Raw genomic sequence first — 72,089 nt, 5'->3', positions numbered from 1 at the left:
GCTTTTTGTTGCTTTTAGGCGCTTTGCATGAACTCCGTTTTGTTTTCCGAAATCAACCGTTAACTCCGCCAGTCTAAAGTGTTCTGATTTGCCAACGACGTTCCGCGAAGGAACAGACCCTGTTTGAGCCAACGTAGTTTCGTTGGATTTCTTAAGCTCCTCTCTTCCTTAGCAACATAACGAATGTCTTGCGCAACAGAAGACTTGGAAATCTGGCGCGCTTTTTGCACAACCATTTATAGTTTGGCCAAAACGAAGCACACACATGTTGAATGTGCCCACGAGAATGGCTATAAAGGCAGCTCCATTGCTACTTTACACACATTGTAAATGGAACGGTAAGCCTTGTATGTACGTTTGCATGTCGTCGTTGGCAACACCTAGTTGGTTTGCTTCTATGTGTATGTGTGATAAAAATGTGCGTAAACCGGGCAGATGTTGGCATTTGAAATACATTTAAAATGCTTCTAATTTGAAACAAAACAAACACGCTATAGTTTCACTAATGGACTTTCAATTCTCCAACTTTTGGGTAACTATTCATCTTAAACAGAAAAGAAAGAAAAATCATAAAAAGAACCAGTGAGCGGAGCATTGTAGTCGGACGGGACCGACAATATGATATCCTACACAACTAGATCAGATCTCCATCACCGTGTAAAATAGGTGAAATTCTGCATATAATAATGGCCTCTAGAGCGACTAGAAAATTTTATGAAAAATAGCATCTCAACATCACGGAAAATTATAGGCGTCGTATTTGACCATAACCGGAACCTCATGTATAATTTCTAAGCGATCAGCGCGACATTTCCGCCCACTAGTGGGGTAATAGTAATACAAAACAATATCATAACACAACACATAACATCTTCAAATATTTACGCATAACTCCCACATCCGAGTACATACAACAATATAATTGGTATTAATTTAAAGGAAACACATTTCTAGATCGACTCAGCTAGTCGAGATATGACGATCGGTATACTTAAAGGTGGGTGTAGAACCAATATTTCGCGACGTTGCAAACTCTTGGGGCTGCAAACAGCTAAAATACCCTGACAAAATAGTTGTATAGGGTATACAAATTACCAATATTTTTAGAATAGTATAGCCGCAATTTCCACTCTATTTAATTTGAAAGGCCTACATATTTATAACGATTTGCAAAATATATAAGGGCAATTCTCGGGGTTTGAAAATAAATTTAAATATAGTTCTGATCCTTAAAGTGCATAAACCACACAATAGGATATGTCTCGTTTCTTTCAGCATCAATGCAATTCAAAGCAAATTCATGTCTAATCAAATTATTTACTGTAAAATTATTATATACATACATATTAAGCAGTGTGCGATAAAAAAACATTGATTTATACATTTCAATGGTAATTTTTATTTAATTTACTAGCTGAACCCGTGGCGCTTCGCTGCCCCTACTAAAGTTATTAACATTGGATAGTTAGCGCCGAAAACTATTTGTAGGTATTTCGTAGTGTATCAGTAATAATTTCACAGCAGCCGGTCTATGTATTAGTATATTTGATTCTATTCAATAGATTACAACTACATGTTTCAATAATCTTTGTATATCGGTGGTAGTATTTAAAACAAATTTAGATTGACTTTTCTAATAAATTGTAATAGTACCATACACAAATATATTTTCTCCAACATTTACATGTTTTTCATTATTCGTTCCAAGACCACTACAATCCTTCATTTACATTACAGCAATTTTATATGACTGTATTCTCAACTCTTTCCCCACGATATGATTGGGATCCCTTTCTCACTCCGATTAATACCGCTTAGATACCTGACGTATGATCCTTGTTAAGTTTGAGTTGTGTATTTTTAATTGTTTCATTGCCAAGAAAAATTGTCAATAAAGCATTATCACATCATAATAGTTTTACCGAACCTAGATATAGTTTTGTTATTCTTAAGAAGCCAGGATCAAGTCCGAAGATCGGATTTGTTGCATTTTTTTTATTCCACAATCAGCATTTCTCTTTTGGATATCTCCCATATTCATATTCTTTTTCTTCAATGGTGGTTGAATTTTTAAAATTAAAAAATCCAAAATTTATTTTTTTTTCACAAATTGACAAAATGTAAAAATTAGAATGTCAAAAATTTTTCATTTTACACAAATTTTATTCCAATATGTAGATAATGGAGAGATGAAAAACAGCAGACGTTAGCGGAATTACTGAACTGATAATAACATATCCTAACATAAAAGGACCAAAAATGATGATTATCGATTTGGACAAATTTTGTTAATTCCTGGTCACTTAAGATTAGTATGTAATTATCTGCGTATCATACAAATTTGTATGAGCCGCTTTATTTAAGATATTCAAATATATGCATAGAAAATTAATATTAGTCCAGAGGTATGTTGACATGCAATTTTTCATTGATTTCAAAATGGTATGTGTATGGTTTTTTCATTGGTTCAAATATCTAAATAATATTTACCAGATATTGTATATATTTGTATTGTATATATTCTCTTGTATGTACCCAAAGTGGTGAAGGGTATCATATTGTCGGGCCCGTCCGACTTTTGAACATTCCTTACTGGTTTGAAATAATAGTGGGGTATCTGACCTATCCCAGTCTCTGACTTTTTCCAGGTGATAAAATTTATGTATTTCAAAATATATCCTCATCATTCGAAAGTATATCCTCATCGGATGATGAGTATTTGTATCCATGTTACGCAACCATATTTTCAAGCCGCTACGTTAAGATATACCCATAGAAAATGTTCTACATATGTACATTCTTTCAGATGTATGAATACTTCTTATGCTATTACTCCTCAGTTTTTTCCAACCTATGTTACTTCCATGGACTTACTATGAACATTTTAATAGAATCTGCTTAGTGGTTTTTGAGTCCACAAACAATATTTTTCTATTTTCTACGTATAAATTTAAATGCAATGAGTTGTGCATTTTCCCTTGTCCGCGGTCTGTCGTGTGGATGATTCGTATTTACACCCACGTTACTCAGGAATAGTTTGAAGTCAGTATCTGTAACCGTACTTATGATATACACAAATTACATGTTCATAATTTTTGAGTTATGATTACGTGTGACGCTATAACAACGCACAATCGAGAAATCTTAGAAGTTTATATAGCATATATTATTCCCAGAGCATCTTTTGACGTTCTGTGAAAATCTCAGTCAGATCTTTTCAGCATTTTTAGAGTCTACAAACAAAATATTTTCAATTTTCAATATGCTGATTTTTAAAATGCAGTAAAAAGTGCACTTTCCGTTGATCGTACCATGCTCATTTTTGTATGGATGGTGTGTATTCACACCTTCGTTATTCAGGCAAATTTTGAAAACTGTATCTGTAACCGTTCTTAAGATAAACGCATATTACATGTTCAGAAATTTCGAGGTATGTTTACTATTGATGCTATAACTCCGCATCCACGCGGAATTTTAAAAGTTTATATAGCCTATGTTACTTTCAGGGCATGTCCCGACATACAGTGTAAATCTCATTAAGATCTGTTCAGCGGTTTTTGCGTCTATCGGGAACATACACACAAACAAACAAACAAACAAATTTTTTTCAATTTTATATATATAGATATAAAGACTACGTACTTAATATTCTACTCAATCAAAACTAATGTCCAACATATAATTTCACTTGAGTGAATTTGATTATGCAAACTGATAACTGGTACAAAAGTGCGGAACCTCACATAAACAATAGCATACGTCATGATTAACAATAACAACGAAAATTTAGCTTTCATGATAATTCCCCAAGTGTTCTGGTCATATATTGTTATTATTGTTGTAAAATATTTACAAATTACTCGCTATAATTCAACTGTCTACCAAGGGACATTAATTGAAATCTGGACTAGATGTTCATGGGTTTTACACTTAAAAATACAGCTGTTTTGAATGTGCGATAACCTCTGGTTCATAATATATTGAAATTTGTATGTAAAGTATACAAATTGAGGGATTATTTAAATTATGTGTGCCAGACAGACGGATATGTGTAAATCGACTCCAATTTGTTTGAAACGGATTTGATCCAAAGAAATATAGGGTCTAAAACCACTATTTCAATGAGGCAAATTTTTGCCGTAGAAAAGTGTTTATGCTCATTAGTTATAAGGAAAAAATTGGTTTTACAACTTAGTATGACAGATGTCGGATACTCATTCTTTTGAAAACACGAAATGGGTAGCCCTGTATATTAAAGTCGAAAATAATTCGTTTAAATGATGTGACTAAAATTCCAAATACAAAACGTTTCTGAAAAGCAGAAAATGTGTCATACTATTTCGTGAATTAAAAGCTAGATGGCGCTGTTTGCATTATATTGATAGCAAACCCCGTATCCGTACAGATGACAACGCTATATTATTGTTGTAATTAGCAGGTTATGTGAACAAATTTTGTTTCTGTGCTTGTCCGGTTTGTTATTGGGTAAATATCAAATTCAGTGCAAATTTTATAAAACTTGTAATAGATCTACAGATTGTTGTAAAATCATACAATATGTCGCGTCCAATTAAAAAAGGCGTAACGAAATTTAAACCGGTCCAAGTTCGCAAGAAGACACTGTTCATTTCTACGTGGTCAAATTCGCATCGATCCTTCAGTAAGTGGCGTACAACTGACTGAAAGTTTGGGAAAAGTCTTTGGAATTCATGTTAACCTCAAACAGAAAAAAAATAATTTAAAAGTCGGTATGCTGTCATAAAACCATATATTTGCCATATATGCAAAACGGTTTTTTTTTCCAAACAGTACCAAAATAAAGACAATAACACAATATAAATATATCTGATGGACGCGTAAAAATCTCGTTATCTCAATCAAGCACGGCTGCGCCTTTGCGATTTGTGTGTGTTTTTCTGCATCTGGAGTTGGAAACCTCGATTTTGTTAATGGCGTCATGACATCAAAGGACTATGCAGTGGTCGACATTCTTTTCAGTGTATATTTTTGAAGTGTTACTAAGAACCCAGTAGTTCGAGTATGTGGTTTTAATGGTCATTTCGATAGTACAAAATGGCAGTACATTTACCTAGTTACGCATATATAACAAAGTAGATTGTATAACAGTTTGAAAAATTTCAAATCTATCTATATATATAAAAATGAATTGCTGTTCGTTAGTCTCGCTAAAACCCGAAAACGACTGAACGGATTTTTCTTATCTTAGTCTTGAAATTTTCGTGGAGCTCCAGGGAAGGTTTAAAAGGTGAGAAAAAATTAAAAACCGCGAAAAATTTGCAAAAATGTATTAATAAGCATATTTGCATTTCCGCGAATTTAGTATCGAGCTATTTTGATTGGACAAATGCAAGGATGAAAAATCAGAAGATATTCTTAATCGAGTTCGTTTCCATTCAGGGAACTCTGATTCTAACATACATGCCCTAAATTATTTTGTTTGAAAATAATAGTTCCGTAGGAACATGTTGTTCCTAAAAGTACCTAAAATGTTGCAATCCACAGCAAATATTAAATCAAGTGGTACCATTTGGTGCCAATATTAATATCTTTGAGCTTATAAACACAACACCTCGCATATATACGGTACCAAAAATTTGTATCACAGAGAAAACTACTATACGAAAAAATTTTATCATTGAGCTAAGCTGGAAAGGGATTAACTATCAAAACTATCAATATGACATTTATTCCAAAACCTCCGTCAAAAACATTTATTGTAACAAAGAGTTTCCTGATGTTACCTATACCTCAAATACCGCAATATATCAACTACCGATATATTAAATGAGGACATCGTTAGGATCGAACTTTTTAACTTCCAATATGTAGATTCTAAAAAAAAATTTAAAATTACAGACACACAGGTGGTAAAACAGGGAATAAACTGCGTTTAGATTTACGAAATACACTCGATCTCAAATTCCAATTCCATAGCGTATACGTAAAATATACCACAGGATTTGTGAACAGTATTAACGTCACGTATACGGTATGGAATTGACGTTTGAAATAGTGTGGGTTTAGAGCACAAACTCGCCTTAAGAACTTCAATTATCTTATTTAAACTATATGTTTGATGTTGGGAATACGTTTTTTATTCACAGTAATTCGTTATGACAAATTATAGCCAACTCTATAAGAAAATTCGGTCAAAATCTTTATAATACCGAAAATGGGACGCGACCTGTATGTAGGAGCTATATCATAACATTGATCTCCAATATCCCGGAATGACATATTACAGGAATGGAGATATATTAATTTTGGTAGGACGATTTGACACCACATGAGAAAATACCTTAAAACTTGGACAAATATTGACAATTTTTAGTGAGACATTTTTTGCTCAATGATCATCCATTATATAAAATTACAGCCAATGTGGCTGAAACACGTGACCAAAATTCCCAAAATAACGAAAATTGTGGGTAGCTCTTTATGTGGGCTTCATCAAAGAGTGGGCCAATATTGATATTTTTAGTATACCAAAATTACAACTTATTAGATTGAAAAACGTGCACAAAACCCCCAAAGCATGGAATAATGTAGGGGTTATTCGGATACATGGGTAGATAAAAAATTACAGCAAAATACCGAATAGTAAAGGATATCTTTATGGGGGCTACCCGGATACTTGGGTCAATATTGATAATTTTAAGAAGTGAAATTTTCTGCTCAATAAGCAACCACTATTGAGTATTTTGAATACGAAATACCCTAAGAGTAGTAACAATGTATGTGCAAATTTCAAAGCTCTATCTTAAATCGTGGAGGTTATAAAAAGCTTACTTAATATTGGACTATCGTAATGTTGAAGTTGTATAAATATATTTGTAAAAAATTAATTAAATCTGAAAGTTAAACTTAAATGTCCTTTTAAATTTGTTAAATTTAAATTTATTTTCCACGAATTTAATTAATACCATTATACCCACCGAAACATAAAATTGTAGATATTCAGTTCTGTAATGCTACTTTAAGTGAGCTCTGATAAACACGAAGGTATTGCAAACGATCTGTACACTTCACCTTATGAGTATTAAACCAAATCTAAAATACCGAATCTTATACATCAACAATATAGCTAAGGTAAGACAACGTTTGCCGGGGTCAGCTAGTATTTTATAAAATTAATTCTGTATACATATATTTATTTATTGATATCTATCTATCTATCTATATATATAAAATTGAAAAAAATTTGTTTGTTTGTTTGCGTGTATGTTCCCGATAGACGCAAAAACCGCTGAACAGATCTTAATGAGATTTACACTGTATGTCGGGACATGCCCTGAAAGTAACATAGGCTATATAAACTTTTAAAATTCCGCGTGGGTGCGGAGTTATAGCATCAATATTAAACATACCTCGAAATTTCTGAACATGTAATATGCGTTTATCTTAAGAACGGTTACAGATACAGTTTTCAAAATTTGCCTGAATAACGAAGGTGTGAATACACACCATCCATACAAAAATGAGCATGGTACGATCAACGGAAAGTGCACTTTTTACTGCATTTTAAAAATCAGCATATTGAAAATTGAAAATATTTTGTTTGTAGACTCTAAAAATGCTGAAAAGATCTGACTGAGATTTTCACAGAACGTCAAAAGATGCTCTGGGAATAATATATGCTATATAAACTTCTAAGATTTCTCGATGGTGCGTTGTTATAGCGTCAGACGTAATCATAACTCAAAAATTATGAACATGTAATTTGTGTATATCATAAGTACGGTTACAGATACTGACTTCAAACTATTGCTGAGTAACGTGGGTGTAAATACGAATCATCCACACGACAGACCGCGGACAAGGGAAAATGCACAACTCATTGCATTTAAATTTATACGTAGAAAATAGAAAAATATTGTTTGTGGACTCAAAAACCACTAAGCAGATTCTATTAAAATGTTCATAGTAAGTCCATGGAAGTAACATAGGTTGGAAAAAACTGAGGAGTAATAGCATAAGAAGTATTCATACATCTGAAAGAATGTACATATGTAGAACATTTTCTATGGGTATATCTTAACGTAGCGGCTTGAAAATATGGTTGCGTAACATGGATACAAATACTCATCATCCGATGAGGATATACTTTCGAATGATGAGGATATATTTTGAAATACATAAATTTTATCACCTGGAAAAAGTCAGAGACGGGATAGGTCAGATACCCCACTATTATTTCAAACCAGTAAGGAATGTTCAAAAGTCGGACGGGCCCGACAATATGATACCCTTCACCACTTTGGGTACATACAAGAGAATATATACAATACAAATATATACAATATCTGGTAAATAGAACAGACTTAGCATCTTTGAAGGTCCATTGAATTGGTATTGGGCGAAATTGAATGTGTGATCTTCATAGATATTTGAACCAATGAAAAAACCATACACATACCATTTTGAAATCAATGAAAAATTGCATGTCAACATACCTCTGGACTAATATTAATTTTCTATGCATTTATTTGAATATCTTAAATAAAGCGGCTCATACAAATTTGTATGATACGCAGATAATTACATACTAATCTTAAGTGACCAGGAATTAACAAAATTTGTCCAAATTGATAATCATCATTTTTGGTCCTTTTATGTTAGGATATGTTATTATCAGTTCAGTAATTCCGCTAACGTCTGCTGTTTTTCATCTCTCCATTATCTACATATTGGAATAAAATTTGTGTAAAATGAAAAATTTTTGACATTCTAATTTTTACATTTTGTCAATTTGTGAAAAAAAAATAAATTTTGGATTTTTTTAATTTTAAAAATTCAACCACCATTGAAGAAAAAGAATATGAATATGGGAGATATCCAAAAGAGAAATGCTGATTGTGGAATAAAAAAAAATGCAACAAATCCGATCTTCGGACTTGATCCTGGCTTCTTAAGAATAACAAAACTATATCTAGGTTCGGTAAAACTATTATGATGTGATAATGCTTTATTGACAATTTTTCTTGGCAATGAAACAATTAAAAATACACAACTCAAACTTAACAAGGATCATACGTCAGGTATCTAAGCGGTATTAATCGGAGTGAGAAAGGGATCCCAATCATATCGTGGGGAAAGAGTTGAGAATACAGTCATATAAAATTGCTGTAATGTAAATGAAGGATTGTAGTGGTCTTGGAACGAATAATGAAAAACATGTAAATGTTGGAGAAAATATATTTGTGTATGGTACTATTACAATTTATTAGAAAAGTCAATCTAAATTTGTTTTAAATACTACCACCGATATACAAAGATTATTGAAACATGTAGTTGTAATCTATTGAATAGAATCAAATATACTAATACATAGACCGGCTGCTGTGAAATTATTACTGATACACTACGAAATACCTACAAATAGTTTTCGGCGCTAACTATCCAATGTTAATAACTTTAGTAGGGGCAGCGAAGCGCCACGGGTTCAGCTAGTTTATTATAATAGAGTATTGTATAAAATTATACTGTTTGATCCATCAGTGAATTCCCAATTTGCGTCTCTTTTGTCGCCCTAGTGCTTGTTCATATCTGTCTCCCATGTGATATAGAAGTCTCTGAAGAGAAGATTGAGATTTAAAATTAAAAAAGTTAGAAAATGTATATATGATCATCGAAAACTCACCTATAGAAAATCGGTAGAATATCTCTTGAGAATTTATTGATGTGTTTCGGACATCTATGGTGCGATACTTCTTCCTGTATCGTTACTAAACATCTGCAGAACACATGTAATATTTAGTTTGAAGGATCCGCTCCTAACCCTTTATATGTTCTCTCAATCTGAAAGGGCGAAATCTTTAGAAAACCTGGAATGAAGCCCGTAGAAGAATTACATCTGTCTGTGTTGTGTTACAAAATCAAAATTTACCTCAGATTTTTATGCATTTCGTTCGAATATAGAAATTCAGGTTCCACAACACATGGTATGGTACATTCCACATAGTATATCACGAATATATTTTTGCGGAAAACAAACTTCTATAAGACTTTTTCTTTTAAAAATCCGAAAATTACTAAAAAGTCTTAACAAAATGACAAAACAATTGTTCTGTTTTGTTTTGCCTATGAAAATTTATATATACATATATAAAAAAATCGCATTTGCATTACCATTAACTACTGAATTGGAATGATATACTTAGACAACTTTTTCAATCGACAAATAAATCCAACAGTCTATTTTATGTTCCATTTTTGGATATAAAGTATAAAGTCACTAAGTAACTAGCTATATAACTATGTAATAGAAGATAATTGATATTTTTTGAACAACTGGGAAAACACATTATTATATAATTTTTTGAGACAAAATGCAAACCAACAACATTTTTCATAAACTTTTTGAAATAACTAAAAATAAGTCATATTTTGCCAGAAAAATCGTTAGAGCGCAGCTCATTTTTAAATAAAAAATTACTTTAAAAACAACTTCATAATATTGTTATTATTAAATTACTATTTAGCATGTCCACCGCTATTTAAAGTAACATATAGTATGCCGTTTGACATAGAGTATACCTAATTTTGGACAGTGTTTATGCTGATATCTAACCAACAACATTCATACACACCATATTTAAGGTAATTTACAAAAGGAAACATTAGCCGAGTTATACACTTTTGACATAGAAATATCATACGAGTTTTCAATAGGATTACAGTCTGGAGTGCAAGCCGTCCGTGGTTAAATATTTATATTTTTGTCAGAAAACCAAGTTTTTGTTTGCTTCAAGGCATGGATGTAAGCGTTATTCTGGTGAAAAATTATATAATTGTCCTCTTTTTCAATATATATTATAATTCAATATACATTTCAGAATCCAAATTGGAAGCTTATATTTGTACGAGTATGCAGCCCATGCAATATGACTCCCCCGAAAATCAGGCTTCGGTCTTACAACATGGTTTTTACATTTATCGCGTATGCTAAAACTATAACAATTTGGTCCAGCCAAAAAACAACTTATTCTAAGCAGAAAATATAATAATTTACAATTTATGTGTCCAAGCCATATCCATTTATCCAATTCCACTATTTTTACTTGTAAGCGTTCGTTAATCGTAGCTTGGATATTAGTTTAGTCCATGTTATTCTAGAGTAAACTTTAAATATCGAGAAATGGTACGTATTTTAACAGATAGCTGAAAATGTTCTGAATTTGGAATATCAATTTTAAGCTATTTTCATCCGAATTCGTCCTTTATTTCTTAAAATAAAATTGAAATTGTCCTTTGTTGATTTTTCCTTTTTTAGACGCTTAATGTAATCTCACACTCTGAATGATTTATTAATTTTCAAATTTTTGTCTTTTGTATCTCCGTAATAACTTTACCGCACCCATTTATGTAAAAAAAAATCAGTAATTTATTATATATATTAGGTTGGGAAAAAGAAATTCGTTAGTCCGATCGTCGAAAATGTCGATAAAATCAGCCGTCGTAACATGGCCCAGGAGCTAAAAATCGGCCATAAAACAGTTTTAAACTATTTACACAAAGCTGGATTCACTAATTAACAGAAAAAATAGGATGGATGGAATTTCCATCTGCGAAGCCTTGGTCAAACTCATTTCTTAAACGGATGGTGACTGGAGATGAGAAATGGATCACATACGATAACCCTGTGAGAAAACGATAGTCAAAGCACCTCAAACGGTAGCCACGGTTCCACTATGCATTTGGTGGGACTGGAAGGGGATTATTTATTATGAGTTATTTATTATGGCCAAAACGAGGTGTCGTGTTCTACGAGGACAACGCTAGGCCACACACATCTACAGTGACTCACCAGAAACTTGGGGAGCTTGGTTGGGAAGTTTTAATGCATCTGCCATACAGTCTGGACTTAGTTTTCAACGATAAAAAATTGGTATCTAGGAAGGATTGTGAAAATCGACTACTAGAGTTTTTTGCAAATAGAGAGCAGGACTTCTATGAGAGTGACATTATGAATTTACCTTTAAAATGGGAAAAACTACAACAAAACGTTGCATATTTGGTAGAAAAAAGCTATTTCTGATGGTGTGTGTGACCTTGAGATGTCAACGTCCGCCGCTAGAAAATATAGCCTTAAACAAAATGGAATATTTACAGGATCTGAATTTTAACCAGACTAATAGTGGTGATAATTACCAGGCTATGACTATGGTGCGGAATGTGCCCCATCAAATGCCGAAACTACCCCAGGTAGGGGCACATTCGGGATTTTTTTTTACAAAATTTTTACAATTTTTAAATAATTTATTATATATTTTTGGTGCTATTTTTATACCATACACAACTATGTTGTCAGGGTATTATAGCTTTGTGCAGACACAAAAGTTTGTAACGCCGCGAAATATTGGTCCTAGACCCACCTTTAAGTATACCGATCGTCATATCTCGACTAGCTGAGTCGATCTAGACATGTGTGTCCTTCCGTCCGTCCGTCCATTATAATTTGTAAACACGATACAGGCCACAGTTATGGACCAATCTTCACGAAATTCTGCATGTAGGATGGGTTCTGGCCAATGAAGACCCCTATTGTTTTTGGTAAAGATCGGTTAATATTTAGTGGATGAAATGGACCAAAAACTTTATTTTTGTCTGTTTTTCTGGTCGCTCCAGTGGCCGCAATTATGGCCCAAACACCGCGAATTTTTGCATGGAGAAGGGGATTGGGCCAAAGAATAAGCATGCCTGTTTTGATAAAGATCGGTCAATATTTAGTGGGTCAAATGGACCATGACTTTTGTGTGAAAAATGACAAAATTTGTATTCCATAGCGTATATATTTACCCCTGAAGAATAAAGACCCGAAAAAATGATTGCATATGTGAGGGGAGTGGTTGACCTTTAAATTGATACCAATTATATTGTCCTATGTACTCGGATGTGGGAGTTACACTTAAATATTTTCAGGTGTTTACGTATTCATATATTATTTAGTAACCCATTACCACATTAGAGGGCGGATTTTAGCGCTGATCGCTTTGAAATGTTCCATGAGGTTCCAGTTATTGTCAAGGACAACGCCTATAATTTTCGGGGATGATCAAATAATAATACTGGGATGAAGTGGACCGAAAACTTAATTTTTTGTGTTTTTCGAGTCGATCTATAGGCCACAATTGAAAGCCGAACATAAAAACATAACGCACGTTGAAGGTCAATAGACTGAAAATATTGCCCAAGATCAGAATATAGAACCACACAAGGTTAAATTTAATGGAAGTTGTGTAGGGTATCATATGGTCGGCCCGTCCGACTATACTGCTCCGCTCACTGGTTTATAATTAACTTTCAGACGACAATAAAAGTTTTTATATCTGTTGAATATGTACTGAGATATAGAGCTATAAAATAGTACCGAATGTGCCCAGTCTCCCTACTTTCTTATATCGGTTTTATCCTGTATAAAGTGAAACATACTAAGTTGTCAAACCTAAAATTGTTTCACATCAAAACTATTGCCATGAAATAGAATAAATTCTTTTTCCAAAAATAGTTTTTTGATAACCTTTAAACATCAATTTTATATTCGTTCATCCTACTTGGTAAAATCTCCACTTTCATATTCATTTATTCAACGTCATCTCCACTTTCATATTCATTTATTCAACGTCATTTTCAAATATATTTTTATACAGAGAACAAAACAAAAATATCAAAAAATCCATTACTTTGAAAAAGCGAACTTTTTAACAATTTATGCAAAGAAATCAAACAAACAACACTTCGCTGATATGCTTCTGCATACATTTCAAATAGCCGGCACAACCCTCAACAAACAAGTTTGCAAACACTGTCAACCTAATTAAAAACATTTAGAATAATTCCACAGGTTGTCAAAACACCCTCACGCTTTGTTAGTGTCCACACACGAAGAATTGTGAAAAGAACGGCACTCTACATTCGCCTTTTCGTTTTGTTGATAAGAATAACTACACGTGTCCACAGAACAGTTTATGTTTTTTTTTTTTTTTTTTAATTCTACTGCGCATTTAGTTTACTTTTGCTAGAACTACCTGTACGAAACAGACTTCATCGGCAGAGCATATGTACACAAAACTAGACAGCGGAATATTTCCAACCATTTCTGTCGCGCCCATTTATAATTTTGGACACAGCACTGCTTCGATAAGATTCTGTTAGTTGAAAAACAAAATAACAATGTGGAAGATGGAAACTTGATTAAAATTATGGAAATTAATTCATTCTCCAAGAAATAAAAACAAATAATCTAAATTTGATAAGAAATAATGCATAGGATTTTATGTCACGTTTGATAACACACCCTTTAAACTAATCACACACACACCCCCCTTAAAAATGGTACCAGTTGTCGATCGTTATGCCATTTTTGCATTATCGCACTACACAAACTGTATTCTAGTAATAGAGAACTTATTGTTTGTTTGATTGGGAGCTGCAAAAACTGTTGATTACACGCAAGAAGTGTACATTAATTAAGTTACAATAAAATTGTCATGAAAAACATATAAAGGTCTCTCAATAAATATGTAGATTTCCCATAACATATTTTCCTCACAAATGTTTTGGTTTTCATCATCTCAGAAGGTAGAAAAATATATTTATTTTATTTGAAAGATTAGATACAGAACATTAGAAACTATTATGAATTTAAAAATACTCAATTTTATTTATCAAACGTAGAATTAAAATTCTTAATACGTCCTACCTTTGTAATGAAAAGGTGTTTTCTACACAAAAGGTTTTGTTGAGAAACAATGTTTTGTCTGAGATTCATTTGGAATAAAGGTAGCCATATTGCTTCAGCTGCATCGGATGCACGAATGTTAATGACCTACAAAAAATGCAATGGAATTCTTGTTATATATAATCTAATATAATCGATAACAGTACACATTCATACATAATTTTTGAATGAAAAAGTTAGGTTCCTCAAGGCTAACAATCAATCCCATGTGATATATTTCAAGAGATTAAATCATAGAAATACATTTATTTATTTTTCCAAATATTTTTCGTAGTTCAATTTTAAAGTAATTAATACATTGTCGAAATAATCAATTTAAATCCAGCATAAAATTCGAGTAGGTGCGTACTCCATTGGTGAAGATACTATTTTCTCTCATTGTAATTGATTTTACGTGATCGTCATAAATTAGAAATTTTCGTTTATATTGTAAAAAACCATCGACAATATTTGAAATTCTCCTATATGTGTGTTTTGCATTGCTATAGAATAACCAACCCATACTCTTCCTTCCATTTTTCTTCTCAATTTAAATACGAAACTTAGAATGACAATTTGTATCAAATATGGTCACCCCACTCAATATAAAAACAACGATCAAATCGAAATTCGAATAAAGATTTCGTTGTAGTGAACCACAAATGAGGCATTTAGTCGCTAGCGAGACAGCGAACTGAACTCAACGTCAATCGGATAGAGCGGCAAACAGCGGTAGTTAATAGTTGAAGGCACTTTGAAACAAACAAATACGCACAGACACCTGAGGAAACAGTACAACCCCTAAAGGATATCCACACACAGATAAAATATTTTTTAAAGGTTTCATTCGGATTACAAAAGGAAAATGATCATCAGACGCGTTCATACATTAGGCAGACATTTAAATCGCAAAAACTGCGCTTCAAAATACACAGCCAACCATTTGCCGATAGTTCTGCGTAGGTATGTGCGTAGAATATAAAATATATTTGCTAATGAAATTTACACAAAAGTACTCGGCGAATTAATTTTGGAATTGCGAATGTGAAAATGTGGCTAATGCCAAACACAACGATGTAAACAAACAGACATTGTAAACAAGTGTGCTATTATAACTTAAAAAAGACGCAATAATACAATATTTATTGATTTAAAGTGAAACTAATCGAAAACAGTACCAGAGAAAAGTGTGTTTAAAACTAGAATATTTAAATTGAGTTCGTGGTATATACGTTACATGATTTTAATTCTAAAGAATTTTAATATCAAAAGAACGTTGTTTTCATTGAAATGGTGGTAGTTTAAAACTACGTCTATGGTTCTATTTAAAAGGAAATCGTACATTTTGAAATTGTCATATTCAAATAGAAATAGTTCCAAAAAGTAACAGCAATTGATTCATATGAACAATTCACAATATTGCCCATTTGAAAGAATTGCAATCAATTCGTTAATTGAGAATCTATATCCACATACATACATTTTCAATTGTGTTGGGAAGCAATTCCAGTATAGAGAGAACCAACTGTTCTATGTATACAAACAATAACGAATAAAATTTAAACTAACTAACTGGTAGACTCAAGTTCATCAAAAATAAAAAATGGAGAAATTATAAAAGTTTTGAGGCTTGTGCCATGTATACTATTTTTTTACGATCTTGTAACTGTGCAAATATAATTAATGATATGTTAAGAGCTCTTCAATAAAATTGATAACAAAACACTAAAAGATAACATAATAACACAAATAAAACCAATTATAATATTCCGATAAGAATTGGAAATTTATTGACAAAAACTAATCTCAAGGTAATTTGAGGGTTGCTGATATAAACATCATAAAAATTAAAACCCAAACAATGATAAGGGAATTTTGAAGATTTAAATACTTGAATCTCTGAAGAAAAAACTGCTACCGCAAAATTATTGCAGATTTACAGTAATTACCGCTTATATGCTCGAGCGTTAACAAATTTACTTTTTACCTTAATTATTTAACTCTTACTTTGTTCAAATACTGCTACATATTGCATATATGGAGAGAGGGAAATTTTTGTATAAGCAAGTGGGAAGTTTTTGTATAAGCAAGAGGGAAGTTTCGGTATAAGCATATATCATTTATAAACCTTATGTGCATATAAGCGATAGTTACTGTGTATCGAAATCATTTTAGGCCAATCACTATTAATTTTCACATCAAATGTGTTAATATCATAAAACATATTAACATAAAACATCAAAATGTCATACACATAAACATAAACATACATATGTATTTCTTTTACTTTTAAAATTTCATTAGCCTTGAACTAATTCTGATGAGCCACAAAATAGTGCACTACTTCGGTTAATGTCAAAGGATTTGTCAACGGAAATATTGGTTTTAGAATTTATGTTTCTTTGAACCAAATCCGTTTCAGACAATTTGGATTAGATTTACGATAACTCTCGAAGGTAGTAACCGATTTCATTTAAATTTGCAAATCGTAATATTTTTTCCAAACTTAAATCAAGTTCGAAGATGAGGAATATCGGTGCGCTCCTTCTGGTACCTTCCAAACAAAATGGTGAGCATTTAGCTGAACATTATTTTTGTAATATCATTCGAAGGCACTATCCGATTTGAACCAAATTTTGTAACATCTCATTGTCACCCAACTCTTTAATAAAAACATAGGGGATCCTAATATTTTGTATAATTATTGGTTTTTTATAAATTTTATGTATGCAAATGACAAACTTTAAGATCAATGTAAACAGTTTGTAACTGTTTTAATGGACGAAGCCATTGTGTTCAAAACTGTCCCAACAGAAAGCAGATTTGAACAAGTCTTGACATTTTTGAATGTTCGAGAATTAAAAGTATTAGGGGTCAAGTTACACCAGTCAGTATCGAATTGTTTCGATCAATGTTATTCAATTTGGTATGACTACATTCGATATCGAATACATTTCGTTGAAATGTCCGACAATATCAAAGCTGGAACGGGTTGAATATATAACACAATAAAGCCGTTTGAAATTATTCAAATAGGTTATATCCCATAAAAATGCAAGATCACTGTCGCAGTTTAACCGATATCTGGTTTTCTGCTAAATCAACATAGCATTTTATTCCTATCAAAAGATGTTGCAAACTACACATATAATATACACTCCACCATTTGGAGGAGGGTTAAAAACATAGCCAATGCATAGACATAATATCTAATGTGAATGATATAACTAAACCTCCGTCAACAACATTAATTACTACAACTTATCCTCATGATGTTACCAATTCGTTTAGAACAAGTGACTATATATATAATATAATTAATACATTAAAAAATACATGTATTTATTTGTACATTCCTTAATCGTTTGATTTAAGTAATTTTAAGACGAATAATGAAAACTGCGGAACTCTCTTTCAGCCTCTCAACTTCGATATACAGTCCAGCCACATCGTGGGAAAGTAACCAAAGTTATATCTACAACAAGGGCAAGAATCCTTTGGTTTATCGTAACGTTGGTCAAGAATTGGAGAAGGCTGCCAGAATATATGGATCAACGGAGGCAATCGTATCGTATCATGAGGGTAAACGGTATACATTTACGTCGCTGATCGATGAGGTAGATCGCATCGCTGCAGGTTTCCTTAAACTAGGACTAAAGAAGGGCGATCGTGTGGGATTGTGGGGCCCCAATAATATCCACTGGTACTTGACAATGATGGGTGCGTGTCGAGCCGGCCTCGTGTCGGTAGGTATCAATCCTGCATTCCAAGCTCCCGAATTGGAGTATTGTTTGAAAAAAGTCAATGTGAAAGCTATCGTATCCCCTCTAACACACAAAACACATAATTACTATGAAATTATACGTTCGCTGTGTCCCGAAATTTCATCGAGTCAAAAAGGCGACATTAAGAGTGAAAACTTGCCACATTTAAAGGCCGTCATCATAGACACCGATGAAGCGCTCAAGGGAGCACTTACATTCAATGAACTCTTAGATATTGGCAATAAAGAGGATTTGAAAGAAATTGAGAAACTGCAGCCCTACATCATTCCCGACTCGCCGTGCAACATTCAATTTACCTCTGGCACAACAGGTCAACCGAAGGCTGCTGTTCTCTCCCACTTCAACTTCGTCAACAATGGTATTCACATTGGAAATCGTAATCAGACAACGGGTGCTCGGATATGTGTGCAAGTACCTCTGTTCCATGCATTTGGCGTTGTCGTCACCATTATGCCAGCATTGTCTCATGGTGGCACTTTGGTTTTACCCGCCCCCGCTTTCAATCCGGAGGCATCTCTAAGGTCGATAGTCGACGAAAAGTGTACAGTCATCCATGGCACACCGACAATGTACGTTGATCTGATCCGAAAACAAAAGGAATTGAATTTGCCACTGAGTACTCTCAAAATGGCCGTGACCGGTGGAGCAATTTGCACGCCACAACTGTTTCTCGACATGCAGAATATTTTGAAAGTAAAAGAGTTTAGGAACGTCTACGGTCTTACGGAATCAACAGCGTCTATTTTTCTAACGCGCGCCAACGACACCGTTGAGCAAATCCTAACTACGGTGGGTCATATCCAGGACGACATCGAGGTTAAAGTTATTGATAAAGATGGCAACACCGTACCATTCGGCCAGCCTGGAGAGTTGTGCGTTAGAGGCTACCTTACAATGCTCGGTTATTATGGAGATGAGCAGAAAACGAAGGAAACCATTGGATCCGATAAATGGTTGCGTACAGGGTAAGTCACTGGAGTAGCTATAGTTTCGATCAAATATTATGTTCTGTTCTTTCGTACAGAGATCAATTTGTGTTACAACCGGATGGATATGGTCGCATTGTAGGTCGCCTAAAGGAAATGATCATCCGAGGCGGTGAAAACATTTTCCCCAAAGAAATTGAAGACTTCCTCAACACCCATGAAAATATAATGGAAGCCTATGTAAGAACTCGATAACTCATTCTTGGGCACTGTAATTTTATGCTGTGATCTATACTTTTAGGTGATTGGTGTTCCCGATGAACGTCTGGGCGAAGAACTTTGTGCATTTTTACGTTTACAAGACGATACCAAAGAAATTACCCGCGATACACTTAAAGAATTTTCCAAAGGAAAATTAGCATATTTTAAGGTTCCCCGGTATGTTGTCACTGTGAAAGAATTTCCCAAAACAACATCCGGGAAGATCCAAAAGTTCAAATTACTCCAACAATTTAAGACAATGCAAGAAAGTAATGCATCTACATAATTAAGAATCTTGTTTAGTTTAGGTCCTACTCGTATTGTTTTGTAATATTTTGTGATATATTTTGTAAATAAATGAAAAATAATTTTGTAAAACATTCCAATCTTATGCAGTAATGCAGGAGAGAGAGGGCACCTTTGAAATTTTTTAGCTTTCAAGCCTCATATTTTTTTGTAATTTTTGGTTTTTTAAAATTCTAACTGATAGGTACAGATGTAACCTTTACAATGAATATACATCCGTGTTCATTAAAATAATAGTGCACTTTTGTTCTAAGTTATTAAAAAACACATAATTTTTTCGTTTTAAATTACGCAAATAAAGTGTATAATTCATTTTTATTACTTTCAACACATTTATTACGGAAAAAAATATTTTTCTATTAAAAAAAATAATACTAATAAAAGAAAATAGTCAGAATTAGCTCTGTTCATAAAAATAGAAGTAAGGAACTTAAAACGAAAATAACACAAACATGTTTGACGTCTGGTATAAATAGAAAATTCAAGAAACCAGCAGCAAATCTCTCGGGCCTTTATACTCTTCCATCATCTTTAGATTACATTGTTCAAAATTTGTATACTATATGTACGTATTTGGTTGTTTGAATGTCATTTGTAAATTGATCAACTGCCCTACTATTTCTTTGAACACAACTGCTTTATGTTCGATTTAAATATGTTATTACTGTTTTAGACCCCATGTTTCTTTGCGCCAAATCCATTTCATATAATTCGAACCGGCTATCCAATTTTAATCAAACTTTGCACAACCGAAATCGTCGTATTTTTACCAACTCTAAATCAAATCTATGGAATAAAGCTTTAGAATTCCCTCGAACCATGTACTAAGCTATTAATTTACGTTTAATCCAAAAGTTATGAAGAATCTAAAATATCGACGGTTTTCTCTAAATTTGGCACTGGCAAACACTTCTCAACAACGCCATTACTGTATAGGTGGATTAAAAATTCGACTAGCTATTTAAAAAAAATTGGTGCCATATGAAACACACAATTTCATACTTTCCTGTAAAACAACAACAATATAATTGTTTTTAAATTTTTGAATAAGAAATGTAGAACGTATTTGTGCTATAAGATTTGTTTGCTGGTCATGGTAAAGTAGGTCCAAAAGTTGAGCGCTTCGCAAATTGATTTTAATCATTACAGCCCTTTCGGTTGGAAAATTCAGATAAAACCTTCAACATAATACCGAAAGTCGGGAGATACCGTTACAGACCGATATATTACATGCCCTATCGTATTTTAACAGGCAGATCGATAAATAAAAATAGAATTGTATTCTGATCAATAATATATACTTAATAGGGAAATCCGACCAATATTTCACTACATGTATTTATTGATATTCAATACATTTATATATTTATTTATATTGAGTGTTCCTAAAAAGTGAAATAAAAGACAGTTTGTTGTTGGTTTTTGTAATATATTTCAAAACAATATTTATGTTTTTATTTTCTTAATTTCATTTAATTCTTGTTTGTTCTTTTGCAAAATTAGTTTGCTCATAAATTATTAATTAATAATATTATTATTGTTGCTATTCTTATAATAACTGTTTGTGTTTTCTATTCATGTAATCGCTTTAGACTAATGACCATCTACACATACATACTTATATACCATGATTCAATGAAAATGTAAATTAGTACCAAAACATATCATTTTTAACATTCATGTATAGTGGAGCAAAATTTAGAAAAGTTTTTGTTTTCATACAAAAAAAGGTTGACGAAGTTTGACAACGAAAAAATCGAAATTATAGAATTAAAAAAAACCATACTTATAACAAATTAATCCCACCTTTCCTATTAAGAATTGTTGAATTGTCTTTAATATTCTTTATTTTTGAGTACTGTAAAAAGTGTAGAATTTATTTTGACCACCTTAAATCTAATTTCAATGATTCTCTAATTTATATTTGAATGATTTGGTTCAATTGCCTCAAGCTTTGCTGCTTAGTTGCTCATAATTTCAATGCGATTACGTTTTATTAATATTCTAATACATTTAATAATAGCAGTAATAATAGTTTAACAAACAATCTAATAATAGACGAGAATTATTTTACAAAATTTTTCAAAGCCATAAATAAATATGCGATTAGATGGAATAAATACTTATGAACAATTTAAGACACGGCTGTATTTAGGAGAGGGAGTGTCATCGATTTGCATCATACTATACCTAAATGCCATACTCTACTCAGCTAGCGAAAACAATTAATCATTCAATAGACGGCTTTGGGTTCTTTTCGGCTCGCATTATTCTTATGTATGTAAACATGGCCCTATCAATTCTACAAAACATATGTATAATAATTAACTAAAAATGACATTTTAAACAAACAGTAATGTAATGTTCCTAATATCTTTGTATGACATTAAATGTTTTCCCCTCAATGGTCCAGAGACCTAATTTTCTATCACTCAGCCAATACACTTGGTAAGAAAATATATAGTGAAAAATAAAATATATATATTTTTAATTTTATTTAATCTTGACGTAACTAGATACAAGTTCTCTTCTTTTTCCGTGTAATCAATATTTATCTATCAAAATATTCTCAAATAACTCATTATATTTTGTCGACGTTTTTAAATTTATATTTGCTACCAAGTGTTTGTGGACACGATTTATAACTTGTGAGAAAACGAATGGTCTTTCTATGTAGTATTGTTTCATGATTTTCTTTATTATTGTTGTTTTTCTTTTGTAGGATTAGAGCTTGCTTGTTTTCTTCTCTGATGTATTTTCTATTAAATAAATTCACAAATAAATAAAATATAATATATTGTATGTACATGTAACAAATTTTTAAGAAACGTTTCATTTTTAAAGTAAAAGATTACTAAACATGAGTGTTTAACATTAAAATGTGGTTGTTGATGTTGTTTAAACGTGAATTCTCAATCTAAACAGACGCACCAAGAGGTTGGATTAAATTGGCCAAGGAAGGGCCACAATACCGCCGAACATTATGTCCTCTGATCGAATCATTTTCATATACAAGCGTATCTCCATAATTTGCCAGTGTGGGCGGTGGTCCGCTAATTCCAAGTCGTCTCTAAATTGTGGTCTACAGGAGTGTTCTAATAAACAATGGTGATGATTTGCGCAAATGTATCCCATTAACTTGTTCTCAATGGGCAAGAAAAAGTGGAGCTCCAACTAATGCTTACCACCTTAAAAACTATCCTCATCGTCCTCTTGGACTTCATACATATCATGACGTTCAAGGTCATGTCATAGCGTAGAACTGTTTGCCAGGCCATCTGCATCTTCGGACCAGCTGACTTCCATGGGCGTGCCCGATAGGCTATTCATCTTCTCCATAAGCAAGACATCTTCTATGGACATGCGTGAATTTTTCAACTGATTTGAGGAGTTAGTCGAATCTGAATTGCCTGACGACGAGGCTGTACTAACAACATCATCTGACGAAGCTGAGCAACTTTCGTCCTCGGAATTTGTTCCCGATACCATGGCTTCTCCCGCCGACTCTTGTATTTCTTGACACTTTTTGATACCTTTCAAGTCCTGTACAGAGGGGTGTGAGGGTAGCGAGCGCATCTCTAAACGTTCGCCTTTATTTAATGCGGAGGTGTCACAAGTAATGAGCTTAGCACTACTGCGCCTAAACAAAGCATCTTCACTCTGTTCGTTATCAATTTTTAACGTAGAGGTTCTAGGTCTAACACTAAAGGGAGAACTGGACGTGAGGGGTTCTTTGAAATCAACCGGCTCTGTGCTTTTACGTGAACTACCCGATGACAATTGTCGCGACAATTTTGAAGATGATGACTTCTGCTTTTGTTGCAAGGCTTCGCAGCCCTTTACACTAACTGATTTTGAGCGTATACGTGGGTGTAATCTATTATTAAATTCATTTGTTTCAACTTTGGAATGTTCTCTTATCACGGAGGTGGCGGACATGGACTGGGAGAGAGGATTTGGCCCAGTTGTATCCAATAAACTATTATTAAATGTTTGTCCCGCACTGGCACTAACAGACAACTGTTTTCTCATGGAGGAACTACGTTCCACAGATCGAAAAGAACCAGCTCGTTTGACCATTTTCGTAGCAGCGGCCTCTGGAGTTTCGTCGTCCATTTCGAGCACCCACGACACAGAATCGGTCTTTTCGATAACTCCCTTAATAACTGGAGAACTGGGCGGTGAAATGTCGTCCATGTGCAGCGATGAATTTAAGGCAGATCCATTCGAAGAGGAACGATTGGTGATTGAGGTCGATGACATTTCGTGGGATGAGAGTTCATGCAGCTTGGTCTCTACAAGATGCAACTGTTCGGAACGTTGCTTCAGTTGCCACTGCAGGGCTTCATTGTCATAGGACAATCGGGTACGTTTGACCGTCTCATGATTGAATGCTTTTTGAATTTCATCTATCTGTCTCAGGTATTCCCTGTTAAAAAGAACAACAATTAGTGAATTGACAAATAAAGCGTAGCCACTGAACTTACTTTTCCTTTTCCGATTTAATTTCCATTTCAGAGAGCAGCATTTCATTCTTGGATTCCAGTAGAGAGATTTTTGTCTGCAAAGCTAATTTCTCATCGGCATCCCTTAGCAATTCTTCATTTTGTTTGGTCAACTTGGAAATTTCCTTCTGTTTCAATTCCAAGACACATCTTAGGCTTTCAATTTCATTTTGAAGGCGAGAAAATTCCATATTGCCCACTGCTGAACACGATGAAGTGTTTCGTGGTGAACAGACCCCACTTTCGTTTAGGCTTCTCCGTGTGGTACGCAGGATGGCAATTTCGTCATTCGAAAGATTAAGTTTATCCTTTAAATCACGTTCGTTGCTCTCCTTTTGCGATTTCAGCCTATCCAATTCTTTGGTTAACGACTTGATGCGCTCCATTAACTCCATTTCTCGTTCGGCGGACTGTTGCAAACGCTTCGAACAGGAGTCCTCCGTTTGGGTAATTCTTTCCCGTAGCTTCTGTTCAGAAATTTCCAAATTTTCCAAACGTTGCTGTAGCACACTTTCACGTTCCTCTGCACTTCTTATTTGATCTACTTTCTCGGAGAGCTTCTTTTCCATTTCACTACGATAGCTTTCGAAATTGTTGCGGTTTTCCGTCTGCGTACTTTCAAGTTGCGATTGCAGAACAGAAATTTGCCGCTTTGCTGCAATTTCGAATTCCTCAAAACTCGTTCGGGCTTAAAAGAGAAAAATGCACATGTATTTTTCATCTTTAATGGTATAGAATTGCATATCCTACCTTTGTCCAACTCGCAGCGATGTAAAGCCTGTAATTCATTTTCTCTTTCTATGTAGTAAGCCTCCTTATCACAAAGCTGATCCTGCAATTCAGAACAAGTACTCTTGGCCTCGTCCAACAATAGCAAGGTCTTCTTTAGTTTATCCTTTGTTTTAGTATTCTCAGATCTCAGCGATGGACATGCAAAAGCATCCAACTGTAAGTGAAAAATATAGACAGAAAATATATAAAAACCATTAGAATTGCAATGGAAATCCGATTAACCAGGTAGGTACTCAGCACTCACTAATCCCCCCTAATTAGAGTATAACGACACATACCGCAGATGGAGAATCTAAACCATTGGATTTACAATGGCAAGATTTTGAAGAAGTCCATGAAATCATGTTTTCGTTGGAGAGTTTTTCCTTTGAAAATACAAATTTGGCAAACATTTTTTCTTTCGAATTTATGTTAATATTAGTTTCGAATACAAAATCACACTGTTTTACGTTCTATTACTAAAAGCAAACTGATGCCTACGGCTCTTAGGCCTAGCAATTTATACCAGCGTACTTTGTTAACATCCTGCAAGCAGGTAGCAGGTAGACAAGCAAACGTTTACAACATCTGTTCTTTTATGTCCGCTTTCTTATTTAGATTCTTTTTCAATTCGAACACATGTATCCTCCTATACTCCACACCCAGCTCGCAACAGAGCAACTGTTGCTTCTTGTAAACAACTCCTATCGAGTACAACAATTGGCCTCGAATCCTATTGACATTAAAGAGATTACAGCCTAACAGTGTATCTTAACAAACGAAACGGATACAATCTAAATGAAATCTCGTCAAATAAATAAATATGCATGTGAATGTTGTTTTTGTTTTTTTTTCTGAAGGACTTCTTTTATATTTAGTTACACGTGTTTGGGTACAGTAAGCATACTGTATGTGGAACGCAGTAGTACAAATACAAAATTCTAATCTGAAATATTATATTTACAATAGCACACACTATTCATAACCGATATCTTTGTTCATTGCAATACACCCTGAAAATATAAATAAATAGATATAAAAGAAAATATGTACAGTAGATAAAACATATGTTGCGATTGAAGAAATTGATTAAAAAAAAGTAATTGCATTGAAACGTATGTAGGAATGTTGGAAAATTGTTAGAATTAAAAAAAACAAACAAACTTTTGGCCATAGATCATTAAATGGACAAAACAAACTGTATAAACATAATAGAAACTTCGCAGAAAGAACTGATATACAAAGGAGCACTCCCTCTTAACATAAAAAGTCAATTCTGGGATTATCCCCTTAATAAAAAAAATTTTTGTAATTTGGATCAATTCTAGCACAATTCTAATCCATTTGCATTCAATATCATTAGGCAAAATCTAAATTATTTCCCTAAAAAGTAAATAAAAATATTTTAAGGCATTGGAGGTTACATACAAAATATGTAATCGAACAAGGGCGCCATTTCATCATATTCAACAACACCATTTAAAACAACCCATAGGATAGATTAATAAAATGCAGCTTTTAAAGCCACTTTCACGGAATATCCTTTTAAATGTGAACAGTTAATTGCAATTTTTCAACAATTTACTAAAGGATTTGGTGAACGTAATCATAAAGGAACATAAGGAAATGCTATTCGAAATCGAATATTTCATATCAAGATTTAGAAGGGGTTTTCCCCGATTACAAGCGATTATTGTTGCAGGAGTGTAATCACGCAGTTTTGTCCAACATCTGTTGCGACTTAATACATTCATCCATATGGTTGGTTATACGATCAATATTGACACATGTGATCGGTATGTCTGCATTTTTTTCTTTTGTCCGCAAATCAGTCTTTGCCAATCTTTAAAATCAATAACTAAAACAAACATGTTATACAATTTTTAGTATATTTAAAATATACAATTAATATGTTAATGCTAAAATTCCGAGAAAAGAGGTAAATCGATATCTTTATGTAAACCTGCACAGAATCCCATACTAACATTTCCTATATGGTTAATTTAATCCGTGAACCACGAATTTTAAAAAGCATATTCGAAAATAACCTCATTATGATAACGCCCAACAAATGTTCAATGCCTTCTAATACCAGTCATCTGTAAAAATGTGTTCAAATAATGTTTCGGATAAGTGTTATTCCATGTCGGCAACTCTAATGCATTTTGTATTTTTGTAAAAGACCGACGAATAAAAACAATATCTTGTAAATCTCACGTCACTTAAGAATCTCATGACGAATTCAAATCATAACTGTATTTATATTATTGTTCACGATTAAACTTCAAATTTACTAGTTATGCCGGGCAATGGAACAGAAACTGTCAAAACAAAATAACATAAAAAGTGCGAATCGCATTATATAATTGAATAGCAATATGGCATAAATCGAACAAGGCCTAACACTATCTAATTCTTGTGAAGTAGTACAGATCATGGAAATTTGTAATTAACTGCAGCAGAAAAATTATGGGAATTATGGCCTATTCAATAGAGGTAATTAATATGTGGGTAGTGATAATAAAATTTATGCTACCTGTTGCCACATGGTCTAATAATTATTTCAGGTAAAACTATGACATTTAATATCAGTGTCTACCGCATACTAATACAGTTGACATATTGTAGAAAGATCCCAATTGTACACGATATGTACGTAAAACAAAATCCAAAATGTTTTCGAACGGATTTTTATACCGTCAACCAAGTCTTTCCTTCAATGAACCAATTAATTCGAAAATGTAAACAAAAAGGATTCTATTTTTGTGATATTGTTCGAACAAAACAAAAAACAAGTAGTAGGTTGGTGATAAACAGCCCACAAATATAATATGCATTTTGTTTTTCCAAACCCAAAAATTTCAAAGGGTTTCTCTTCAAAGTGGAAAAACAAAGATTAAAAGGGTATGGAAATTCATGCTGTTATCAATGATATCTATTTCCTAATGTTATCAAAAGAATACCATGACACCTTTACCTAAATTGATCTAAATTCTTAGACCAGAAGCAGCTGTTTGGTTTGTTTTGTGGGTATTTTGTCATTAAGAAAAACATTGTAATACAATTTTCTAGCATTGCAAGAATTCGAAACAAAATGGAAAATCGTAAATATTGTGAATTTGCTCTGCTTCGGGGTTAGAAAAGGCGAACACAATTCGAAGAAATTTATAAGAAATGTTATATCAATGTGGAATGATGTAAGCATCACACTTTAATGTATATTAAATCTACGATACAGAATTACCTTCGTATCAAGGAATATCGCCTTAGACCATTGAGTGCAACTATCCCATTAATATAGTGCAAGGTAGATATATAGGTAGCCGCATCGGCGAATTTCTACAACAAATATCAGTTGTTGTATTTTGATATGTCAAAAATGTTTTGCAAAAAACAAACAGATTCATAAGATTTTTTACACAAATTATTGTAGAAAATGTTAATAAAAGTATTGCCAAACAAGCTCTTCAAAATTCGGAGATTTTCATTTATAATTTTGTTTTTTTAATTTTTTGGTTCTACATTACAACATTTTTGTCATTTATTTGCACCAACCGCTGGGCCGATGCGGCTACCTTATTGAATATAACTTGATATAGTGATAAGGCATACAATCACTTTCCACTTAATTATTTCTAACATTTTGTTATATTCGATCCATGGTGTCAATCAAGCAATCGTGGTTAACACGGTCTAACATGTAATCGATTTGGATCTAGAGATTTGTACCTAGTTACGGAAGTCGAAATTGGCTGTCACAACAACCAATGCGACCACCACCAGTAACAAACAAACAACAACGACTATCCATCTATCAGCCAGTATATGGACGCATATGAATGTTAGTGACACTTACATCATAGACCAGATATTGCAGCAGCACTCCTAAAGCTTCTGTGCTCTTAGTTTGGTGAGCCGATTGTTGTTGCAGCTGCTGCAGTTGCAATTGTTGCTGTTCAAATGCCTCATAGTTCAATGCACCATTACACGAGTGCCGGTTAAGTAGTTTCAATTGTTGCAACTCTTCGGCAACCGGAGGTTCTGCCGAAGGTATGACAACGGCGTCATCTGACAGTTGCTGGTGCTGTTTGTGCAACAACAATTTTCGGCTAACATTATTTGTGGACGTTGATGGCGATGATGAATTATGTAATTTACTTTGCAGCTTCTAAAAAAGAGATTACGAGGTTAGGTGGCATGGTATAGGTGGGAGTAATGGTACAAACCTTATCGCTAAGATGATTGGTAACAGCTGATGGTGAGGCGGGTGTAGTACTTTTCTTATTGTTAATGGCCAAAAGAACAGGCGAAGATGTCCTGGAGTTTGTTCTGATGCTTGGACCACTCTTGTCTGTGATCGATGCCGCTGTTGTCGTTGCAGTGGCAGCTGTCGATGCACTGATGTTGTTGTTATTGTTGAGAAGAGAAAGACCATTTTCCTGAAGGTCTGTTGGCGTGTCTGGTTTGCTAGAGTTACTCTTTGAAGACGGTGGCGTAATCGTTTGATTTATAATTCGATTGTGATCTGCAAAAAAAAAAAAAACAGGAAAAATCGTAGAAAGTCATTTAAAAAACTTGTTGCTTAAAAACGTGATTCACCACTGATCGTGACAAATCTATTGTTTATTTTTATATTCTCACATCATAATTATGACATCTTCCTAACGTTCAAACTTCTCACCATCAGTATGCACATGTATGTGGAGATTTTTGTTTTGGAATGGTGCCTCAACTTGTGTCAAATAGAAAGCAAACAACGAAAGTGATTCAACTAATGGGGTTGCTTCGAGAAATACATCTACAGTGTTTGTATTAATAGGGTTTTGCAAAATTTAACTTTTTTTGGAATTTTAATTTTTTTGAAACTAAATTTGTCTTCTCAATTTGTTAAATTCGAAAAGAAATATTGCCATAAACTCACTTATGACTAAATAAAATAAAAAATATTTTATTGAAATCGAAACCCGATTTTACTAAATAAGGATTTGTATTAATTTAAATTGGAAACAACAGTACAAAATACTGTTTTCGCAGAAAGGCAAATTATCCGTAATAGGATTATAATATATGTTTTATATATATATAAGTTTTTATTTTTGTTAAATGTATGGAAATTATATTTCATTATAAAATTATTTCGCATACAAAGCTTTCCGTTTCATATGCTAATCTGTAGGAAATATAGAAACCATTAAGAAAACTAGAAACATTTACTTGTCCTAACCACTAATCAATCACTAATTGATATATTAACTTAATGTCATAATAATAAATGGAAACCCCCTAAATGAAATCCCATGCAAGACATCATCTTCGAAAGGGGAAAGTTAATGCCACACACACACACACTTATACATCAAAATAAAACGTCAGCTATACTTCAAAACCATCAAGTCTGGTTTTAATCACAGTCATCATTTTGCTTAGCAATTACGCTCAAGTCATTTGTAAAACGTTGTGAGAGTAAATTAAAATTAGTTTTACACATGACCGAGTAGTAAAGCTGCAACATTGTGGCAGATTTTCTGTGGCAGCTGAAGATGAACTGTGATGACATTCCTGACATCTAATGTGACATTTTTTCATGAAAGAAACAAAAACAAAAAAAAAACACATCACCTTAGACTCCAACATTTAAGACCTGGTGTGTTAGACAACACCAATGTGCAAATAACTTTCGATAATACCAATTTGCAATTAGCCCATCCGAATGGCAGTGAGTGTTAACATTTTTATGATTACTTTTATGATATTAACTCACACTGACAAGACTGTATGTATGTAAGTGTAGTCAAAATCAAGTTGAATATGCTTTTCCATGGGGCATACAAAACAGCACTGTGTAATACAAGTATGTTTGCATTTTGTTACGCAAAAGTGGCCAATATGGGATGGACATCATTCAATTGGGAGTTTAATAACAACGAGTTCACTAACATTTTTGAATAGCTTTGAAATTGTATTATCTGGTAAGTTTCCTTAAAAAGAAGACTTTCTTTGGTGCTTGGCAGTAACGCACACCTATAGTATTCGATATAGGGCGATATAAAAATTAAATTTGATCTTCTTTCTCGAATCATTATGTATATATAAATGTTTTATTAATTTTAATACATGTAAATACAATTAAGTATTCATAGATTTGTTCTCATTTAATGATATACATAATGACAAACAATAGACATACATTTCATTATTGTTAAATAAATCCCTTTGAATATCCTTGTTCCATTCACAAACGACAAGGTTGCAATAGACAGCCAAATGTCCTGTCACACCACACGACAGTCAATGTCACTCATCAACATAAACTGAACAGGTAAATTTGTCAAGATGGAAGACACAGCTTGACGTGTTTTCCGACACTTACACACACACAAAATGAAGGTATGTGTTACATGATTGATGGCCCATACAACAGGTTAAATGTGAAGTCTGTCAAGCAATACACCATTCATAAAAAAGTCATTGAGACACGGACGAACTAACATGTCGACAAATAAGATGCCGTTTTAAATGTTTTTATAATCGTTTACAACTTAAGTGTGTTCATAACGACATAAGTAGATATAAAGGTTAATATATTGTCCATGGTTATTCGATATTTCGTATATTGACTAACAACGTTTTTCTTTTATTACAAGATGTGATCTCAATACTTCCGTCTAAAAAATTAGTCCAGACATGAATTGAAAAATAAATATCAATCTAGTCTATTGAATCTGAGTTTACAACATATAAATTCATTATTCAAAAATATTTCAATTCGGCTCATATAGATATGTAAATTTCTCCACCAAAGAATTATTGCAACATTTCTAACGCATACTTAAGGTGCATGTCATTTCAAGATACAACATCCAAAAACAGTTCGCGAATAATGTGACTTGTCATCGAATATTACTATTGTTTTATTGCACCGATCCAATAAAAAAAACATAAACATTCGTGCCAAGCAGTCTGCCAAGCGTGGCTAAAAAGCTGTCCAGTTATTGCCAACTGAGGTGTGGCCAAAAGCGATGCCGAACGGCAAGCCAAACACGTTTCCACACACACGCTTAAAAATGCAGCTAAGCGGTTAGCAGACAAATTTATGTGGAAAAAGTTCAAGTTCAATATGCCAGGCAAACATTTGCATGGTGGTGTCGGTGGACAATGTTAGTGGCGGTAAAAGGTGTAAATGATCAAAACACACAAACTTAAATCTTTGTCGCTGACCTTAGCCGAGTTTTTTCTTGTTCTGCTCGAAAGGCGTTAACTATATCAGGGGGCTTCAATTCAATTTTCCAACACATGATGTCATTGCAAACAAAACAATACTGAGATAAATTAAAAGAATCTCTGTCCAAATGAAATGCCAAGAATGCAATCCACTTTCCATGGAAAATAATAGCAGACGCACTTGAACGTGATTAGTCGCTCACATGTGTCTGCCTCAGTGCAACAAACGAGCAGACTGTTTTCCATTAGCACAGAATGTTTTCAATTAAACAATTAAATTCAAGTCGAAACAACATCTACACGGTTAATGACTACATCAACTATTAGCTCTACTTCCATTCATTTGCCGTGCACCAATCACTCTACATCATTAAGCTAATCGCTGGTAGTTTGCCCATTTTTCTGCACTATAAACTGCCGTCGAATATTTGCTGTGGTTTAGTTTTTTCCCTCAATTGACTGTGGAATTCCATTCCATGAGAATGAATATTCCCTCGACTCAACCGGTGTTGAACATTAAAATGTCATTCAAAACACTTTGCTGCAGTCGTCAGACAGACAGAGATGTGAACGCGCAGTTCAGGTGCCACTAACAAGTCTCAATGAGTTCTGTTGTGACTTGCCTTTCACAAATCACACACAAGACAGGATATTCCCTTGACACGGTCTGGATTTGCTGTAATCAAGCGAAAGTCAAGCTGTGCCCTCTTGTCTGTGTCTGACCAACATGTGTCGATGGTATGGTCTACATTATAGAACTAGGATTTCATAACATATTTTGCAATTTTCCATCATATGTTTTGTTAATGTGGAACAGAATGATTGTGCCTTTCCTTTAGTTTAATTTAAAACAAACGTGATTGAAATGTCAAAGGCATGACAATTATAAGTATTCCCATATGTGTGATGCAGTTTTATTTCCAGGTTATATATGTATATTAATTACTCGTATTGTCGGATCGTCGCGAGAATGCAACTAGCTTGGCCACACTAAACACACTTCTCTCACAAATAAATTGTTAGTCTAATGGTACACTAGAGCAACCACTCGTCTCCTTTCACATAAAAAAATCTTTTACAAACATTTTAATCTACAACATAAGTCAAATAATATTTTGGCCCACATTAAAGTAATTATTTACCATGATATTAAATATTTGGTATGTGCCAAAAATGATTGTTATCAGTTTAGAGTGTGCAAAAGTTTTTATTATTTTGTTTGTTGGTCCAGAAATCATGTTCAGAAATATTTATCAACATGATTCTTGTGATCCAAATAACAACATTATACCAGCCCTAAACCAACTACTTGACAACCATAAACCCGCTACTCAACATCAATTGGAGTTGCGACCTGATTATTCAAATCTTTACATTAAAGTTTCCCAATATGTGTTACCAAATTTCAATATGACATTAACCCTTTAAGGGGTCATCCAACATACGTTTTTTATATGAATTATATAATAGACGAATCCCATTGGAACCATTTAAACAATTGCTCTCTTTTTATGCCAAATATAATATTTTGCAAAAATTAAAAATAATATTTTTAGAGGATTTCATGGTATATATGTATGTAAATATGTTCAGAACATATACCAGCGATGTTGACGAAGAAAACAGAAAAAAATATTAGTTCGGACAAAAAATGATGTCAGCATTATACAAAAATGAATATGTATGTATAATATTTTTGAAGATATGTACGTACATTTGAATGACAACAATATATATTTGGGGTACTTTAAAAATCCTCAAGGAGTAGCTATATACAAATCGAACTTATAAAAAATTGTTTAAGTACAAAATAAATGAAATTAAAAAAAAACAATTACCCCGTTCTGAAAGGCTGCAAAGCTTTCTCGCGCTCCGGATTTATTTCCCGGAGTGTCCTTAACGGACAAATAAAAATCATTTGTGGTAATAAATGTAATGGCGAATAATCCATAAAAATAACATAAAGAGGTAAGTAGAAATTTATACTACAAACATACTGTCATAGGATACATCCCGACATCTCTGCTGAAAGTCAAATAAAGAACTGAGAATCGGCGGTTATTACTTGCAGGGTGAAGTACAACAAAGAGTGAACCTATATTGTCAATCTTTGATACATTTACACCATATCATATCACCATATCTTTGATACATTTACACCATTACACTTATAGTCTGTAACAACAATCGTTATGGTACAATGCAAAAAGTCGCAAACATTATACCCTGATTGGGACGCAACACTTTCCGAAAAAACAAGATTTGCAAATAAGTAACAATGTTAAATAAGGAAACATTTTCTTTAAAACAAATAAATTTCCACGTGAAACTAATACATTAGCATTTATTGCATTTTTACTTTCTTATCAGATTATTAAATTAGCATTGAATCTAATACTAGAGAATTCTATGATAAATATATTCGTTTTCCGAAACATACACAAGACGCAAACAAGAGAATTTAAATAAAAAACATACACCTAATTTTTTTGCCTAGGCAAAATGCGAAAAAAAGAAGCAACTCATTTTCACATAAGTCAAGGCCGAGAATTTGTCGAATTCTGTGTAGGCGTGAGAATCATTCCTGCTGTGGTATTCGACGAATCGAAGACATTTTTTGACTGCGTCTCGTTTTGCCACGAAGACGAAACAAATAAATGAAATTTAAAGTCCAATCAAAACAATAGCCTAAAAACACATAAATCATTTAAAATGTTGTCGATCGCCAAATTTCGACAACGCAGAAAACCTTGGAAAAATTTCATTTTACTCAGCAAAGAACAACAACAACTTACCATCCTCCTCTACAAAATCCCAGAAATTGTCTAACCAGTCTTCACTTTGTCTTTGACTTTTGGATGATTGATGTGGACCGTTGTCCTGTTCGATATCCCATTCAATTTCCGATGTTTGTGATTCTAAATTTCGAGAGGTTTTTGCTACGACTGTCTCGTTATTATTTGCATGCACAGGTGTTGACAGCAAAAGAGGAGATTTCACACAAAATTCCCTTTCACTGGATGGGAAGAAGACGTCATCATAGTATTCGTCATCTGTACCCACCACGACAAAAACATCGTCCTCATTCATATAATCGTACAAGTATTCATTCATAGCATCGTGATCGTCATAACTGCTCTGGTCGTTTTCGTTGTCGTCATACATTGGTAGTTCTCCGCGCAATTCTCTGTAAGAATTTGGTGGACACCTAATGGATTTATTTGAAAAATGTCGAAAATTGCGTTTCCATGACAGACTGCGGCTACTGTAGGAGCCTGGACTAAGAAACACTTCGACCTGCTCCGATTCGCCATAGCTAATGCGACAGTCAATGTCATAGTAGTCATTGGGCGAAGATGGCTGACTGTGCGCCTTGACAACCGTTGTCGAGGGGATCTTCGAGCAGAATCTCAGAAATCGCTGCGATGTTTGTGACATGGAACCTTGACTATAGAAGTGCACATTTTGACAGGTGCGTTTTCGTCTTCGCTGACGACGATGTTTACGTTGCATGATTTCCAATCGACCAGTTCGGTATTCAATAATTTACACATATTATTTACACTCGAATTCAATTTTGTTAAAACGTTTTATTTTCCAATTATTTATTTTTTATTTTTCTTTCCTTTTCAAGCTTTCAACAAAAATGTGGTGTGGTTGTTTGACTAGCAATTTTTTGGGTTTTTTCTTCTTTCAGGGTTATGTGTTTTTTTATTTTTATTTATTTATTTAGGCACTAATTTTGATTTGTTGACAAACTTTAGACAAAGACAAGTGTAATAGATTATGAAAATATTGAAAACATTTCAATTCCGACATTTATATAATACTGACAGCCCTTAAGAGTCCATCTAGCCACTGAACTGTCAGTCCATCTTTCTAGCCATCAATCATTGAAAGAATATTTGCGGAATGATGAAAGATGCGTCACTTCTGGTTATAATTCAAATAAATAAAATAATGATCACAAAACCGACATCGAGAGACCCAAAATAAATCGATGATTTGTCATCGTCAACGCTGTGGGCAAATTTGTGCGCGTATATTTTTATTACGGTATCCGCGAGCGACAATATCTTGCGTGCCACTGATTAGCTCGGTGGATATGCTGTGCGATTTGGCTGGTGGCTTCTTTCTCACCACACCGTGGGGATACGTACAACAAGTGGCGAGTGGACATGGTCGAGACTAACTGGGCAGCTGTTAGCGACAGAAAGTCGCTATGTGACCAATGAAAATCGCTCACCGATCAAACAGATCGCTCATAACAAACATCGTTGTTATGCTATGGTGTGTTGGGGGCTAGCGCTGTGATCTGTCTTCGTTGGTTTTGCGTTTATATTTTGTGATCGTGTGCCAAAAACAGATAAACAAACCGACAATACATTGAACAAAAAGTACAAACGTACATTCGCCACATTACATATCATCCATGGGATTTGTACACAAAACTATAACAACAATGTCCGAAAGCATCATAGAAATTCAAACGCACTACGCGTTTTACTCATCGGCTGCTTTGCATTGTTTAACATTACTTCGATTCCGATCCAAACAAAAACTTATTCGTTCCACCGCATCCCACAGCAACTAATCCCATCTATATCCGTTCACAATATCTAATGTCAAGTGGTTGTGACGGCGAACAAATTCAAAACAAACAAAACACACCCCATGAACTATTTATAGGTTTATACAAAGGCGATATTTATGAACCGAATAAACGGGTTTGATTTGAGCAATTAATATAATTCGAATTCACCTGACAAGCATACACTTTGGAAAAATTGTCGCATATGGCGAAAAAAAATTTAAAATTATATTCCATAGAATTTTTTTACATTGAAAACATTTTGGTTGGGAAAGTTATTGCGTCCTTTTTCTCAACTCGAGAGATTTAAATTTGTGGCCTGTTCCAGAATCTGCAAGAATGTAAAATTTTTGACCACGATAATAATTTTTCCTTTATGATATCAGAGAGAATAATAAAAATTATTAAATTCTTGCGGTACGGGAATTGAATGTTAGGTTTATAGAACCGGTTCTCTTCCATTAAATAACATCACTAAATATATTTTGATTTACAACAGTCGCAAATTGTGTTGTTTGTTGTGAGTTGCTTATGATGGATGTTGTTTCGTTTAGTCAACTCGAGAGTGGTGAATTCTCACAAGTCAAAAGTTACGCAAATTTTTGTTGTTTGTATGTAAATTGTAGCTACAGACACTTCACTGTTTTCACAAATAAACGATATACAGTTTGTCCTGGAAATGTTGGCATTTTTGTTGGTGATTTTGTTTTGTAAAATATGATTGAGTTTGGCGGTTTGAATTTTTTAATAATGAATTTTTGAAATACGGTCGTTTGTAGAGACCTAAAAGGGCGACATATACAGACAATTATTTGCATCGAGGTTTCCTAACCACTAAGAGTATCCTTATTAACACAAATAACATCAGAGATTTTTACTGCAAATCTAATATATAATTCGAGAAATAATTTAAATTCGAGAAATGTACCCGAATAACGGTTGTTTTCTAACAGCGATGTTGAAATTTTTCACATTTAAATGGATGGTGACGCTAAATGAATGAATTCTCCATGACAAAAAGACAACAAAATAGTAAAATAAGAAAAAAAATCTCATGAAGTTCGTCCGTCCTCAATGATGAACCGACGAAATAAATAAGTCAAAAAACTCTAAGAAGCTGTGCCATTAAATGCACAATTGTTTTTGCAATTGAAATAGCCAAAATTGGTATCCTCCGAGGTGTTATCTTTATACAAAAATAATGTATATAAGAATGTCAAAGTCTCGACCCATGCCTTAATGTTTTACATTTAACAATGTCAAACTAAGATGCGTCGGCCTATGTGTTTTGTAAACCAAATTATTATTTTTTACAGTATTTTTTCTACTTCGCTATGGATATAAATATTTTATGGACAAACTGTATTTATTATACAAGCAATATATACACAGTCAGCTTGTGAACAGAAGTATTCTCAAGAGTCTCAATAAATTTATACTTGGTCGGTCAGTATGTACACATATCTAAATGTGCGTATATGTTTGTATGTACTTAGTACGTTTATGAATAATATGTATTTTTAATATAGTGCCTTTGTTATTGTTGTGAATGGAAAACGTTAATTTATTCACCACAGTGTAATGTCATAATGACGTCATACGGCTAGATTCTTCAGAAAACAGATATTCTTTGAACGGTCACATACCCAGAAAACTTCTAGACAATTGACGACCGCCACATCGTCGATGCCAATTTCGTCAAAGGCCTCTCAAGATTTGTTGGGTTACACATCAGAACTTTGAATCAAAAATCTCTGAATATCTTCCAGATTTGGTAGGCTTTTATTTGTGAATAAAACGCTTGCCGGGCAATTGAAAAATATAAAATGAACAATTGAAACGGATGGAAATATCGGCGTATTGACGTTAATACACAAACGAAAGGAACCACTTGGTCATTTGTGGTATGAACAATTTCATTTTTTAGAAGTACAAGTTCATATTTGTTTGAATTGTAATTATGAAATAATAGAAATTAAACTGTGCGACCATATTTTGGGTCGAATGAAATATTGGCTTCGTTACGAATGTCTGTGGTGTTATTTTTAATCCAGATATTACAACTGCAAAGCTGATTTTTTATCGGCTCTACAGTTAAAAAAATTATTTTCTTCCACCTCTTCTTACGGAATAGAAAAATGATCTAATAACGGCTGCAGTTTATTTATACATTATGATCCTATAATTATTTATACCAATTATAGAATCACATTAGCAAATTCATCCCGTTCAACTAAAGCACTTGACCTGTGGCGAATTTATCATTTTGGGTACTTATTATACACACCAAGGCATTTTAATCGCAAACATAACATACAAACCCAGACCATACGCTCTATTTTGTTACATAGTGTAATGAAAATAATAATATTTATCTCCAACCTACCCCAGTCAGTGGTGCCATTATTTTTTTCAGCTTGGAGAAACCAATTAACTTAGCGCCGCCACAGTCATTAAAAGTTCATTTTATGTGAACAAGAAGGTTAGTAGCATTGATTTTGCAGTCTATACCAATTATACACAGAGTATTATTTGCTTGTTACAATACTTAAAGTGAAGCTGGTAAATGTTTTATTAATTGTATAAAAAATATCAAATTAGGTCACGATACAAATATTACATTTAATGCCATGTTCTGACGGGCATCCGAACAACGTAGTTTGCTCTCAGAATTACGTACATGAATTAGCCCGTTCATACAACACTATTCAAAATTCATGTCATCAGAGTTTTTTATTTCAAACTTTTTGTTTCTTGTTTTACACCAAAAATGTAACATATTTTAGTGAATTACATAGGGATCTAAACAGAAAAAATAATTCTCTTTCTCCTGACTATAGTATGAACCCCTATCTCTTTACTTTTAAATCATGTTTTCATTTTTCCGGAAAATATTGTTGTTTTCAATACATTTTTATATTTTCTCACCTCAAATGTCACATTTAAACAATTGGAGAATTTTTGTTTGTGTTTCCTCACACTTGTCTCTCGTTTTGTACGCTAATTAGAACAAAGGGAAAGGAATGCATATTGCATCAGGTAGACAACAAAATTTACATCGTGCTGCATATATAAAAACTATACAATTATTTACTTTTCATTCATCATTTTCAATTTTACTGAAAAAGTTTGAAAATTTTATAAATGTTTTCATGCTGTCAAAATTAATTTATTTTCGATAAATACTCTCAAATCATCTCAATAGAGATGGGACAAATTTCTTGGTTATTCAGAGAGTGATTCGAATTGAACAACGTACAAAAGTCGGTGTTCGCTCAGACAATTTTGTATGGGGAACTAAGTAATTACTTCATAATTAATGGTCGAACAACGAATGAGAGAGCGAACAACGCTCGTCTGTACATGGCATAAAGAGGGGCCATCAGAAACAATTTTGACTAAAACAAATGCGTGAAATAGTAAAATGTGTATAAATGATTTATCGAATTTTGGCGGGCTTAAGTCAGATTTTTGGTAGAAATATGCCTCATCGAAATTTTGGTTTTAGAACCCAAGTTTCTTTGGAGCTAATTCGTTTCAAACAATATTAGTACTTTGGTTCATAAATAGTGTTTAGGTATTGTTTGGTTTTTCATTTGTTATAATATATTTATATAAACTGATTATTTTTTCACAAATTCATTATACCATCTAATCGATGCAATGTTTCATGCAGTTACTCAACATTCAAGTAGCCATTCTTTAATTAGCCTATACACAAATCATAATCTGCAAATAGAATTGTTCAAACCAAAGCAGGCGCTCTTCACTTGTTTTGGTGAAGTATTGCGGGTCAACGTGAGTTCGGCTGGTAAACAAGTAGCGTTTGTTTAATCACCCATAAACACCTATTTTCACAAAACACTTGAATTGTTTACCCTGTGATGTGATTCGCAATAATAAGATGGTGTTTGCGATCGATACCACAGATACAGACATAAATAAACAAATACACGTTCATCTATATCTAGTATGTAGCTCGGCTACAACGATGAAAACGTGATCGATGTTATCGAAAAAAAAAAATAAACTAAACAAAACACAACACAACAACAACATTTTCTCAAACGTCATAGCTATTAGCAACAACAAACCAGTAACGTCAAAATAATAAACATCGTCTTTTTTTAATCGACCAACATATTTCCACCCACTTTTTACGGTTATTGATCTTTGTGGTCGGTGTTTGTTTTCCGCTGCCTAGTGTTGTAGGAAATACAATGCAGGTGAAATGGTCTATATGAATATGTATGTGCGGGTGTTTGTGTTGTGTATGTGTGAACATCATTATTACAAAGAAAGTTTTCTTCTTCCACCATTGTAATCAAAGTGAAAATAATAATTTACTCTATTAATGAGTTAAGGCAAAGGCAGTAGTAATAATGCACCATAGCATTGGTAGTGAGAATGAAAAAAAAAATGACACAATACCACTTCCATCATATTATTCTGTCTTTTTCGCCTGAGAATAATATAAATCGAATTTTGAATCCAAGAGTAATCCAAATAATGTAAATTTTGTGTCATGTACAATTGAATTATTTACATCAAACGGAAGAGAAATGAGAAATTTAAATGACACCATCATTCTTCTCTTATAATCTACTGAATGAGAGATCTACTGTATAAGACATCCTTGTAGTTTAACACCCTGTATTTACCATACGACAGTTTGAAAATCACTGCTGTTTAGTTGTACATTGAAAACGAATGTTATGTTCTCAGCTGTCATTGTCGTTAAGGACACCCGCTCTTGATGAGTGTCAGTGTGTCAGCAGAGTGTTGCCATGTTTTCCATTTTTATTATCCCTTTTCAAGTCCTTCTTAACCACCAAACGCACCACTGAGAGCATTACTTTGCCTTATTATGCAACATTATTATGTTGAAAGAGACAAATTCTCTGCATACCAAAGGAGGGGGTGGTAAACATAGTGAGGGTATGCGTTTTGGGGGGAAACAATCCCCACACATGCCTCTATGAGCTAAACCAAACACACGTATGACTCATCAAAAGGACGACATCAAAAGCGAATACAATTGCCAAATGGTAGAAAATGCGTTTGTGGATAATTTGATATAAAGTGAAATTTCATTGCTGAAAAAATATTACTGGTGGGGGAAAACCCCAATATGAAATGTTTGCCGGCAAAAAATCGTAACTTGAGTATCAATGTGGCTCCACTGTTCGGACATGCGCACAAACAATTCAAATAAAATAAAACTAAAATACAATTTTAAATGTCCTTATTTATCTAAACAACAATAACAACAATGGAAACCTGTTTATCAAATAAACGACATTTATATACATATCCCCTATGTCTGTATGTAATATTATAGAAAACAAATTAAAAGTGCGTAATTGAAAAGAATTTAAACGCCATCATGTTTACGATATACATTTTCCTCTGAATGAGCTTTTCATGGCAAGTCAATTTTCTTGCCAAAATTCATTAAGGATATCCTTTCTCGGCATTAGACAACGTTTGTTGAAAATAGCCCATAGCTTAAAGATGCCCAATGCCAAGGGCGGGCGTCATTCTTCGATAATGGCATCACATTGTATTGAACGATGTTTTTCAAACATGAAACTGTACAAAAATCTGAGCCAGCAGACAGACAATATAAATCAATGACATTGTCTATAAACAAGTGCACAAACACATATAGATATACATATATTTATATGAATATATCTACATAATACAGCATGAAGCATACACACATAAATATTGCATGTAATCCTTTTGGGGTTGCAAGCACTTCTTTCAATTGACCACAAAAGGTAACATATGGAAACTGTGGTGTTTTAGAAAACATAAAAATGGGGAGATAATTATAAACTAATGAACAACTGAATATTAATTTTACGCAATAATGTGTCACAGTACTTAATCGGACCACATAGATTGGAAGAATTAATAGAGTACAATTAAATCTAAGGAAATTCTGCCATAAGCAATTATACAAGTTAGACCTTGTAATAGATTTCGCCTTTTGTGTACATTTTAGAATACAACATTTTCAAAAGAATAACAAAAATAAAAGAAAATGACGACAAACAAAAAATATCTATGTAAAAATTCTCAGTACTACAATTCTCAATAATACTACTATATTAGGGGCAATTCGAAATTCCAATACCAAAATTTTGCAAAATTTCAATCTATGACGAAGTTACAACAAAGAAAAATTAATTCGTTGTGTTTTTGCGTTTTAGGGCGATTATTTTTTATTCTTAAGTCAACGTAAGGTGGAAGCGTCAGGCAAGGTGTTTAAGTATAATTAAGCAAAAATGCTGACACATGAGATTGCACAAAAACTATTCGCCCAATAGGCTCCAAACTTTAAAGATATACATTGGCGGTCACATAATTAAAACACCACCTGCATCTAAAATGTTTCGATCAATCCTCGAATCGTATTTTACATTTTCGAAATCCTTAGAAAATGTTTGCAGGTAATTTAGTGCTGCTTATTTGAAAAAAAATTGTTTTAATAAATTAAGAATGTGATTATTGCAAATAATTGGTCTATCCTAGAACTATTTTAATATTTTTCCCGATATCATAAATGAAAAAAATGTTATCTTAGTAAACATTTGTATATCCATGATATTCAAATAAATACTCTACTATGCTATCGAATAATATTAAAAACTAATATTATAATTTTTATTAACTTTATGGCGTAATAGCAGTGAATACCTCAACGACTTGCCTACAGAACAACTTTGGCAAATGACATAAAACTTCTGTCTTAGGCAAAAAACTCGTGTTTAGTGACTGGCAGTGTTTAAAGTTTGTTCGTTCGTTCGATAAGTCTTCGATATCATTTGCATAAACTATACACACATATAAACGTATTAACATAAATGTTTATATTCCAGAATGTGTCTTAATACCATAAACCAGTCATGATAATTCAATGATAGCCCACAATGGATTTGAAGCAACGGAATATTTCTATGAACACGATTCTATTGGCAATTTCAAGACATATAGAGACGTCTCAAATAATATTTCGTCCAAGAACATTCGTTCTTGATGGAAAGCAATAGGAAATAAGGGATTATTATAGTACGACAACAAACCAATAGAAAGTAGAACTTCCTTTTGGAAATTACAGGTACGGCAAGAAGAAGAAGAAGACGAATTCAGGTAACAAAAACTATATTCAACTACAACGATGAAACAAAAATAATAGAGAAAACAAAGCTAGATTTCTCAGGCACGAACAAAGCGACAAAGAGTAGTAAAAATTGTGGTAGTTCGTGAAAAACCTAAAACAAAAAACGAATAATGAATGGTGATTATTAGAGACAGGCTGGTAAATATGGGTCATCATTAAACGAAAAACCAAACAATGAAAATCTTTAGCTTGTCAAAAACGTGTACAGCCAAGGTGATTTTTAATCATCATATTTTTTTTTTTTTTTTTTTTTGTCACTACAGTCTGTTTTTAGTACTTCATTCTGCATTAAAGGCGTTTATATAAACATATTTTTAGATACCACTAAGATTTGTTATCACAGTCGTCACATAATGTATACCAGTCTCCTAACTATATGTAAACAATTTTAATGACCACCACTTTGTTATGTTTCATTGATTTTTCTCACAGTTATACATTCTTGGGAGATTTTGCCATTGCTATATTTATATCATCTTCAGCACACGTGACTCACCTCCTTTTTGTTTGCGTGGCATGCGAAATGAGTTCCATAGAAATGATGATTTTTTGCGTAAACCACCGGGAGCTTTAAACAGGTCCATTTCACTGCCACTACAAGATTTAGCCAAGACTGCCGGAGATGTTGACGATGTACTGCCAGAGACTGATGTTGGCGGCGGTGCAGTCGATGCAGCAGCAATGGCAGGTGCATTAGCATTCGCCGATGAAGGATGATGTGAAGATTTTCCCAAAGTTTTGTACTTTTTATCACTGACATTCTTTGTTACACCAATACCACCAACTCCACCACCGCTGCCAGTGCCAATGTCACCACAGCTACTCTTGCTCATACCATCGCAGTTCACGATGCCAATTCCACCACACCGGATTCCTTTTTGTTGTGGTGTTTTCATTGATGTCAGCGTCATGTTTCGCGAAAATTTCTTGTCACTCGAAAACTCATTCAGTTTTGGCAATTTGGAATTTTTATGATTTTTCAACATTTCCAGAGTTTTTGTTTTCCTAAATTCACTATTCGGAACACCATCAACAGCTGTTGTTGCTGCTGCCACGGAGGAACTGGATGACGTGTGAAGGCTCTGTGCTGAACCATAGAATAATGAAACGAAATCATTGAGACCCATGTTGTCACAGCACCGCAGTTCTGACCAAAATCCAAATTCCTTTGTGTTCTCTGTTTTGGCTGTTGCTCGGGAGAGAGTGCCAGTGTATTTGTGTGTGTGTGACTCCGTGTGGGGAGAAGAGAGTAAAATTCGATGAAATCACTTGTTTTACGGCCAATTGGTTGTGTCCTGTATAGGGGTGTTTTTTGTTTTATTTTCAACAGTCTCGTTTATGGATTTTTGTATTTCGTTAAGAGAAAGAGTCGATTCAGCTCTCAAAAAATGTAAACTCTCCGTTTGTAAGAGAACAATGGCTCGCAGGAAATGACGGTACTCTTTTTGGCCAAGAAAACAAGTGTTGATTTACTTATCAATGACTTTCAAACTGTCTTTTTTTCGTAGAAAACAACACACTTGTATTGTTGCTGTTGTCACTTTACATCATAACTCTTGTTGTGTTTCCTTTTACCACTGTTTTTATTTCACGTTGTACGATTATAATGTATTCAACCTTTGTTCGATACTCTTGCAAAATGTCTACGTATTTCTCACATACAAACGTCGTCAGCATTCAGTCAGTCAGTCACTCTGTCCGTCAAGTTCATTTCACTCCAGACGTTCGTTAATGCCCGATCATTGCTTCTTCATTCGTTCGTTGGTACGATATAGCCAACTGCCGTGTTTTTGCAAGCGTCTATTTGAAGCCGCGACTAATGACGGACTATTTGCGGGCAAAGCAGCTTAGCTTCTTCACAACCCCAAACAAATATGGGCAAATAAAAACAACAACAACACCATCGCCGCCGCCGCCACAGCTAATAATGCGACTAACAATAGAGTTTCAGTTTACCGCTACTTCTCAAGCGCATGGAACCGTGTTTAGAGTAAAAGCGCAAAATAATGCCAAGATCCACATTAGCACTATGGGATGAAAATGTATGTATGTTCAAAGTAATGGTGAAATTCTATGTTTGGCGAAATTCTATTCTATAAAAGTAAAAACGTATATTATATGAGGAACAGCGGGATTCTTTCATCGATTCTGAGATTTTTCTACCAACTAGATTCGCCTGAAATCGAATGATAGGTTCACTAGGTGTTATTTATACCACAATATTATTTGAAATTAATACATTCGACAGTCTGGTACTCGTTTACTAAAACGGCAAAAAATTGTTTTGAAAAAATAAAAAAATAATATAAATGACCCACAGTGCTTTACAGCCAGCAGCAGTGGCAATCGAGCATAGTGTTTGCCAATAAAGACCATCACTAGTTTTATTATTCGCCTCTATGATGATGAAGTTGCTATTTTTTCATACTTTTCTACCTATTTTCTAAATATATTATTCAGTGTTCACAGTATTTATGGCAAAATTTATAAACTGCGAAAAAAGAAGCGAACATAGACACAACGACAATAAAATAACCAACAACAAATTCCAAGACCAAGTAGTCAACAACAAGGCCCAAAACCCCATCATGAAAATACCAAGAAACAAATATGGTGGTTAACATTTTATAGGCAGACAGCAATGCCTCTTCCGACTTCTTCCGACGTGTGAGTGAGTATTCGTGTGAATACTTTGGGGATGAAACTTGGTAGCCGTATTAGTGTCCATCGTGCGTGGTCTTACAGATATCATTATCACACATAATGTAAAGTGTAATACGGCGTACTTCCAAGTAGCCAATAATAATGACAACAACATCAAAGTCAGCTATACAAAAAGTTAAAAAGCCGGCATTTGCTCGCAATTTAACCGAGGAACCAAAAGCATTGATAGCGGGGCAATGGTTGTTACCAAAAAAACCCTAATTATTTTGCATGGTTCGGTGTGGTAGTTTTTTTTTTTTTTTTGTAATTACAACTTTGTTTTTTGTAAACCGGATGTTATCAATCGGTAAAATAACCAAAGAAAAAAAAACGTACAATATATAGGTCTAGGAAATTTACAAATCAGCAGTAGTTATTCGTATTCAAACTTCGTTTAATTATTTTGCCAAATGAATATGATTCGCTAATTGTTAATTAGTTTTTTATAAAAAATATATTTTATTTATTTATGAAAGTTCGATCCTTTAAAAAAATGTTCACAACTTCAAAATCAAGGTCAAAACAACCTATTATTAAGAAATAATTTATGCATTGATTCAATAAAAAAGAAACAAAATTATTCATTGGAGGTGGGATTTCACACTCATTGGGCGAATAATTTTAGGAAAATATTTATTTATATATAATATGAAACATTCCAAAAAAATATCACTTAATTATAGCGCTGGATATAATAAAAAATCAGTTCTACGTACCTCAAATTACGTTCAACTTACAATATAGAGATATTAATTAATAGCTTACGGATTTATTATGGCCAAATACAGTGAATCGCCAAATAAAAAAATACGTTAATAATATGTTTGCTGTTTACAACAAAGCGACGCAACAAAAAACAAAAGTGAAAATAAGCCACACGCACGCACATAGTAAGCTACAAAACAAACTTTTACTTTCAACAAAAAAGTTACAAACAACTGCAGATATTTGCGAATTTTGTAAACATTTTCCATTCGTTAAGATTGAAGGAATACCGTGTTTTTTGATTAAAGGAAAATCAAAGCTTAAAACTTAAGATCTGAGCTTAGACTTAGGGGACAAATCTATACCCAACCACAAAACGTTGGGAAGTATTTCAAGGCTATATATCCCATAGGCATTTAATTCTTATATATGAAGAACTAAAATTAATATGGAATTAATATTCGTCATACACTACACATTCTTTGATTGAATTATCGTAATTATATTGAATATGGTAGTCATTACAGAGCTAACACTTTGGGCAGCGAATATTTTCCCTTAAATTTAAAGCGATTATGAAGAAAGTATAACGTCGCTTCATACTATAATTCGAAATTAATTGTAGTGGTTTGCACTATACAACAAATACATTCTGTGCACATTTTTCGTCGTCAAACATTTTTTTGAAAATATCATGATTTTTAGTTCTTATTCAAATTGTGATATGTATTTCCCTTTAATATATGTTTCTCAAGCTGTTGTATTAATTAATTGTGCATATAACATAGCTCTTCATGTTATCCAAAAATTATAAGGAAGGAGTTATATAAAATAAATATAAACACAATATAAAAAGAATTGACCTCATATTTGGTTTGAATATTAACTCAACATTTCATTGAAATTCTGGAGGAACTGCAACAATCAGGGCTCGATTGTTGTAGTTCCTCAAATTTAAGTAGTGAAACTGATTATTAACTTCTTTATGTATTAAACAATAATATGACAGAGTTTAAAAACAATAATGTATAAGAAACAATAGTAAATTAGGTATGTAAATAAAATATGCATGTCGGTATGTGTCGTTGGACACTTTATGTAATACATAAATTTATCCTTGGAGTGACACCAGACATTTAACCGCACCAATACAACTCCAACCACGTGAATGGAGTAAATGCCACAAACACTATAAAATGAGTGCTCTTAAATTCAATTTCATGCTATGCCACAAAGGAACAATTTGTCCATAGCCGTGTTGCATGAGTTCGTGTTCACATACACTCATACACATACCAACCACACTCTTTGCTCATGTTTTATTTGTGAAGTGTTAAAATAAAACGGTTGAACGCATTCCTAATGACGTAGTCAATTTTGAGATTTTCAACGAATAAACTCCATGTATTGGACGATGCAAACTACGATGACATACATCAAATTGTTTTTGAAAGTAAACACTGGTACATTGAAGAATAACTAATTGGTGCTTTAATTTCAATACGACTATGCCAAGAAAATATGTTGTAAATAAAATCGCATAAATTCGAATTGCGTTCAAAGAGTTTCCACTGTATTTGCAAAGCATGTGACTTTGCTGTTCTCCGGGACAGGCGCATAGGTGCCAGAAAACACCAGTTTAAGTAATTAGCTTTAAATGACGTTTTGTAGGTAAGTTTGAAATTTAACGCATGAATGTTTTGTGGCATGATAACAACAGCAACACAAATATGTTGCCAACACATTTCCACCAACAACAACCCACTTTGTATTAAAATAGTCTAACGAATGAATTGTCCCGTGCGAATAATTCTAAAAAAAAATATTTATTTAATGATGTAAAGGAATGCCAACAGTCAGCTCTTCACTGTTGACACATTTTTCCATATGGAATGGTGTTGCCACAACATCACAGCTCCACAATGAACTGCAAGTCAATACCATTGAAATTTCATTATTCACTTAATTTACTATTTAAAATGGAATAGCTGTCGATTAAGTTGCTCAAATTAAAGTGGTATTTGTTTTAACGCCAGGTAAGCCACCTAAACCATCTATGGACAGAGCTTCTCGTCCCCACCCATTTATTTGCAAAGAAAATCATATAATGTCAATGATTGATTATATGTTGTTGTTGCGGTGGTTCGAATGCATGGCTGACTGGGATGGAAGCGATCCATCGAATGAATGGCCAAACTCAAGCCGGTGTTGCATTTGTTGCGTTATTCAATTAGCCATTAATTGTGTGTAGAGAGCTATTTTTATTTATTGTTGCAAAGCAAACCGAAGCCAATTAAAACTATTTTATACGAAGCATTTCCATTTTAAGTTTTACTTACTTTTCTGTTTCTGTAACTTTTACTTTTAATGCGAATAAATAAAAGAAAACTGTCTACAACAATTAGCTCGATAGGTCTGTGTGTGTGTGTGTAACATTGTAAAATTGCATTAGTAGTTTTTCATTTAATAACTATTTTTATAGTTCAAATGTTTTCGATAAAAAATGCCGCAGATGATGTGGAGATCTTGTTCTTGTACCTAATTAGATATATTTCACACATATCGACATCAGAAAAAGACAAAAAAACTTGTCCATATTTGAAACTTTGGTTAGCAATAAAGTTATACGTAATACGCATGTAATACCAAGCCCGAAAACGGCATGCATCGGCTCATTACTATATAGTGTGCAAATGTTGCAATTTTTTCATTTATTATATACGTCTGCCCTACTTCAACAACAAAATGTGTGGGTCAAAATATGAGCCCAACATAACATATGCGATTTTTTCTAACATAGTAGCAGGGATAAATAAATTTAGACTCTTTCAAACTATGATATAGCGTCTGAGAAGAAATATCATATGATTTGTATAAATAACATACACAGTGTTCCAAATACAAATACTCAGTTGAATCAATTTCGGATAAAATATTAGAATTTTACACTGACTACTGCATATAACGAACGTTTCCCTAATTGGTATACTAGGTATAAATAACGAAAATTATGTAAACTTGTTATTACCATAGTTATTATGTTAATTATTATATGTTAGAAATGTGAATTAGCTTTTGGTTTCATATAAAGTAACTGCAACTTTTTTAATATAATTGCGACTTAAAATAAACTTCGCGATATAACGATATATCATTCGAGCGTTCACAATTCTTAAATCAATCATCGTGTTTTGTTTTTGCAATGCATGACAATTGACAATTTCAATTAACATCAATACATAAACACCCAATTACCCCCTCCTTTCCTATTCATGTTTCCACGGCGATTTAACATTCTTATATTCGGAGAAAACAAACTGAAAAACAATACCCCATTTCCACTTAGCACACAACCTAACGTTGACCGACAGACCGACCGACTAACGGCACAAATCAATTTAAATGTCAAACCTATGTTAGACGTCTGCATGTCGGCAACTATAAATTGATTTGATGTGTTAATTTACGATAATAAAAAATGATTTAGAAATAGCAAATCAAATTAAACAATGCCACGCAATTTAGACAATCCAAACCAAGCCAAATCAAAACATAACATAACAAAAGTGATAGATGTTGGGACTCGATGGTTGGTCAGTGTACCAAAAAAACAAAACACCTCAGATTTGCAAGCCGGCACACAAAAGCACCTTAAAAATAAAAGCAAAAACAAACGAATCAACAATAAGTCCTATGTCATCGTAGATATAAGAAAGTCAAAATGCAGCAACGCTTGAAGATATCAAAAGAAATAAGAAACTGAAACCGGATGTATGGTCATAAATCAGAGAAAAGATAAAGAAAGAAATAAAAGTATAATACTGAGAAAGTATTTGATTTTTATTTATTGGTCAGTACCGAGTTTTCACACAGAGTAATGGATTATCATAGATTAAAAACAAAACTGTCTTAGACCGTCCATGAACTTCTAATGAAAAAAAGAGGAAAACTTTAAAACAGGATGTGTTGACGACTGGGATTCGAATGTGTCAGACATTTAATTACATATTTATAAAATGTTTGAAATAAATATGGATTATGCATTCAATCCCGAATCAGTGAAATGAAAGATGTAAAGTATGATATCATTTCAGATTCCTCAATCCCAAGTACTTAAAACCCCTTCTTTATTTTCTAACTCACCTTTTAACGGAGTTTTGTTTGGTGTCGTCTTGCTATCAGTGCGTCTGGTATTCAATTGGAATTTTTTTAATGGTGGCGAGCCTTTAATACTGTTGGTGCTGCCACCTGTTGGACTGCTAGCAGCCGTCGATGTTGTGGATGGAGATGGTGTTGTACAATTGCTCTGGGCATTAAAACGTTTTTCTGAAAAAAAGAAACAAATGAAATAGATTAAAAATGTGAAGTATACTTTTAGGAGGAATTAATTTAGTTGCGGCAACATTCATTAAACTTGAAGCAACATTCCTTGTACCAAATGTTCCCAATCACGCTGCCTCCGTTGTTCACTTACTACGTCTATGTTTTTGTATAATTGTTGGAAGCAAATAAAAACAAAACATATGACCCTTCTTGAACCATGTAATCTTGCTTTTAATGTTCTCCAAGATGTATCACCACCACCTCTTGTAATTTATTTTAAGTAATTCGGCGTCTGTTGTTTCAAGTGTAACATTGAAAATATTCAATAAAAATATTTATTAATGTCAAAACGTTATAAGAAAAATACGCACACTATTCTATAAAAAATAACAAATTTTACATACATACATGTTTATGCCCTACGGTAAATACACTTGCGACGCATATTTATGAAAGATGGGATTTATCGGTCTTCTCCTGCCTCCCCCAAAAAGGGTAAATATTCTAAATCTCATATAAGTTTGAACGAAATTTCAAATTTCATTCAAACTTTGCACATGGTAATATATTTACTTTGTTCTGTGTTGTTTTGTTCGACCTTTTGATTCTTATATAATAAAACAATATATTTTTTTGAGCCGTTGAGGTCTTTTTTATTTTTCATCAACATTTCCACAATTGTTTTAAATTGCATTTCAGGAAAATTTTGAAATTAATGACATTAATTATACAGGTATGAAGTGACAAAATCTTACAAATAAATATTCACAATTTCTTAAAACTATTATAGACTTCACTATCGTCGTCGGATGTAAATATTGCACTGAGTTTATTTTGTAATTGCAAACAATATATCTTTTTTGTAAGGTGTCTGTAACAGTAAGCTAGTGAAACAAAATTAATTCTCTTTTTGTTGGTAGGTTGTTTATGTGTAGCATTTCCAATGTAAGTCTCCTATGTAATGTTTTCTGTTTGAAGTATTTGTAAATCAAAGTTTGGATGGTTGTTGTTCTTACAGTGTTTTGCAAGTGCTGTTTTTGTGTATTATTCTGATTCCTTAATTTAATGTCAGATTTGTGTGCCGATAATCTGGTTTTTAATTTATTTTTTGTGGTTCCAACATACACCTGTTTACATTTTTCTTCATCGTTTCCATCGCCAAAATTATTTTTCCTTATTTTTTTACTTTCACATCTTCAAATAAATATATATAAAGTCGTTAACATAATATATGCTTATTTGCCAGCCGGTTTCAAATCGTAAACATTTGAAATCGAGAATGGGTGGTGGTATACAAAAATAATAATGTGAGGTATACAAAAATAATTATCAATAAAAGCAATGATTACTAAAAAAAATATCAATATTGGGTACCAGAAAAATAGGATATGTTGCAAATATTACGATCAAAAATTCTCAATATAATCCTCAATATGTATATATTACAATACCAGTAACATGGCGCCCTATTTGTTTACTTTAAATTTCACTTACAAAAATTAATATGGTAAATAAAAAGTTTGTTGATAACAGCTTTTGGCCAATTTCACAGCATGAAAATTAACTGTGAAAATTGATGCCATTAACAGGCACTTGTTCTGCTATCTAATTAACACCCACTCTCCTCTGTCCCCCATTACACCCATATAACTGTCAACTGAATTGAAAATTGGTTAACAAACACTTGACCACCATGATCGTTCGCCACCATCAAGCATCCTAAGAATCAATGATGGCTCCGACTGAGCCACTTCTTCTGTCTGAACGCATACACATCATGGCTAAGAACCAACAACAGTCGTCAACTGCAAAGACACCCAACAAACCAGTTTACAATGATTGACCAAAGATGATAAACACATCCATACATATGTATGTATGATGCTGGTCATTTGTTTTGCTTGACCAAATTTAGTCAGAACCGATGAAGACCTGCTTCTTTTGTTTTGTTGTTTCTATCTTGGTAACAGCTGCACTTCGTATTCTTTGTTTCTTGTTACTTCCTCAGAGTGTGGAGTAAATTTGAGAAGAGAGCACCTAATTTTTAACATCATTAACACCTGTTATCTATCGTCTTGGTGTGAAAACGGTTAACAAAACAAAAACAAAAGAAATAATCAACAGTCAAACAACGATGAGCAAGGTAATAACACGTAATAAACGACAACAAGCGAATGAGATCATCTCTATTTGACTCATATTTGGGCAGACGTGCACACCAGCGTTGATGCGTTCTCTTAACATTTTTTGATGTTAAAACAAAAATAAACCTTAATAAATTTTTTTCCGCAATTTTTTTAATGAATTTATTTTTTAAGTTCCTAACTATTTATATTTTAAAAATATTAAATTAATTAAATTCCGTAGAATTATTCATGTTTTTATTTTCCCTTAACAAAATTTTAAGAGAAATTTTGCCCACCATTGATTTGACTTGAATGCATTGTTGTTTGCAAGTGAACACATCAGAGTTAGAAGAGAAAATGACAAATGCTTAAGCAACATGTTGCTTCGGTTTTTTCTCTTTGAATGCCTCTCTCTCTTAAGCCGTTTATTTAAAAAATCTCTTCGATTCCGTTGGGTACCAATTCCGCACTCAATGTCAGTTCTGTCGGTCGGTATATTTTACAACAGGTTTTTTGTGTATTTCTCGATCTGTTGGTCTGTTGTTGCGTCCGCTTGAGGAATTCAATGACACAGTACCAGATATTCGACGAACTTGTTGTTTTAGCATACACCATTTTCAATCTAGTTCTCAACAGTTTGTAAATGTTCAAGTAGCTCGCATGCATCGGAGATATTTCTATCTCCGATGCACTAGACACGCCAATCCATCAACCAACTGATCACACTGCCTAAGTGTCATTGTTCATAAATCGCATAACAATTATTAGCATTCTTCGGCAGTTAAAATGTGGTCCAGTGTGGGCTTCAAAGTCATCAAGAATACCTCTGTTGACTACACAACTCGTATTCATGTTGACTGCCTTCCGAACAAACACACTTGTTGTTCAACGATGCTCCACCACGAAACTACTAATCAACAACAACAACAAACTGTGTTGGTAGTGCCGAAAAGCGCAAGTGTGAATGAACAGCGCAAACAGCATGAATGAATTGGGGGTTTTTCGAGTGGGCCGATTTACGCTAATACGCTGATAAATTAGCATTGAACTATATTTTCCCATGTATGGGCGAAATTTCAATTCAATTTTACAAAATGCCCAACAACAAATCTGCAGATAAAGCTTTCAAAATTAATTAGCATAAATAGTTTGTTGAATGGGTAAACGGATGGAAGACAAAAACCAATCCAGGTGTGGACAAATACGTGTACGAGTGTGTATGTTAATTGGTGTATAGAGTGCGAAAACCTCTGAACGTGACAATTCGGTATTTACATTTTTAACGGGGGATTATTTGATATTAAACTATTTGATGAGAACTTATAGTAAACAGTAAAAATAAATTGAGCCTGATTATAATCTAATTGGTCAATTTTCAATTAAACCAAAAGACCATCAAGAGAATTCTAGAATATTTTACTATTGGCTACAGTATGAAAATCACCTATTCTGTAGCAGGTGAACTGAGCTATTCTTATTTAAAATTGTCTAATACTGAGGGTTTCAAACATATTAATCTAGTATCCCTTAAATATAAAAAAAAAAACAGAAATATTAATCGCAAATGTATGTTTTTACAAAATAGGAGAAATATGAAATATCAAAACAAAATTTTCATACAGTACATGTTGTACCCGTACTGCAAAAGAATCTACTAATTTATATTAGTCAGTTTGCGTTTATAGTTTCTAATAACAAGTGCCCTGTTCATATGGACTTTAAACATTCCATAAACTATAGTGGTGCATTGTACGTCGATGAAAGCGTTAGCTTAGATTGCATTAATCTCTAAAATGCCGCAACAAGTGAGAAATTCACACGAAAGTGCTTCTGTTCGAAGCACGAAATGTTAAACCAGTATATGCCAAGTATGGCTTGAATTTCAAATGAGATTGTTAACTTTGTACTTATGTAATGATAGTATCTTTCAACACAGTGGTATTAAACATTAATTTTTGGTACTTCAAATTAAATGAAGACATAAACAGAAGTCAACAACATTTCTCATTTTTACCACTGTGGAGCATTGAACACAATGCCGCGGATTGAAAGACCTCCAATAAACTTGCAACAAAGTCCACACAGTCAACACAGCTATGACGTTTTTCGCACATGCCGCAATGAATGCGAATAGACTGTAATTCACTTTTATGATAGGCAGGTGAGTTAGTTGTTATGTGCTTTCTTTAAAATAACTGAATTCAAGTAAACACACCATGTTATAAACAATTAAAAGAATTGCATTAATATCTGATACGCAAAGTCTCACCCACTCCTACATCAATGTTGGGTCTCTGTACATTTGGATTCAACAGATTTCAACTATAACTAGTTATAGAACAATATTTGTAATGAGATTTTAAATGTCAAATTTCAGTGGATTCTGATGACACTTAACGTAAGTAATATTAATATCGAGCCAATATTAATATAACGTCAAAGATGTATGTTTTTTTTTTAAACATGCATACATATTTCGGTTCAAAATTAAAATAGCTCCCATATCAATTTCATTAGTTTTCACATTTAAGCTATACAACAGAGATTATAGAAGTGTGGCCCTAACCACTATGATAGTAATCCTTCCGTCAATTATTATAACGTCGATTATTTACATTTGTTGATTTATCCAGAATTTAAATAAAAATTGATTCCAACTTCAAGATACCCTTCTGTATTATAAACCAGTAAGGAAAGTAGTAAAATCGGAATGGGCAACTATATGATACCCTTCACCACTATGGGTATATTTTACATATGTATCCTAACAGACATCGCCTTTTCGAAGGAACGTGTAATCTTTATTTATATGTGAATCGACATTCATTCGGGCAGATTTGGAGTCATTTCGTTCAATGGGAGAAATGTATGTAAATCGATTTGAAGCAAACTTGATACACACTATTCGGTATGCTGCACTATTCAAAATTTAATCTCAGTCATACAACCGTTCGATATATATGTGGAAGCTATATCTGCATCGACACCAATTTCAAGGAATCGCAATGACATCATTATAGTCTATTCACACTGCAGTGCACAATTTACACGAAATCAGAAGAAAATATATATGGGAGCTATATCTATATCTGAACCGATTTTCATGAAACTTTTTAAGACTGTGCCAAATTTCGTGCAAATCGAAAGATATATAGGGTCTTTGGTGCACCATTTACATAAAATCGGATGAAATTATATATGGGATCTATATCTAAATCTGAACCGATTTTGTCCAATCTAAATAGAGTTCCCCCTTGGACCAAATAAATGGGCTGTGCAAAATGTCATCCAATTCATAAATGCGACCTGTACTTTGTTTACAATACAGACGCAAGACCGGACACGCATAAATCGACTCAGAAAGTGATTCCATGCCTATTCTCAAAAGGAACCATGTGTCTATCACGTTTCATTTTGTCTTTTACAAACATGTGCCCAAAGACATAATACTCTGTACGACAGGGTGGTGAAGGGTATAAAAAGCATTCTCACTCACAAGGTCAATCTGACAAAGACATATGAAACATTTCCCAGTTTGGATATGGATGAGTCATATAAGTGGAAACGCGCTATTTAGCTTCGTAGCGATCATTAATCAACAGGACAAAATTAATTGGAATGATTTCTTGACTATGTTTGGGGTGATGGACGTGTCACTGCAAATTCTATCTGGGATATGCTCTGAGATCTGGAAACAATGCCATAAAACTTGGTACAAATTTAGATTTTCTAAATTATGATTCTTTGCGGCTTAATTAATAATCGCTTATCTTTTGTAATCCTAAGTCTCGACTACAACAAACAAAAATTTTTGAGGAACCACATTTTAGGCACCAGGGCTCGAAGGGATGGCTTATGGTAAGCTACGTGTTGTAGTATAGATTTTTCTCGCAATATAGATGTATTTTATACATCCCTATTATACCTCCAGGTAGACTCGAGTTATTTTACTAAAATATTTACGTATTGCATAAAAAGTACACAAATTCAAAATAATTTAGGTTACAATGACATAAACGACATGTGCATTAGAACTTTTTGCGGGGTTAATGGGGAGAAATTCTGCAGCTTAGACCTACTGACTTGCAGGGATCATACGGACCGAATTAATCAATGAGCATAATGTCTTTACCACCTCATTACCCCGAGTTACTGCCGGAGCTTACAGACTATGGTCAAAAAATACCATCAAAATGTTAACGGGGCCAAACCATATTTGAAAGATACAGAAGCATTGTGTTAGAAAAAACCCAACAACGACACAAATATTAATACTTGCAATTAAATAATGCATTTTTGGTATCGCACACTTGTATTTTGCACATGTCTAGATTTTCATTACAACTTCGTCTGGCTACTTACGTGTTAATGTTAAAACCGCCGGTTTTGGCCGTGTTGAGGAACCATTCGATGTTTGTTGTGTTTTTGGTGGTGGTCCCAAATCGGTCGGCGAAATACTCAAATTGCGTACATCGCGTTTCTTGGCTGCTCCTGCAAAGGAAGAAAAAAATAAAAATCGGGTATTAAACAACATTGAATTGCCTCGTTGAGTGGGGTAAAGCGATGCGTGAGCACGCTTTAAGTGTTATCCATAACTTTTGAGAAATTGAGAACGCGAATATAATTTCATTAAATCGTTATGGCATAAGCGTGACCATTTTCATATTTCATATCATGTCGGGGGCACGGGCGAATAAGAAGAAAGTGCTTCTAATCTAATATCTGACACTCAAAAATGTACAAGCATTCTTTGTAAACATTGTTGGAATTTTCATTTAAAATTTGAGTTGTTTGTAATTTCGGTACAAAAATAAATAAAGAATTTTACATTTAGAGTTTCGCTTAAAATTTCGTGTTTTTCTCCAAGGACCTCAAATTAAAGTTTGCACCTAAACCGACAAGATGCAACATATGTTTCGTTGGTTCCAGGGACATATAAGAAATATTGCTATTGATTTACTCATTTCATTGGGAATTTTAATCGAAACATAATTCATATTGGAACATATTCTGCCTACGGCTGAATTCGAAGCCAATATCTGTATCCGATAGAACTCAGCAAACAAGAGTCAATTTAAAAAAAAATCCATTCAAACGAACATATGTTTGAATTTGCGGTTTCTTTCATTCGCAAATGAAGGAATGTTCCGCTTTAAGTGTGTGTATATCTATGGAAGTTGTGTGAATTATTGTAATTGACAGACAGTGCTCCCTCATACACAGAGATGAAATGAATTCATTCAATACACCATTTGTTTTTTTATTTGTAAAAATCCATTAAGGAAATTTCAAGTAAATGAACCAAACAAAAAGGGGGAAATAGTAATTTAGCAGCAGAAAATACATCTGTTAGCGGGACACACATTGAGCGAATGGACAATAAAAGTGCTTGTTGTCCGGGACATACAGTGACGGACTTTTTGACTTTAGCATCATGGATTTTCAGATTTAATATTATTGAAAATAGCAACAAGTTAACTTAAAAAAATGTGAGCCTGTGAAGATACTATTTAAGTTTGAAGTTGATACTTAAATATACACATTAGACGATTAACATTAAATTTGTATACCCTTCACCACAATGTGGTACAGGGTATTATGTCTTTGTGCATATGTTTGTAACAGGCAAAAGGAAACGAGATAGACAAATGGTTCCTTTTGAGAATATGTATAGAATTACTTTAACTGAGTCGATTTATGTACGTCCGTCCGTCCGTCTGTCAATGTTAAATTGTAAAGAAAGTACAGGTCACATTTATGATCTGAATTGGATGAAATTTGACACAGCTCATCTATTCGTCCGATTTAATGCAAATGGTGTATCAAATTCCCTATATATCTTTCGATTTGCACGAAATTTGGCATAACGTAAATCTAGAATTATATGTGTTAAGTTTCCTGAAAATCGGTTCAGATTTAGATATAGCTTCCATATACATTTTCGTCCGATATTATATTAATTGTACACTAAAGGCCCAAACTTTGTACGACTGTCACTCAATTTTGAATTTCTGGTTTGTTTCGTTTGCACAACGTATCAAATTGAGACTTGAATGACGTTACTGCGTTTTTTTTTTAATTGATAAAGATGCAGACATAGCTTCTATATGTTGTAGACCGATTTAAATGAATTTGTATAATAGTACGCAAATACAGTCGAGTACGCTTATAGCGAACTAGTAGAGACAAAGAAAGTTAGTTCGATAAATAAGAAGTTCGTTATATCAAGGTAAGGCAAAACATAGGCTTAGCAGAAAAAATATATATATATCAGTTAGAAACTGGTTTTGTGTAATTTTTGACAATTCTTAACGTGCTTCTCTTTTTCGTTGATGAATCTGACATTACAGCTGGCATATATTTTTAACGGTTTCCAGCGTTAGAGTAAAAACTACATTTTGAGCGGATTGTCATCGTCAATATTACGTATATTTGTAGCAAGTTCGTTATAACCAAATTAAAATTTATAAAAAAGTTCGCTATATCCGTAATTAGCTATAAGTACAAAAATGTGTATGAAAAATATTTCTCAAAAACTTTAGGGCCAGAAAAAGTGTTCCCTATAAATGAAGTTGTTCGTTCTAAGTGTACTCGACAGTATTATTAATTCAATTTTAAACTATGTACAAAAGTAGAAACACAAAAAATGCCGAAAATAACTTCGACATTTCCTGGATCACCGGTGTTTGCTTATCGTGACATGTATTAGATGTGGATCAGCAATATCTATATGTACATTTTGTAAATTTATAAAAGGATGTTGATACGTTATGAAAACTTTTCTCTATGTGTATTTTTACCAGTTGTTTTTTTTATCGTTACCAAGAGTATAGCTATCATAAAAAACTAAACGTAGTTCAATTACTATATTTGTTATCATAGACATAAAAAATACCAACCTTTAGCACGTTTTCCAAAACTACCAAAACGTTCCCTTTCGATAACTTGGGCGTGGATATAACGTTCCGAATAGGAACGCGACAATTTTTCCTTTGAGCTGTGAGCGCCCATATTGTTGTAGAAAGTGTACGCAACTGCACGATTTAATTATTCACAATCCAAGAACAATTCTGTTTTAATTTTGTACAAATCGATAAACTAATGTGAATATATTTCCAAAAACATTTCTAATTTGATTTTAGACGTAGTAACAGCAATATCGATATTCAAACACATCATATTTTGTAGTGCTCTTTATTCAGCATCATCATTATTTCACTCGCAATTTATTTCACACACATTGATTGATTCTGTATTCTGGAATATGTTAACGAAGTTCATACATCGTTTTTTATTTATTTAAGGAAAAAAGTTTACATTAACCCAGATATGCCGAGTGCACTACATGTACACTCTGATCAATAAATTTATTAATAATTTATAAATTTTATCTGCAATTTTTTCTACGGCATATCCGGGTTAATGCAAAGCCCTTGAGCCAAGAAATTGAATTAAATTATAGGTCTGTTCCCTTACTGCAAGAATCTACTAATTTTTACTATATTTTCCGATATCATAAAGGAAAAATTGTTATCGTAGTAAAAAGTTATACATTCTTGTAGGTACTGGAACATACTATATATTATTTCGATTTATATTTGCACTACTTTTAGTCCACACAAACACACAATTTATTTTTCAAAAGCAGTAGTAAAAAAACAATTTTCAAATGATATTTGGAAGACTTAATGTAATAATATTCACTGTTGATCCAACTCTTGCCTTTAACCACCTAAGAATGGTCAATGTTTTAATGCTGAAAACCATACCTCCAATTTTCACTGCCAAATACAATTGTCTGCCAGCCTATTTATTCATATTTGTATTTATTTCAAAATTGCAAAATCCAAATATGAACATCGAAAAACACTCAACAAGTATGTTCCTTGGCTATTTCGAAAGAATGACAATAATTTCTTTCATAACATTCCCAAAAGCAGCAGATCCCTTCTTCAGTTTGAAAAATGTGAAGTGTATTAGTTCAAAATTATGTAATGCCACAAAATATTAATTTTTAAACAATCATTTATGACCTCGTATGTCTTGGGGGCAATTGTTCCGATCAAAGGCAGATGTATTTGTAATTTGCTGAAAGATTCGTTACAGCAAACACCCCACGCAGGGAGAAAAACACAGTCCAATGAATCTCAAAACATAGAAGCGAGGTCGAAAAGAAAAATCACACATCGATGTAAAACAGTCCTTCCACTCCCCTCCAACAATTGGTAGCTTTTTTAATATATACCTTCGGTTGTTTTTCTTCTACATTTTTACATGCCCAGGTGTGTCTAGTGTGTACCCCAATTTGGATTAAGAACAAATCTTTCCACGTGGCATCGTAATTTAAAAGACTCCGTGGCGACATGCTTGCTACCCACACTTTTTCTTTTCGGTGACAAATTATGGTCGAAATCAAGAATTCGATTGGGAATATTTCTATGTGAACAAAGATGCCACATTTGAAGATGAGGAATGTTGGACAAAATTTCAAAATGTCAAACATTTTATTGGAAAAATGTAAAATATACATAAGTATAAAATATGTGACTAGCGATTTAATAGTTACGAATATTTACATTCAAGTTAGAATGTAACACACACCTTACACTATATTTACACGTGGAAGGTGCTGTGGAAAACAAATGATCTGGCAGCTATATTCACATATACGTATGTATGTTTGTGGCACAAACAAATAAATATCAGAAATAAATGTTAGATGTTATTTATAAAAAAAAAAAAAAACATTCAAAATATTGGCCAAAAGACATTCATCTGTCAGTTTTTTTTCATATTACAAGCGTGAGAAAAGAGAACTAATTTAATGCTAGGAAACGCACAGACAAATGGCCAGTCATTTGCACAACGATCCCATCCCAGCAGAATGGGGGTATGAGTGAAAACAAAATACTACCCAAAACATGGTGACAGATAAAAACGCCACACTGAATTTCCTTTTGAAAATAAGTTTTCCCTTAAAATAAGACATGGCATATTCAGATCACAAAAAAACACACACTGGCTTCTTCTTCTGTTCGCTACAACTCTAAACATGCATGCCTGAATGTGTTCAGACCCTAAGTGGCTGTTGAGAGAGTTTATTTTTAGATATTTCCTGGTAAATGCCTGTAAATGTCATCTGAATTTAGCTGGGCATGATTGTGACGGAATGAATGAATGTTTGTGTTCCTCTGTCTTTTTGGTAATATTATTGTTAAAAAAATTAACAAGGTGTCGGCATGGGTGCGCGCAATAAATGCATAATAATTGTCCGTTTTGTTGGGGGAAATCTTATATCACGTTTCATTGTCGTCGGGTGATATATGACAAATATTATATAATAAAATATTATTTAAATTTGAATGAAACGGAAATGGAAAACAGAAACGCATTCAATTTCATCAATATAGAAAGTGTGAATGTCAGGAACAAATACTTTTTCTTTGAAATTAATGTGACAGAAATTTTATGGCATCGATCAAGACAAAAAATGCAATGATTAATCAAATATAATACTAGAATCCGAAATTAATAGAAATTAAGATGTAGGTTTTACTCCGGCTCTTATTGAATAAAATATATCGTATAATTATATTTAGTCACAACCACGTTATCACTTCCGGATATAAGAAGGATATCTAAGCCGACTTCAAATACATTGATCAATGGATATTGACGTGTCAGTAAATTTGGCTCAGTGCAAATGAAGTATATGAATATCGGTCATAGATGCGTCTGTACGTATGTAAATTTGTTTGTAACGTCTGTATGTGTTTTGTGCGTGTTGTCCTCTACTTGTATTAATATTTTCGAGAAACACTGACACACAAAATATTCCTCTTCATGTGGTGACATAGATTTCGTGTACGAAAGAAAAAACCCGAAGATTATATTGAAATATCGTTTTATTTTTAATCTGCACCAGAAACACACAAATTGTGGCTACAAAATTTCTTGTTTGTGCAGTTTTATAGTTTTGAGATCATTTGCTCGCTTTCCTTGTGAAATCTTTGCATAAATTTTGGCTAAAATTATTTCAAAGTAAGTCGTGTACATGAGGAGCATGATGGGCTGGGTGCGTCGGACGCATTTTAATATGTTCATTTGCGTGTTTTGTTTTCTTTTTATTTTGGTGTCGAAAATCAGGCTACAGAGGAAATAGTGCGTATTTTGCAAAATCCCATATAGACACAAGAAAAGCAAGAAAACAAAATTATGGTAAGTGGATATGTGTTTTATATTTTCCTTTTTTTAAATTAGGCAAACTGTATAGATGAATGTGGCTAATGGGGCACTTAAAAACTATGCATGCAGGCACAAGTGTTTGACTTGGTTGTTGTGCCCATTTCAGTTAAACAAAATATTGTCTCTATGAATTATTTAGCGCACTGCGGCTAACATCGACAACATATCGGAGCTTTAAACGCAACACACATAATTATCTTATTTATCTTATATTACTTCAAATGCAACGAAAACATAAACAAAATATTACTGAAATATGTATACGTAACACAGCACATCTTATCAACAACTTCATTTGCACCTCAAAATTTACAGCAACAACGAAAAATAATATTTGCATAAATATCCATTGGATAAAAAACAAATATTTATAAAAGTTGGTTGGGAAGTAGAACGGAGGACATACCTACATACATATCATATATGTGCGAATATAAAGGAATTAATGTTCAAATATCGAGGGTGGATTAAAAAAAGTATGACTGAACTGTCTGCCTTGTAAAATGGCATAGGCGAAAAAACAACATCTAAAATATTCAAGAACCACTTGTTAACATCCAACGACTTAACACAAAACAATAAAAGCCCTCAAAGACACAGAGCAAAAAAGCCCTGGAAACAGCGTTTTTTGCTTTAAACTATTATTTCTATTATTACAAATGTCAATTATGCTGGCTGTGGAGTGTAGTTGAACTTTTCATTCTCCCATGGCGTCAATTGTATGATTACCCTCATTAAAGTTTGTTTGCAAAATATAAAAAAGTGCAAACTAGTACACCGTTTATTTAAGGGGTTAGCTACACAACGGCAGTCACAACACAATCCTATATTTCTGTTACATTCAACTCAGGATAAGCAATTGAGGAATTCCGTAATGGAAAATGCTTGAATTTAAGTCTGAGTCTGATTTTATTTATTTTTATAACCACATTTTTAGCAAAATACTTACATATAAATATGTATATATGGGACAAAAGGCTTTCCAGAGAATATATTCCTCATATTGAAATGCTTACTTATTTTTACTTTCGCGTGCTTAAGAGTTCGTCCCATCCGAACTTTACGTTGATTTTAACTGAGCGGGCGAATATCACTCAAGATCTAGATAACATGCCTCCTCACCTTCTAACTATGCCCTTAATAATTTAAATATTTCCATGCCTTTACAGGTGTTCGTATCACCAACTAACAACCTAAACTACTTCAAAATATGTTCCTGCAAAGAACAGACTATCCAAACTTCGCCAAAGAAACAATAGCTCAACAATTGGAACAATTGCTCCACAACAATGCAAAACAATTCTAAATTTCCATTACTGAATGAATGAATGGGAAAAGGCGGAATTCACACCATTTTCTCTTTAATATGTGAGAAAATAGGTAGCGTATTTGTTCACTAACCGTGAGAAACACATACACTTACATAAAACGTTATTGTAATCATGGCAGAATGAAACGAGTTAAAAAGGCGTTCATTTCGGCGTCCCCAGCTTTTGTACATTTGAAATGCAAAAAACAAAATGTTGAACTTTAAGATGTATAGGAAGAATTAAAAATAACCATAACCATAAAAATAACCATTTGCGAGAGTTTATCATTTATCAATGCATAGATCTATTGATATTTTGGTGATACGATTGATTTTTGGTAGGATTTATGGATGTTTTGTCAAAAAGTGATATTATATAGACACGATAAAGGGAGAAGAAATAATTACAATCGAATTATAATGGGTCCAAATCTTTGTGAATTATACGAAGTCGGGGAGATTATACAATATGACCACCACGGACAAAAACTCGTCGGGATAAGAAGCTGAATTATGAAACTATATCTATATTAAATATATTCATCTATGTGTTACATCTGTCATTCGAAACAACAAATTTGTTATTTTTCATATTCAATAATTGTCTACCCACTACACAAAATTGTGACCTAATACATTAGGACAAAGTTCTAACTCCCCCTCCCCCAAATCATATTTCAGTGGAATACAAAAAAAATGTTTTAAACTTGTACAAGTTATATATGACTTCTATTCATAGAAAATCTGTTGATATGCTTTTGTTAAATTAAAAAAAAAAAAACAACAAAAATACATTAGTACCCGTCCGGCATGAGAGAATATCAGTCTACACGGTTACGAAATATTCGAAACCTCAAAAAAATTCAAAGCAAATAAATGAAAATGGAACAGCGATTGTTTTTACAAAAGTTTGCACTTTTCGCTACCTTTTTTTCACAAAAAATAAAGAAAACAGAGTCCAAAACATTTTACAATCGAAAGAAGAAACCAAAATAAAAACAGAGAAACATTATTACACAGCAATAAAACGTCAGCACAGTTAAGCTGAAATAACAAAATAAAACAACAATGCTCACAATAATGATAGTTTCAATAAAAACACAACAACAACAAAATTATCCATAATTATATGGAATGTCTTTTCGTCCATTTGGCATATCAGTCAGCCAGTCAGCCAGACCCGTCAGTAGTTGGCCTCTCCCCTACCTAACCCCGATGCTATACAATGTAAAATGAATTATGGACGGGCAGCCAAGAAAGAATAGCTGGTGCTGGAAATGAACTCCAATAACCTCGGGATACAGCCAACAATTGTAGAGACGGAACAAATTAAATACACAAACCAAAATTAAAATTTCAATGAAGGCAGAGTCGGGTTTAGCGGTTTCCCCGAAACGGAGAAGTAGTAGTAATGTGTGGAAGAAACAGAACAAAAATATATGTATGTGTTGCTGCAAAATTTGCCGTCTCCGTCTGTGCAGCCCTGCTCAAAATTATTAACTTACTTCTATACTATAATGAGATTCTATAATTTTCACCCTCCAATTATTTTTTCGATTCTTCTATAAAACATCCTAGTGATTATAATCTCATGTGAATTTTTGTCAAAGTTGAAAAATTTGGAATACGTCGGGCAGAAATTATTGTCAATATAGGTATATGTTTTAAATGAGTTGTTTATTTTGAAATTGGTTTAAGTCAATTTTTCTTATATAGACATATATAAAGGGTTGGGCTTGATTTGTTTCAAAAATATTGTAAAATGGTATTAATTTTGTTTTTGGTATTGGGCGCATAAATATGATATAATATATACCGTAATATGTTTTGTAAACTTTTCTAGAAACCCAAGATTTGTATCAGAACCTAAAATGGACTTAAACCACTTTCAAAATAAACGACTCAAATGATTTTAACGTAACATATAAGATACTTTGTAGTTTTAAGCCCAATTTAATATAGAATTCTTTAAGACGACACCGGAGTAGACATCGAAATAGCCTATGCGCAACATTAGTTGAATAGGCTATTTCGATGTCTACTCCGGTGTCGTCAAAGCGAAAAATTATTTACAATAGCCACGAACAAAGACGCAAAGCTTTTTCTTCATCAAATTTAGAATTACCAGCATAAAAAAAAATTACAATTGACTTATGGCGAATTTGTCGTTCTAAGTTCCTTATATAGAGCTTTAATACCCATGGCCACACCAGGAACTCAATTTTGGTGCAAAAAGTACCAAACATTCTAACACACTGTTGATTGGAGAGTAACAGTTTTCTTCCTGATTTCTCTGTTTAATTTCAAAAATTCATATCCGATCTGTACGTCACCACCCCAATTCAATCCTCCTATCATCCTTAATGACGACCCATACCATTTCAATACGATGCATGAAATTAATCCATTAAAATTTGCAACCAAAGCAAACAGATGAAAAAGGAGGCACAAAGAATAACCAAAGGGGAAATTAAAATGTTCAAATTAAAATCACTCTTGACTCTGATTAAACGACAATACGTAATTTCAATGAATGTCGCTGCAGTGCAGCCGTTCGCTAATGTTAATGACAATACAATGGAGACAACAACAACAAATGAATCCCAATCGAAATTGAGCAATTACATTGCGGTAGTACACTTGTCCACTGTTCGGGTAAACCACTGAGCAGTCACCACTGCCGCCGCAACAAACCATGCCGCCAATATCGAATATATTCCAAGATCCTACATTGACGAGTCAATGGAAATCAGAAAAAATTACTTTCACCAAACCAAACATTCGACCAGCGAACCATTCATGCGCACAGACCAAACTCCATCATCGATTGGCTTCATTTAGATGGTGGTGGTGGTGTTGGTGGTGCTAGAGCTGTCTCGGCCTGTTCGTTCGACAGACTTTTGAAGAATTTGATTTGTCTTTTCTTTTTGCATTAGCAGCATTGTGTGATTTTGCGATGACTGGCATGATTTGTAGAAAATCTATTATTCCACTGCAGAAACAGACTTTTCATTGCGGCTATGTGGAGCACAAAATATGAATACATAACACCGCAGCAGCTTGCCAACAACAACACAACAAATTTAAATCAAACGAAACGAGACAATTGAATCATTGTTATAAATTTGTACGTGCAAATTTCTATACAGTCAAATTATGACGACAAGCGTCCTAAATAAAAGGTTATTATGTAAGAAATATCGATGGACAAGAATGGATAAACGAGTCGTGGCATTACAAATATTAATGTATTTTTAAAACATCACAATATATTCGATGTATAATATTAGATAACATCCACACCAATCCTTCATGCAAAACAAATAAATTGTATTCTTATCGAATTACCCTTTAATTAGAAAATGTGTATGTGGTGCTGCCTCCACTTACGGCAGAACGATGCAAGATGCTACTCACATATATTTATGTAGATACAAATCTTATTGAAACAACGTTTTACAGTTTCATTTATTTTCGTAATGCACTGGTGACAACCCAAGAACTTGTCGTCATCATAGAAACGAAAATGATATCGTTAACGTCTCCACAGGTTTGCACTCACTAACATTGGATGTTCCGCAGCAGTAAGAGCTTATCGCAGGGTGGGGTACAAATGAAAACAATAGCTTACGTTTGTTAAACAAATCTTTCTTCAGTATCAAATGATGTGTCTCATCTCTATATGCCCATACAGTCAGACTTGTTATTGGCTTATATATGTTTAAGCCAAAATGGGGAAAGTAGTAGCACTTCCGCTTATTTTATAGATGTGTTCAGTGGAACTGAGACAATCGTAATTTGTTAGATATGCCCATTCGTTTGTTTGCTTGTTTGTTTGGTTTTGTGTCTATCAGCAGAGACCACCTGGCATCCAAACAGTGGCTAACAAAATACAAATAAAATTTTTCGTTACACAAGAGTTACTTTTTTTAACAAAAATTATTGTTATATATATTGTTTTGTTTGTGGGTACATTTTAATGTGAGAGATACATTAATTTAATTTATCAAGGTATTCCAAATAACTACTAATTGTAAAATATACGTGGAAGTGCATTGTTGAGCAAAACCTTATACAAATAACCAATGAGGATATGTGAGACAGAAAATATTTATAGATTTTTTTCTAGTTCAAGAGGTTTCCAATAAACTTAACTCATTTGGCGCCACCATCCTTTCCAAGCAGTGTTGAACAGAACTAAATTGAGAGTAAGTGCGTGAGAGGATAACTGAGAGATCATCATCAAAAATTACTGACGAAAAGGGAAAAAGAGAATACATGTTTAAGCATCAACGCTACCGTACCATTTTGTGCGTAAGTGTTTTAAAAGAACCGTGAATTTCATTCAAAAATAGTTTTTTTTTTATTAAAACTAATTTATTAATATTTATGTTTTAAAATGTAAGATTTTAAAGAAAATATCTCTGGTGTTATCTCGGTTAATATAGAATGTCTAAAGATTTCTTCGACAGTGGGAAATATTTCAGTGGGAACAGATTCAGTTCATACTGTGAGCTTATTAGCAGTTTAGTATTTTGTTGTAACATATGATTTATACATACTTTTCGAAGCTCCGACCCACTGTATAGTTGTCACACTTGAAGGTCGAATGCTTTGCACTCACCTTACGCGTACAATCAGTAGGATATATACCAGCTTATAAATATTACAACAAAAAAACAGCACACTCGCACACATACACACACAGTACAATTATCACGTGCACCCAGCTTTGACAATCACTTTTGTTCCATAACAACCGGACAACTGGCCTAGCTGCCTGCAATTCAAAGCATGAGAAATATAAACCGAAAACCCTCCCTTATATGACTTGGCACCGGTTTTATTCGACACATGGTATTGCACTGAAATGCTGAAACAAAGAATAACAACACATGCAGTGACAATAAATCTAGAAAATAGTTTTCCTTCAACTAAAAATTGAAAAAAAGAAACCTGTCACTACTAAAATAACGAAATACTTAAATGTAGAATTAATGACAAAAAATTATAGATTGTTGCAGACAACCTACGCATATTTGTTTTATAAATCTAACGATAATATGAGAATGAGATTAAAATAATGCCTCTTGACATTTAAATTCGTTCGTTTGTTGATGTTACAAACATCTCAGACATGTTAAAGACAAGTAGCACCGCCGATACGGTGTCACCACCCATAGCAACTCAACAATTTCATAATAATACAAATTTTAAAAAATACAAACAAAAACAATAAAATATTAATATCCATAATCTCAGGTGGGAAGAGTTATGTCGTCAAAATATAAATTAAAATTCCATATTGGATTGGAACGTAATATTCGTCTTTAGAATAACAAAACTGTTTGAAACGTTCCCATGAAAACCCACAAAACAAATGAGCCTATTTGACATTCAGTCCCACCACAATAATCCCATCATCAACGGCAGCAGCGACAACAACAAGTCGCGCACAGACAACGTGAGTATCGCTCTTCATGTTGGTGGAACGAACCCTGACGACCGCAGTGCCCGTCTCCGTGCCAAGAGGTGGAAAGGAAGCAATCAAGTACATAAAAGGAATTTAGAAGTTTATCATCGACACGTTGACGGCATCTGAACGGGGGGAAAAGCCACAAATGACATGTGCAAAACAAAGCAGCAACAACAAAACGCAAACCAACAACGAAACAAGTTCACTGAAGTTTTCGCAAAAGATGAGCACATCGATGAGGAGAACAACAAAAATGTTAGTAATGCCAATGGCAATAGCTGTACAAAGGTAATGGCAGTTGCCAACCTGAATAATACCTGTTTTACGTCGGCAGAGCTAAAGCCGACACCAGCTGTTTGTATTTAAGAAACTATTATGTGGAAAGGGGGGAGTAGGAGACGGTTATCTAGTGCACTACTGTTTGTCTGGCTCCGATTCAGGAATAGATTTTTCTCATGACCATGAACTTTTGATAATGGAAGAAACATTTTGGTGTCCTTTAATTGACAGATGGATTAATGAAATATTCTTATATGGAAAATAAAAGAGTATATAAATTGAAATATAATTTTCATTTTTTATATATCCTATATTCAGGGTGTACCCAATATGATTGGGAATATACCAGGTATGAAATGTTTAATGCTGAAATAGTGACGAAAATGGCATTAGTAAAATTAGTACATGGTTCAGTAATAAGCCCATCTGACATTTAAGTTCGCTGTCAACGTAAATGGCATTAGTCAAATTATATGTTGGTACCAAAACCTGTACAAGGTTCGGTAATAAGTCCATCTGACTTTTAAGTTCGATGTCAACGTATATTTTGAAACCTATGAATATATAAAAAAATTATTTTCGAAAAGTTCGGTAACGAAATCTAGTAAATATTTCAAAATTAGAT

At 33.4% G+C, this 72,089-nt stretch overlaps 2 protein-coding genes across 2 annotated transcripts; one reads left to right on the top strand and one right to left on the bottom strand.

Moving 5' to 3' along the window:
* The first annotated feature begins 15,605 nt into the window (after positions 1-15,605).
* Positions 15,606-19,998, top strand: LOC133329419 (medium-chain acyl-CoA ligase ACSF2, mitochondrial). Its single transcript, XM_061537892.1, has 4 exons — positions 15,606-15,667; positions 18,168-19,490; positions 19,550-19,691; positions 19,753-19,998. The coding sequence occupies exons 1-4, from the start codon at positions 15,606-15,608 to the stop codon at positions 19,996-19,998; spliced, it is 1,773 nt and encodes a 590-aa protein (XP_061393876.1).
* Positions 19,999-23,092: 3,094 nt separating this feature from the next.
* LOC133329418 (restin homolog) lies at positions 23,093-61,166 on the bottom strand. Its single transcript, XM_061537891.1, has 8 exons — positions 61,055-61,166; positions 58,518-58,646; positions 51,850-52,032; positions 29,521-29,819; positions 29,151-29,462; positions 25,274-25,469; positions 24,506-25,211; positions 23,093-24,447 (listed from the first exon to the last, which is right to left on the bottom strand). The coding sequence occupies exons 1-8, from the start codon at positions 61,164-61,166 to the stop codon at positions 23,268-23,270; spliced, it is 3,117 nt and encodes a 1,038-aa protein (XP_061393875.1). The 3' UTR covers positions 23,093-23,267.
* Positions 61,167-72,089: the final 10,923 nt, after the last annotated feature.

The sequence above is a fragment of the Musca vetustissima genome, unplaced genomic scaffold (genome assembly GCF_032173495.1).
Source record: "Musca vetustissima isolate MV318-11 ecotype Yass unplaced genomic scaffold, APGP_CSIRO_Mvet_v1 utg2237, whole genome shotgun sequence".
NCBI classification, from domain to species: Eukaryota; Metazoa; Arthropoda; class Insecta; order Diptera; family Muscidae; genus Musca; species Musca vetustissima.
The sequence above is the reverse complement of the archived record's forward strand: the minus strand, read 5'-3'. Positions and strand labels throughout refer to the sequence as shown.

Excerpts from the sequence above, each read along its gene's own strand:
- LOC133329419 (XM_061537892.1), top strand. The coding sequence starts at position 15,606 with ATGATCATCAGACGCGTTCATACATTAGGCAGACATTTAAATCGCAAA. Across the intron at positions 15,668-18,167 it reads CGCAAAAACTGCGCTTCAAA|TTCGATATACAGTCCAGCCA; the intron begins ATACACAGCCAA and ends CAGCCTCTCAAC. Across the intron at positions 19,491-19,549 it reads GATAAATGGTTGCGTACAGG|AGATCAATTTGTGTTACAAC; the intron begins GTAAGTCACTGG and ends TCTTTCGTACAG.
- LOC133329418 (XM_061537891.1), bottom strand. The coding sequence starts at position 61,166 with ATGGGCGCTCACAGCTCAAAGGAAAAATTGTCGCGTTCCTATTCGGAA. Across the intron at positions 58,647-61,054 it reads TTTTGGAAAACGTGCTAAAG|GAGCAGCCAAGAAACGCGAT; the intron begins GTTGGTATTTTT and ends CTTCCTTTGCAG. Across the intron at positions 29,463-29,520 it reads CCAATCATCTTAGCGATAAG|AAGCTGCAAAGTAAATTACA; the intron begins GTTTGTACCATT and ends TCTCTTTTTTAG.